The sequence below is a fragment of the Coregonus lavaretus genome (assembly GCF_964263955.1).
Source record: "Coregonus lavaretus genome assembly, chromosome: 17".
In the NCBI taxonomy this organism is placed as follows: domain Eukaryota; kingdom Metazoa; phylum Chordata; class Actinopteri; order Salmoniformes; family Salmonidae; genus Coregonus; species Coregonus lavaretus.
In genome coordinates, this window is record NC_140004.1 from 26935769 (window position 1) to 27007857 (window position 72089).

The following is a 72089-nucleotide window of genomic DNA, read 5'->3' on the forward strand; positions in this document are numbered from 1 at the left end:
TTTGTAATTTTTGCCCATCCCTGAGTGTGCATTTGTGTGTGTCTATCCCAGTTTTAACTCAGCAGCAGTATCAGATTACAATGAAAGCCCTGTCCTTCTCTATTGTAGCCTGCCTGGACAGCTATAGTGTAACTATTCAACCAGCTATCTCTTCCACTCACCATGTTATTTGTTGACATGTAATACACTGTGTATCATAGCATAGAATAGATAGCAACCTTTACCGACCCGACCGAAATGTCAGTTGTTCAGCTTCTTGGCTTTATAAAATCAGACAGAACTAATACAACTCATTAACACTTCACTGTGTGAGATCCTAGATGAGATCCGCTGTTGTTGTTTTTAAATAACAATAACATAGCTCCTTCTTCTCTCTTCAGGTTTCGAGAAAGATCTGCTGAACATTTCAAGCCAATTCTACTAGCCTGTTGCTGTAAGCTTAGACTACACTCCTCCTAAGGTCTAATGACTGACAGATATCCTCCCAAATGTTTATCTATCATTCTGAAAACAAACTGAATGCCAGCACAACACTTGCTGCTCTCAAGAGTGATCTTTAGTATCCTGATCTTTACAGTAGTCATCCAACAACTTTTCCACCATAATGTTCTGGGTCAGGTTCTTGGTTCTGGCCCTCCTGTCTCTGGCTGGTGTGACCCAGACCTCCTCTAGCCCGACCCAGGCCTCTGAGCCCCCTAACCCCACTGAGGAGCAGCCTCCCCTGAATACGGGAAGCCTCTCATTCCCTTGGAGCCGCCTCCGTCTTCCGGGGTACATTGTTCCGCTCCACTACCACCCCCTGCTCCACCCTAACCTCACCATTCTCAGGTACAGCGGTACCGTCAGGATAGAGTTCCAGGTTCAGAACAATACCAACTGGGTGGTGCTGCACAGCAAGGGGCTTCGTATCACTATGGCAACCGTGCTGGATTAGAACCTGGCTCACCTGTCAGACCAGGTAAGCTACTCCCTCAGCACTAAACTATCATGCCCAGTTTCTGCCTTCTCTGACATGTCCGTCTAATTACTACCGCGTGTGTTCCTGTTTGTGTGTGTCCTCAGGTTCTCCCTGTTCTCCACAACCCTACCCATGAGCAGGTTGCCATATTCTCACCCAGAGTGCTCAGCGGTGGGCAGAAGTACTTCCTGTTTCTGGAGTTTGGGGCGGATCTAGGAGAGGGCTTCTATGGCGTCTACAGAGGCACCTACAGAACCAGCACCGGAGAGACACGGTACGGAATGTGTGTGTTTGTGTGCATGTGTGTGTGTGTATGTGTGTGACGTATACTCTATGTATACGGGCTATGTGTAGGTTATGTAGGGGAGAAAGGCTGACACTCCTCATCCAAACGCAGAAACTACTGGTATGAGGAGAGACATCACATGAAACTCCTTGTATTTTCTCTCTCTCTCCCGCCATTCCACCATCCCCCCTATCTCTCCCCTACCTCTATCTCTCCAGGACCCTGGCCTCCACTCATTTTGAGCCCACCAGTGCTCGGATGGCGTTTCCCTGTTTTGATGAGCCTAGCTTCAAGGCTAACTACTCTATCAGTATCAAGAGGAGCCCAGCACACACCGCCCTGTCCAACATGCCTGTAGTGAGTAAACGCACACACCATGGTGGAGATGTGAGACAACATGGTGGCAGGTAGATCATATTATGTGAGTGTACAGTGCCTTCAGAAAATATTCACACCCCTTGACTTTTCCAACATTTAGTTGTGTTACAGCCTGAATTTAAATTGATTAAATGGAGATTTTCCCCTGGCCTACACACAATACCCCATAATGTCAAAGTGGAATTACGTTTTTTTTTTTTTCAAAATTATCACAAATGTATTAAAAATGAAAAGCTGAAATGTCTTCAGTCAATAAGTATTCAACCCCTTTTTTAAGGCAAGCCTAAATAAGTTCAGGTGTAAAAATGTGCTTAACAAGTCATATAATAATTTGCATGGACTCTGTGTTCAATAATACTGTTTAATATGATTTTCTAATGGCTACTTCATCTATAATTATCTGTAAGGTCCCTCAGTCGAGCAGTGAATTTCAAACACAGATTCAACCACAAAGACCAGGAAGGTTTTCCAATGCCTCGCGAAGAAGGGCACCTATTTATATATGAGTAAAAAAAAAGCAGACATTGAATATCCATTTGAGCATGGTGAAGTTAGTCATTACACTTTGGATGGTGTATCAATACACACAGTCACTACAAAGATACAGGTGTCCTTCCTAACTCAGTTCCCGGAGAGGAAGGAAACAACTCAGGGATTTCACCATGAGGCCAATGGTGACTTTAAAACAGTTAAAGAGTTTAATGGCTGTGATATAAGAAACACTGAGGATGGATCAACAACATTGTAGTTACTCCACAATACTAACCTAATTGACAGAGTGAAAAGAAGGAAGTCTGTACAGAATAGAAGTAGAAGGATGACTGTTATACTATTCCAGGTATTCCTTAAAGAGGTAGGGTTTCAAGTGTCTCCGGAAGGTGGTCAGTGACTCCGCTGTCCTGGCGTCGTGGGGGAGCTTGTTCCACCATTTGGGTGCCAGAGCAGCAAATAGCTTTGACTGGGCTGATCGGGAACTGTGCTTCCGTAGAGGTAGGGGGGCTAGCAGGCCAGAGGTGGATGAACGTAGTGCCCTCGTTTGGGTGTAGGGTCTGATCAGAGCCTGAAAGTAAGGAGGTGCCGTTCCCATCACAGCTCCGTAGGCAAGCACCATGGACTTGTAGCAGATGCGAGCTTCAACTGGAAGCCAAGCCAGTGGAGTGTGCAGAGGAGCGGGGTGACATGAGAGAACTTGGGAAGGTTGAACACCAGACGGGCTGCAGCGTTCTGGATAAGTTGTAGGGGTTTAAAGGCACAGGCAGGGAGCCCAGCCAACAGCAAGTTGCAGTAATCCAGACGGGAGATGACAAGTGCCTGGAATAGAACCTGTGCCACTTTCTGTGTAAGGTAGGGTCGTACTCTGCGAATGTTGTAGAGCATGAACCTGCAGGATCGGGTCACAGCTTTGATGTTAGTGGAGAACGACAGGGTGTTGTCCAGGGTCACACCAAGGTTCTTTGCACTCTGGGAGGAGGACACAATGGAGTTGTCAACCGTGATGTCGAGATCATGGAGTGGGCAGTCCTTCCCCGGGAGGAAGAGCTGCTCCGTCTTGCCGAGGTTCAGCTTGAGGTGGTGATCCGACACCCACACTGATATGTCTGCCAGATATACAGAGATGAGATTCGCCACCTGGTTATCAGAAGGGGGAAAGGAGAAAATTAATTGTGTGTCGTCTGCGTAGCAATGATAGGAGAGACCATGTGAGGATATGACAGAGCCAAGTGACTTGGTGTATAGAGAGAACAGGAGAGGGCCTAGAACTGAGCCCTGGGGGACACCAGTGGTGAGAGCACGTGGTGCGGAGACAGATTCTCGCCACACCACCTGGTAGGAGCGACTTGTCAGGTAGGACGCAATCCAAGAGTGAGCAGCGCCGGAGATGCCCAACTCGGAGAGGGTGGAGAGGAGGATCTGATGGTTCACAGTATCAGAGGCAGCAGATAGGTCTAGAAGGATAAGAGCAGAGGAAAGAGAGTTAGCTTTAGCAGTGCGGAGAGCCTCCGTGACACAGAGAAGAGCAGTCTCAGTTGAATGACCAGTCTTGAAAGCTGACTGGTTTGGACCAAGAAGGTCATTCTGAGAGAGATATCAGGAGAGTTGGCTGGAGACGGCTCAAGAGTTTTGGAGAGAAAAGAAAGAAGGGATACTGGTCTGTAGTTGTTGACATCGGCGGGATCGAGTGTAGGTTTTTTGAGGAGGGGTGCAACTCTTGCTCTCTTGAAGACGGAAGGGACATAGTCAGCGGTCAAGGATGAGTGAGGTGAGGTAAGGGAGAAGGTCTCCGGAAATGGTCTGGAGAAGAGAAGCGGGGATAGGGTCAAGCAGGCAGGTTGTTGGGCGACCGGCTATCACAAGTCGCAAGATATCATCTGGAGAGAGAGGGGAGAAAGAAGTCAAAGCATAGGGTAGGGCAGTGTGAGCAGGACCAGCGGTGTCATTTGACTTAATAAATGAGGATCGGATGTTGTCAACCTTCTTTCAAAATGGTTGACGAAGTCATCCACAGAGAGGGAGGAGGGAGGGGGAGGAGGAGGAGGATTCAGCAGGGAGGAGAAGGTGGCAAAGAGCTTCCTAGGGTTAGAGGCAGAGGCTTGAAATTTAGAGTGGTAGAAAGTGGTTTTAGCAGCAGAAACAGAGGAAGAAAATGTAGAGAGGAGGGAGTGAAAAGATGACAGGTCCGCAGGGAGTCTAGATTTCCTCCATTTCCGCTCGGCTGCCCGGAGCCCTGTTCTGTGAGCTCGCAATGACTTGTCAAGCCACGGAGCAGGAGGGGAGGACCGAGCCGGCCGGGAGGATATTTTACATTTCAGTCATTTAGCAGACGCTCTTATCCAGAGCGACTTACAGTTATTGAGTGCATACATTATTTTTATTTATTTATTATACTGGCCCCCGTGGGAATCGAACCCACAACCCTGGCGTTGCAAGCACCATGCTCTACCAACTGCGCTACACTGGACATAGAGAGTCAAAAGATGCAGAAAGGGAGGAGAGGAGGGTTGAGGATGCAGAATCAGGAGACCGGAGGGAGAAGGATTTAGCAGAGGGAAGAGATGATAGGATGGAAGAGGAGAGAGTAGCGGGAGAAAGAGAGCGAAGGTTGCGATGGCACATTACCATCTGAGTAGGGGCAGAGTGAGTAGTGTTGAAGGAGAGCGAGAGAGAAAAGGATACAAAGTAGTGGTCGGAGACTTGGAGGGGAGTTGCAGTGAGATTAGTAGAAGAACAGCATCTAGTAAAGATGAGGTCAAGCGTATTGCCTGCCTTGTGAGTAGGGAGGGACGGTGAGAGGGTGAGGTCAAAAGAGGAAAGGAGTGGAAAGAAGGAGGCAGAGAGAAATGAGTCAAAGGCAGACGTAGGGAGGTTAAAGTCACCCAGAACTGTGAGGGGTGAGCCATCCTCAGGAAAGGAACTTATCAAGGCGTCAAGCTCATTGATGAACTCTCAACTCTCCAAGGGAACCTGGAGGGCGATAAATGACAAGGATGTTAAGCTTGAATGGGCTAGTGACTGTGACAGCATGGAATTCAAATGAGGAGATAGACAGATGGGTCAGGGGAAAAAGAGAGAATGTCCACTTGGGAGAGATGAGGATTCCTGTGCCACCACCCCGCTGACCAGATGCTCTCGGGGTATGCGAGAACACATGGCCAGACGAGGAGAGAGCAGTAGGAGTAGCAGTGTTTTCAGTGGTAATCCATGTTTCCGTCAGCGCCAAGAAGTCGAGGGACTGGAGGGTAGCATAGGCTGAGATGAACTCTGCCTTGTTGGCCGCAGAACTGCAGTTCCAGAGGCTGCCGGAGACCTGGAAGTCCACGTGGGTCGTGCGTGCAGGGACCACCAGATTAGAGTGGCAGCAGCCACGCGTTGTGAAGCGTTTGTATGGCCTGTGCAGAGAGGAGAGAACAGGGATAGACAGACACATAGTTGACAGGCTACAGAAAAGGCTACAATAATGCAAAAGAGATTGGAATAAAATTAACTAAACATCTGGGGAAGCGAGAGAGCGGGGCCTCCCTCACTTACCTTTCACTGAAACACTCAAATATAACTCTCCCAACTTCCACTTTAGAAATCAGCTTGAAAGTCAATGGCAAGACTTGAAAATGGTTGTCTAGCAATGATCAACAACCAATTTGACAGAGCTTGAAGAAATTAGAAAAGAATAATAGGCAAATGTTGTACAATACAGGTGTGGAAAGATCTTAGAGACTTACCCAGAAAGACAGCTGTAATCACTGCCAAATGTGATTCTAACATGTATTGACTCAGCGGTGTGAATACTTTCAGTGGCTTGCGAAAGTATTAACCCCACTTGGCATTTTTCCTATTTTGTTGCCTTACAACCTGGAATTAAAATTGATTTTTGGGGGGGTTTGTATCATTTGATTGACACAACATGCCTACCACTTTGAAGATACAAAATATTTTTTACTGTGAAACAAACAAGAAATAAGACTAAAAAACTGAAACCTTGAGCGTGCATAACTATTCACCCCCCCAAAGTCAATACATTGTAGAGCCACCTTTTGCAGCAATTACAGCTGCAAGTCGCTTGGGGTATGTCTCAATAAGCTTGGCACATCTAGCCACTGGGATTTTTGCCCATTCTTCAAGGCAAAACTGCTCCAGCTCCTTCAAGTTGGATGGGTTCCACTGGTGTACAATCTTTAAGTCATACCACAGATTCTCAATTGGATTGAGGTCTGGGCTTTGACTAGGCCATTTCAAGACATTTAAATGTTTCCCCTTAAACCACTCAAGTGTTGCTTTAGCAGTATGCTTAGGGTCATTGTCCTGCTGGAAGGTGAACCTCTGTCCCAGTCTCAAATCTCTGGAAGACAGAAACAGGTTTCCCTCAAGAATTTCCCTGTATTTAGCGCCATCCATCATTCCTTAAATTCTGACCCTGCCGATGAAAAACATCCCCACAGCATGATGCTGCCACCACCATGCTTCACTGTGGGGATGGTGTTCTCTGGGTGATGAGAGGTGTTGGGTTTGCGCCAGACGTAGCGTTTTCCTTGATGGGCAAAAAGCTCAATTTTAGTCTCATCTGACCAGAGTACCTTCTTCCATATGTTTGGGGAGTTTCCCACATGGCTTTTGGCGAATACCAAACCTGTTTGCTTATTTTTTTCTGTAAGCAATGGCTTTTTTCTGGCCACTCTTCCGTAAAGTCCAGCTCTGTGGAGTGTACGGCTTAAAGTGGTCCTATGGATAGATACTACAATCTCCGCTGTGGAGCTTTGCAGCTACTTCAGGGTTATCTTTGGTCTCTTTGTTGCCTCTCTGATTAATGCCCTCCTTGCCAGGTCGGTGAGTTTTGGTGAGCGGCCCTCTCTTGGCAGGTTTGTTGTGGTCCCATACTCTTTCCATTTTTTAAATAATGGATTCAATGGTGCTCTGTGGGATGTTCAAAGTTTCAGATATTTTTTTATAACCCAACCCTGATCTGTACTCAGTGGCGGCTCCTGAAAAAATTCTCAGGAGGGGCAATTTTTCTGATGATTTAGGTGACCTACACACATTTTTAAAAAGATATGTCCAGCAACAACATGAAGACAGGGGCAGCATATAAATCAATACCAGAAGCATTTATTGACTGATCTCAAAAGTGTTGGCTTACAAAAGCAAAATAAGTTATCACAGTAAAAATAATCAAGGGTGTTCTTTCACATTCCTCAACACTGCATAAACAATATGTATGGCTTTGTAAAAATGAACAACCATATTCTGGCCAATTGTATAGATTTGTAAATATGTACAACCATATTCTGGCCAATTGTATAGATTTGTAAAAATGAACATGAACAGATTTTTTATTTTTTTGAATGGCAGTACCTTTCAAACATGTCTGCTTGCAGTAAGGTAGCACTCACAAGGTGGCCAGAGAAAGATAACCTTTCTTTGGTGTGATCCAGGATGGTGTTGCAGACCTCTTCAGACAGCCTCTGCTTCTCCTCTTCTCTCAAAGCTGTTCTGGGTCTTTTGGCTCCTGTTGCTTCTTGCAGCTGCTGTTGAGAGGAGTCCCTGAAGGCAAACAGACCAATGTGTTTGTTGGCTTTGTACAGTATTGTTGTCTATGTGATGCACAGGTATATGCAATGTATCCATGTATAGTACAAATACTTCAGTTCCACTTAAAATGGGCAGGGATGCATAAAGTCTTTAGTGTTTAAGTTAGCCTTTGTGTCTCACATAGCCTGGATGTTCAGCACAGTATACAGTGGTGCTCATAAGCTTATGATCCCATGCTAAAGTTGACTAAAAAGAGGAATAAAAAAGAAAAGAAAATTGGTGTCCTTAAAGGTTGGATTTTCAAACTTTTTTAATTAAGTCATTAAGATCAATTTCCAAAAGATGATTTTTTTATTTTTTTATTCCTCTTTTTAGTCAGCTTTAGAATGTGTTCATACACTTATGAGCACCACTGTACAGTACACATAGTATATAAAATAAGATAGATTACACCACTGGCCATATATAATGACAATAATGTAATTTCAAACACAAATGCAGTCTCCTTTCATGCATACATTTTCAAATAAAGCTCTGCTTTGAGAAAGATCGAATGATATTGTTTAATCTTTATCTTACCTTATGGCCTGCACACTGCTTGCGAAGCTGTCGAGGGCACGTTTGATAAAGACAGCATCGATGTCCTTATTCTGTAGCTTCTGGTACGGTAGGCTGGTCAAATGAACCCAATGAACCCGTCCGGATGGCTTCAAAACATTCTATGAGGTCGTCTCGATTCTCGTAGACAGTGTTCACGACTCTGCTGTTGCTAACCTCATCGTTGTGGCGGCGGACAGCTAGCCTGTATCCCTCATCCAGTTGAGTGGCAATATTCACTCTCACCAAAGCAGACAATCTCAAACAGCTATCAATGTGGGTCTTTGACAGCTCATTTTTCTTAATCTTTTCTGAAAGATGGTGCATGTCGGTTACACCAGTCGCTGTCCAAGCGTTGCTGTCTGCCGTTCATGGTTACGTTACGTTACGTATGACGAAAGCGCGTAAGTGCAAGCCCTCAGACACCCATAGAGAATGTATTGAAAGCTCAGAAATTTGAAAAAAAAATATTTTACATTAGAGGCTATGAGAGACTTCTGGGCGATTTTCAACCTGACTGAAATCGCCCCAAAACGGGCGGGGACATTTGAAGCACGACTTTAGCCTGATTGGACATTTAGTGGCTGGCAGATCAGACGTGAACACTGAACTACTGTTGCCATGATATAATTGATTAGAAAAAAAATCCCTTCCTTTTCCCGTTTGGCAGTGCGTCGCCCATATCGCCCTATTGAACACACCGCCCATGTGACTGTACTTCTCCACAACTTTGTCCCTGACCTGTTTGGAGAGCTCCTTGGTCTTAATGGTGCCGCTTGCTTGGTGGTGCCCCTTGCTTAGTGGTGTTGTAGACTCTGGGGCCTTTCAGAACAGGTGTATATATACTGAGATCATGTGACAGTTTGCACACAGGTGGACTTTATTCAACTAATTATGTGACTTCTGAAGGTAATTGGTTGCACCAGGTCTTATTTAGGGCTTCAAAGCAAAGGGGGTGAATACATGTGCACGCACCACTTTTCCGTTATTAATTTTTTTGAATTTTTTAAAACAAGTTATTTTGTTCATTTCACTTCACCAATTTCGACTATTTTGTGTATGTCCATTACATGAAATCCAAATAAAAATCAATTTAATTACAGGTTGTAATGCAACAAAATAGGAAAAACGCCAAGGGGATGAATAATTTTACAAGGCACTGTATGTAAATTAGATATTTCTGTATTTCATTTTCAATAAATTACTAAATATATCTAAAAACATGTTTCCACTTTATGGGGTATTGTGTGTAGACGGGTGAGAAAAAAATCGAATGAATCCATTTTTAATTCAGCCTGTAACACAACATTTTTTTGAATAAGTTAAGGTGTATGAATACTTTCTGAAGGCAGTGTGTGTGTGTGCATGTGTGTGTGTTTTCCCTCTAGGAGCAGACAGTGGTCCTGGATGATGGACTAATGGAGGACCGTTTTGCTGTGAGTGTGAGGATGAGCTCCTATCTGGTGGCCTTCATCGTTTGTGACTTCAGATCTGTCAGGCAACAACTGCCTCAGGGGTCAAGGTAGGTCTGACTGGGGGCAGGGATGTGTATACGGGTATGTGTACATGTATGTATGTGCAATGTGTGTGTGTGTGTGTATGTGTGTGATTTCAGAACATCACTGTAATAATGTTTCAGGTTTCTGTCTATGCTGCTCCTGAGAAATGGCAGCAGACTCATTATGCTCTGAAGGCTGCAGTCAAACTACTGGAGTTCTACGAGAAATACTTCAACATCAACTACCCACTACCTAAACAAGGTAACTAAATATATAAATATCAACTACCCACTATCCAAACAAGGTAACTAAATACAGTGCCCTCCACAATTATTGGCACCCCTGTTTAAGATGTGGTCGAGGACTTCCAAAAATTCTCCTTTTTTTTTTAACAATATAGAACCCAAATGCAAAAAAAGAGAAAAATCCAACCTTTTATTTAAGTACATTACTTTGGTGTAAAAAAAAAAAATCACACATTTAGAAAAAAAAAAAACTTAAAATCATGTGTCCCACAATTATTGGCACCCCTGATGTTAATACTTTGTACAACCCCCTTTAGCCAACAAGACAGCACTTAATCTCCTCCTATAACATTTCACAAGATTGGAGAACACAGAGAGAGGGATCTTTGACCATTCTTCTTTGCACAATCTTTCTAGATCATACAGTGTCCTGGGTCCTCTCTTATGCACTCTCCTCTTTAGCTCGCCCCACAGGTTTTCGATTGGGTTGAGGTCTGGGGACTGAGATGGCCATGGGAGGACCTTGAGTTTGTGACTGCTGAACCATTTTTGTGTAGATTTTGCCACATGTTTTGGATCATTATCCTGCTGAAAGACCCAATGACGACCCATCTTCAGCTTTCTGGCAGAGGCCATCAGGTTTTTATTTAAAATGTCCTGGTAGTTCAAATCGTTCATAATGCCATGCACCCTAACAAGGTTCCCAGGGCCTTTGGAAGAGAAACAGGCCCACAGCATCACAGATCCTCCACCATACTTCACGGTGGGCATGAGGTGCTTTTCGGCATACTCATCTTTTGTTTTACGCCAGACCCACTTAGAGTGTTTGTTGCCAAAAAGCTCAATCTTAGTCTCATCTGACCAAAGCACACGATCCCAGTTGAAGTCCCAGTGCCGCTTAGCAAACTCAAGACGTTTACGTTTGTGAGTGTTAGTGAGAAAAGGCTTTTTCCTTGCATGCCTCCCAAACAGCTTGTTGGCATGTAGAGAGCGTCTGATGGTTGTTTTGGAGACTTTGTGACCCCAAGATGCCACTCTTTGATGCAATTCTGTGACAGTGAGCTTAGGATTTTTTTTACTTCTCTTACCATCCTCCTCACTGTGCGTTGTGGCAAGATAAACTTGGGACCTCTTCCAGCCTTGTTTGTCACTGTTCCAGTTGTTTTAAACTTCTTAATGATTCCTCTGACTGTAGATACGGGCAAGTTAAGGCGAGTGGCTATTTTCTTGTAGCCATTGCCTGACTTATGAAGGTCGACACAAATCTGCCTTACTTGAATGGTGTGTTCTCTTGTCTTTGCCATGTTGACAAATGGGTAAGAGAATTAGGCCTCTGTGTCACGTCATATTTATACCCCAGGGAAACAGGAAGTCATGAATTACTAATTAAAAGTTCCTAGATACCCTGACCAACTTTAGCAACTACAGAAAAATATATTTAAAAAAAAATCAATTAAAATTTTCTGCGGAATTGTTAGGGGTGCCAATAATTGTGGGACACATGATTTTCGGACACATGAATTTTTTTTTTTGTAAATGTGTGATTTTTTTTGTTTTACCACCAAAGTAATGTACTTAAATAAAAGGTTGGATTTTTCTCTTTTTTTGCATTTGGGTTCTATGTTGTTTTAAAAAAAAAATGAGCATTTTTGGAAGTCCTCGACCACATCTTAAACAGGGGTGCCAATAATAGTGGAGGGCACTGTACATCAATATCAACAACCCACTATCTAAACAAGGTAACTAAATACTTCAATATCAACTACCCACTACCTAAACAAGGCAACTATACTGAACAAAAATATAAACGCAACATGTAAAGTGTTGGTCCCATGTTTCATGAGCTGAAATAAAAGATCCTAGAACTTTTCCATATGCACAAAAAGGCGTATTTCTCTCAAATTTTGTGCACAAATTTGTTTACATCCCTGTTACTGAGCCTTTCTCCTTTGCCAAGATAATCCACCCACCTGACAGGTGTGGCATATCAAGAAGCTGATTAAACAGCATGATCATTACACAGGTACACCTTGTGCTGGGGACAGTAAAAGGCCACTTTAAAATGTGCAGTTTTGTCACACAACACAATGCCACAGATGTCTCAAGTTTGAGGGAGCATGCAATTGGCATGCTTACTGCAGGAATGTCCACCAGAGCTGTTGCCAGAGAATTTAATGTTCATTTATCTACCATATAGTGCCTCCAACGTCGTTTTAGAGAATTTGTCAGTACGTCCAACCGGTCCAACAATTTACATGTTGCGTTTATATTTGTATTCTGTGTAAATACTTCAATATCAACTACCTAAAAAAGGTAACTTAATACTTAAATATCAACTACCCACTACCTAAACAAAGTAACTAAATACCAGTGAAAGTACTACTTAAGTTGTTTTTTGGGGTATCTGTACTTTACCCAAACTTTTACTTTTACTTCACTACATTCCTAAAGAAAATGATGTACTTTTTACACCATACATTTTCCCTGACACCCAAAAGTACTACATTTTGAATGCTTAGCAGGATAGGAAAATTGTCTAATTCACACACTTATCAAGAGAACACCCCTGGTCATCCCTACTGCCTCTGATCTGGCGGACTCACTAAACACATGCTTCGTTTGTAAATTATGTCTGAGTGATGGAGTGTGCCCCTGGCTATCCGTAAATAAAAAAAACAGGAAAATGATGCCGTCTGGTTTGGTTTATATAAGGAATTTGAAATGATTTATACTTTTACTTTTACTTTTGATACTTAAGTATATTTTAGCAATTACATTTACTTTTGATACTTAAGTATATTTAAAACCAAATACTTTTAGACTTTTACTCAAGTAGTATTTTACTGGGAGACTTTCACTTTTACTTGAGTATGACAATTGGGTAATTTTTCACCACTGCTAAATACATCAACATCAACGTTGATGATAAAGCATAATGCATAATGAACATTTTGGTAGGGGTTGATACATCTTTCGTAATCAAGTCTGACATTTTAAAGTGGAAATTACAAACTTCAGAAGCCTTTTTTAAACCTGAAATACTACAAGTTATCCTGCAACAGGGTGATCAAATTAAGATCCTACATCTGTATCTATTATTTTGAATACTAGACAGTGAATACAAGTATTTAATATATTGTATAGATCAATAAAAACAAAGAAGTATAATGTGTGTTTCTCCGTTTTATGTCATTGGTGTTATCGCATTGAAAATCACTGATTATAAAGATATCAAATTCCACATTTCAAGTTTTATTAGTCGTATGTAAGGCAAACACATGGTATACACCGTCCAACGAAGTGCTTACTTGCAGGTTCCTTCTCTACAATGCAACAATAAGAAATAATAAAGGATAAGAATATGAACATAAAGTTAAATGGCTCAGTAGAATATAATAAACATTTTAGCATCAGTATAATACAGGAAGGCAGTATTTAGCAATCATAATATGAGTATGGTAGCAGTTGTGATGTGTAGCATGAATGTATGTGTGTGTGTGTGGATGAGTGTATATCTGTATGAGTGTATGCATGAGTGAGTACGTGAATGAGTGCAGATATACAATGACCTTGAGCATTCTCTCCAGCGGCAAACTTTTATCAGGGGAGGGATCTACAGTATATTTTAAAAATGTATTAGCTAATCACACCCTTTTAGTATTTCATCAATTTGAGGATTCATCCCTCTGATAATTTGGTGTGTCTAAATGTAAAATGTCACTTTGTGTTAGTCAATTTAAATGAAGTGGAAATAACATTGTGAGCAAAATGATTAATCACTTCACTTTAGTAAATGGCTTTTAAAAGATTGATGACCTTAGATTTTAGCATTCAAGGCCTGCATTTCAGAAAATCCTAATTTATCTAAAACGTCTCATTGGTGTTACCATCATTGGGGTTACTACTCCTACTGGTGTCACAATGTTATCATAATGGTAAAAAATATTTAAAGTCATTAAGCTACCATTTTGGTTGTTTTAGAATGGGAAGATGTACCCAAATACATTTAAATAAATACAAATCTAGAAAAAAAGAAGTAAAATTGCCATGCCCAAAGGCCACCGTAATTCAAGAATAACCCAGTTGTTTAAACAAGCAAGGCAATCATTCTAAAGTTACTGCCTGCCTCCCCCTCCAGACCTGGTGGCTATCCCAGACTTTCAGTCGGGAGCAATGGAAGACTGGGGTCTGATCACCTTCAGAGAGACCAGCCTGCTCTACGACCCTGCCACCTCCTCAGCCTCCGATAGGCTCTGGGTTACCATGGTGATCGCCCATGAGCTCGCCCACCAGGTAAGAGTCAGACAGGTTGTTGTGCAGTTCACGGTGTAGAACAGGAAGTAGCCAGTCATGGCAAGGAGTTAGATTTTATGTGATATGACTACAATGACATGAAGAGGGATTAACAGTGATGCTATGAACCTCTGGATTCTTCAGGAAGTTTATCTGCACTGGAACTCCTCTCTTCTCTTGACATCTCTCATTGTCTGTCCTCTCCTGTCTGTCTGTCTGTCTGTCTGTCTGTCTGTCTGTCTGTCTGTCTGTCTGTCTGTCTGTCTGTCTGTCTGTCTGTCTGTCTGTCTGTCTGTCTGTCTGTCTGTCTGTCTGTCTGTCTGTCTGTCTGTCTGTCTGTCTGTCTGTCTGTCTGTCTGTCTGTCTGTCAGTCAGTCAGTCAGTCAGTCAGTGGTTTGGGAACCTGGTGACCATGGAGTGGTGGAATGACATCTGGCTGAACGAGGGCTTTGCCAGATACATGGAGTACATCTCAGTGGACGCCACATACCCCGAACTCAGAGTGGTATGATCCTGTTACTCACTTGTTGTACACATCACTAGCCCGAGTTCACAGTATGAATGTTTCACCTGATCTAGACATGTCCCTGAGTGAAATTCCTGTTGAAACTGTGCCTTTTTTAATCTCTTAGGAGGACTATCTTCTGGACACCTGCTTCGTTGCGATCTAAACTCCTCTCGCCCCATCTTCAGTGGCTGAAAGCCCCACACAGATTAAAGAGATGTTCGACACAGTATCCTATAATAAGGTAGGCAAACACGCATATACACAAGCACACTTTTTCCATTACATAGATTTCATCAACCCTGTCTTTACTTCAATTGAGGGAGTTAGGATGCATGTCTAAAGTATTGGATCAGGCCCCCAGTGTTGATGTACTTTGTTGTTTGTTCCACCAGGGGGCATATGTCCTGCACATGCTAAGACACTACCTGACTGACCAAGTGTTCCAGAGTGGAATCATGCGTTACCTTCGCAGGTACAGCTACAGCAACGCTTGCAACCAGGAACTGTGGGACAGCCTGGCCAACGTGCGTAGATCGATCAAATGATACATAATTTTTTGATCCCAATAGGTTGCTTTAGTGTGTAAATGTGAACTGCTGTGTTGTTTTTCTCAGATGTGTTCAGAAGAGGAGTTCACCTCTGGAGAACACTGCTACAGCAGCAGCCAGGCAGCTAAGAACGCAGTAAACACACCTCTCTTTACATAACAGTACATTACATTACAATACCAACAGTCCGACCATTACAAACATGTACTCTGTAAACGTCTCACCACTGAATTAACTGTGTGATGTTTACCTGTGGGTGTGGTTTTGATGTGTGTGTGTGTTGTGTGTCAGTACCTGTACGCTGGGGAGCACCTGGACCTGACGACCATGATGAACACCTGGACGTTGCAGACAGGTGTGCCCTTGGTAACGGTTGCTAGACAGTGGTCTCGTCTGGTGCTGAAACAGGAGAGGTTCCTGAGGACCACACATCCCTCTGATCCAGCATGGCCTAGCTTGCAGCAGGGGTAAACACACACACACACACACACACACACACACACACTCACTCTGATGTTCATGTGTTGAAGGTGAATGTGGACATGGCTGGTTATTACCTGGTCCACTATGATGGTTCAGGCTGGGACGACTTGATACAACTACTGAAGAACAACCACACAGCTCTCAGCTTCATGGACAGAACACACCTCATACACAACGCCTTCCAACTCACCACGTAAGAGACCTATCTGTGTGTGTGTGTGTCCATGTGATTATGTGAATAGACAACACAAACACTCTTTTGTTTCTGACGTCATCCCTCTATAATATTTCTATAGGGCAGGTCGGCTGTCACTCGATAAAGCCTTGGACCTTATTGGCTACCTGCGATCAGAGAGTCACACCGTGCCCCTCCTCCAAGGATTGGCCTACCTGGAAGCCTTCTACAGGATGGTGGAGAGGATGGACATACCTGACGTCACACAAAACCTCAGGGTAGGGCACATACACAAACACATAAAACATGAAATAATTCTAAAACATTCTGTTACATAAAGTTTGAGTTAGGTATGTGTGTGTGTGGTCTGATGTCCTCTCTGTGTGTGGTCTGATGTCCTCTCTGTGTGTGGTCTGATGTCCTCTCTGTGTGTGTTTTCTGCAGACATACATCCTGTGGTATTTCCGTGGTGTGATTGACCGTCAGATGTGGAGCGACAAGGGCTCTGTGTCTGAGAGGCGGCAGAGTTCGGAGCTCCTCTCCCTGGCCTGCCATCTAGGAGACCTCCCCTGTCTGGAGCAGGCCCAGCGCAGCTTCACACACTGGCTGGACTCCAACAGCACACTCAGGTCTTTCTGTCTGTCTGTCTGTCTGTCTGTCTGTCTGTCTGTCTGTCTGTCTGTCTGTCTGTCTGTCTGTCTGTCTGTCTGTCTGTCTGTCTGTCTGTCTGTCTGTCAGCTATTTGAGAGAGTAATTACATCCCATGGACAGCAACATACAGTACCTTGTTCAATCCTTGACCCAATCAAAGGTGCAAACTTTGCCTGACTGCAGAAGTAAACCATGTCCTGTCTGTGCCTCTCCCTCCAACAGCCTGCCTGCAGTGACAGAGACAGTGTATTCAGTAGGGGCCCAGGAGGACAGTGGCTGGGCGTCGCTCCTCCACATATACACTCTCTCCCTCTCAGAGACACACAAACACAAGATCCTCTCTGCCCTGGCCAGCAGCAGAGACACAAACAAACTACACAAGTATGTATAGTCTTCTATACTCTGTCAATTCAATTCAATATATGACATTACATTAAATTTGTGTGTGTGTGTGTTTCTACCCCAGGTTGTTGGAGCTGGGTCTAGAGGGGAAGGTGATCCGTACCCAGGACCTGGCCTCCCTCCTCGTCATGGTAGCCAGGAACCCCAGGGGACATCATCTGGCCTGGACCTACGTCCAGAAATACTGGAGCACCTTGGTGGACAAGTAGGTGGTAGAGAGGGAGGGGGAGAGGCAGGGGGAGTGAGAGGGGGAGGGGGAGAGGAGGGGGAGAGGGAGAAGGAGAGGGTTGGGAGAGAGGGGGAGGAAGAGAGATGCACAGGGAGAGGGAGAGAGAAACTAACACTCAGGAGGAGAAATAGGTGGCGTCTATCCCTGTGCTAGAGAACTGATAGACAGACAATGGTAAAAAAAGTATGTAGTAGTAGGCCAGCAGTCCCATAGCCTGTGGGCTTTAGCCAACCTGTGATGTTTCCTCTGATTTCCACCCTGCAGGTTCCAGTTGGGATCGTTCTCTATTAGAAACATTATCATCGGCACCACAGGCCAGTTCTCCTCCACAGAGGAACTCACTGAGGTGAGATTACTGATCTGTTAGTGGCAATATAATTTTCAACAACTACACCCTGAACCTAGAAATGTAATGTGTCAGTAGCAATGTATGAGCGAGGGTGTGTGTGTGTCCCAAAGCCCACGGCCATGCTTACCAGGTGTGTGTGTTCCCTAGGTGCGTGTATTCTTTGAGTCGATCCATGAGCAGGCGTCTCAGCTGAGAGTCACTCAGGTTGCCATTGACAACATCCAGAAGAACATCCTCTGGATAGAAAGAAACCTGGGAACTCTGAGGAGCTGGCTGAACCAACGGATAGACTCAAGAGAGAAAGGGGGAGGGAGGGAGAGAGGGGTGGGGAGATAGGGAGACAGAGAGACAGCAATAGAAAATGAGCTTGCAGTTTTTGAAAGCTTGATTAGAGCTTTGATTTTTAATGATGAATATTTGTGGGATACTTGAGTGTATATAGTTTGGTCATGTTTTTCAGTTTACATCAGGATTTGTAAATGTTTTTGTTGAATTTGATTAAGATGTTTGATAATAAAATGTTGTGAAAGTATTATTTGAAGAGCAGTAAGTAGGCCAGGATCATGTGGAATTACACAGAGCAAATTAAATAAAAACAGAAAACGCATTTTTAGGTGTGAATGTAGGAGTGGTCTGAAAATGCTAAAACATCACAGTAAGTGAGACAGAAATAAGCTTGGCCACTGTTTGGCCTCACACACTACAACCTCATAGCCACTAGGTGGAGCAGACCGCAGATTATTTAGTGTGAAACAGAGATGTGTGTAAACATGTTGCAATGTACACATACAGATCTGCGATCTTAATTTGATCACTGTTATCAGCAGAACATTTTCCTGTGCAGCAGGAAATGCAAATTGTAGTGTAGTCAAGGTTTTAAAAGGCTTCTAAAGTTTGCAATTTCCACTTTAAAATGTCAGACTCGATTTGCCCTAACAAAATATGCATCAACCCCTACAAAAATGTCAATTAATTATGATCCACATATTAATTCACATTTCCTGTTGCTGCAGGATTATTTTCCTGCTGTGAGAAGCTGGGTCAAATTAAGATCTGTATCTATGTTGAGAGTTGGTTTAGTTGGTTTCCAAAAGACAGACCTATCTTTCACCTATAGTGTTTGCAAGTTGGTTGAATCATATCAAATAAAATGTTATTCGTTACATGCTTTGTAAACAACAGGTGTAGACTAACAGTGAAATGCTTACTTATGGACCCTTCCCAACAATGCAGAGAGAAAGAAAATAGAGAAATAATAGAAAAATAACAACAAGTAATAATACAAGTAATAATAACTTACTAACTTGGCTATATACATGGGGTACCAGTGCTGAGTCTATGTGCAGGGGTACGAGGAAATTGAAGTAGATATGTACTTATAACTAGGAAACAGGATAGATAATAAACAGTAGCAGCAGCATATGTGATGAGTCAAGAAAGTTGCAATAAGGGTCAATGCAGATAGTCCGGGTAGTTATTTGGTTAATTATTTAACTAACTAGTTAACAGTCTATTGGCTTGGGGGTAGAAGCTGTTCAGGGTCCTGTTGGTTCCAGACGTACATCAGTACCGCTTGCCGTGAGGTAGCAGAGAGAACAGTCTATGACTTTGGTGTCTGGAGTCGTTGGCAGTTTTTAGGGTGTTCCACTGACGCCGCCTTGTATAGAGGTCCTGGTTGGCAGAGAGCTCGGTCCCAGTGATGCACAGGGCCGTACGCACACCCTCTGTAGCGCCTTGTGGTTGGATGTCAGGCAATTGCCATACCAAGTGGTGATGCAGCCAGTCAAAATGCTCTCAATGGTGCATCTGTATAACTTTTTGAGGATCTGAGGGCCCATGACAAATCTTTTCAGTCTCCTGAGGGGGAAGAGGCATTGTTGTGCCATCTTCACGACTATGTTGGTGTGTGTGGACCATGATAGATCCTTAGTGATGTAGACAGGAATTTGAAGCTCTCGACCTGCTCCACTACAGCCCCATTAATGTGAATGGAGGTGTGCTCGGCCCTCCGTTTCCTTTAGTCCGCGATCAGCTCCTTTGTCTTGCTGACGTTGAGGGAGAGGTTGTTGTCCTGGGACCACACTGCCAGGTCTCTGACCTCCTCCATATAGGCTGTCTCATCGTTGTCGGTGATCAGGCCTACCACCGTTGTGTCGTCAGCAAACTTAATGATAGTGTTGGAGTCTTGCGCGGCCACGCAGTCGTATGTGATCAGGGAGTACAGTAAGGGACTAAGCATGCACCCCTAAGGGGCCCCTGATTTGAGGGTCAGCGTGGCGGATCTGTTGTTGCCTACCCTCACCTCCTGGGGGCGGCCCATCAGGAAGTCCAGGATCCAGTTGCAGAGGGAGGTGTTCAGTGCCAGTGTCCTTAGCTTAGTGATGAGCTTGGAGGGCACTATGGTGTTGAATGCTGAGGTGTAGTCAATGAACAGCATTCTCACATACACTACCAGTCAAAAGTTTGGACACACCTACTCATTCAAGGGTTTTTCTTTATTTGTAAAAAAATGTTACATTGTAGAATAATAGTGAAGACATCAAAACTATGAAATAACACATATGGAATCATGTAGTAACCAAAAAAGTGTTAAACAAATCAAAATATATTTTATATTTGAGATTCTTCAAATAGCCACCCTTTGCCTTGATGACAGCTTTGCACACTCTTGGCATTCTCTCAACCAGCTTTTTTAAAATGTATTTTTAATTTCACCTTTATTTAACCAGGTAAGCCAGTTGAGAACAAGTTCTCATTTACAACTGCGACCTGGCCAAGATAAAGCAAAGCAGTGTGATAAAAACAACAACAACACAGAGTTACATATGGGATAAACAAAATGTACAGTCAAAAACACAATAGAAAATATATATACAGTGTGTGCAAATGTAGTAAGTTATGGAGGTAGGGCAATAAATAGGCCATAGTGCAAAATAATTACAATTTAGTATTAACACTGGAGTGATAGATGTGCAGAAGATGATGTGCAAATAGAGATACTGGGGTGCAAATGATAAATAACAATATGGGGATGAGGTAGTTGGGTGGGCTAATTACAGATGGGCTGTGTACAGGTGCAGTGATTGGTAAGCTGCTCTGACAACTGATGCTTAAAGTTAGTGAGGAAGATAAGAGTCTCCAGCTTCAGAGACTTTTGCAGTTCGTTCCAGTCATTGGCAGCAGAGAACTGGAAGGAATGGCGGCCAAAGGAGGTGTTGGCTTTGGGGATGACCAATGAGATATACCTGCTGGAGCGCATACTACGGGTGGGTGTTGCTATGGTGACCAATGAGCTAAGATAAGGCAGGGATTTGCCTAGCAGTGATTTATAGATGACCGGGAGCCAGTGGGTTTGGCGACTAATATGTAGTGAGGGCCAGCCAACGAGAGCGTACAGGTCTCAATGGTGGGTAGTATATGGGCCTTTGGTGACAAAACGGATGTCACTGTGATAGACTACATCCAATTTGCTGAGTAGAGTGTTGGAGGCTATTTTGTAAATGACATCGCCGATGTCAAGGATCGGTAGGATAGTCAGTTTTACGAGGGCATGTTTGGCAGCATGAGTGAAGGTGGCTTTGTTGTGAAATAGGAAGCCGATTCTAGATTTAACTTTGGATTGGAGATGCTTAATGTGAGTCTGGAAAGAGAGTTTACGGTCTAACCAGACACCTAGGTATTTGTAGTTGTCCACATATTCTAAGTCAGACCCGCCGAGAGTAGTGATTCTAGTCGGGCGGGCGGGTGCAAGCAGCGTTCGATTGAAGAGCATGCATTTAGTTTTACTAGCGTTTAAGAGCAGCTGAAGGCTACGGAAGGAGTGTTGTATGGCATTGAAGCTCGTTTGGAGGTTTGTTAACACAGTGTCCAATAAAGGACAATCCTTCATGTGGTAGTCACCTGGAATGCATTTCAATTAACAGGTGTGCCTTCTTAAAAGTTAATTTGTGGAATTTATTTCCTTCTTAATGCGTTTGAGCCAATCCGTTGTATTGTGACAAGGTAGGGGGGTATACAGAAGATAGCCCTATTTGGTAAAAGACCAAGTCCATATTATGGAGAGAACAGCTCAAATAACCATCAAGCGCTATGATGAAATTGGCTCTCATGAGGACCACCACAGGAATGGAAGACGCAGAGTTACCTCTGCTGCAGAGGATAAGTTCATTAGAGTTACCAGCCTCAGAAATTGCAGCCCAAATAAATGCTTCACAGAGTTCAAGTCACAGACACATCTCAACATCAACTGTTCAAAGGGGACTGTGTGAATCAGGCCTTCATGGTCGAATTGAAGGCAAAGAAACCGCTACTAAAGGACACCAATAAGAAGAAGAGACCTGCTTGGGCCAAGAAACACGAGCAATGGACATTAGACCGGTGGAAATGTGTCCTTTGGTCTGGCGTCCAAATTTGAGATTTTTGGTTCCAACCGCCTTGTCTTTGTGAGATGCGGTGTGGGTGAACAGATGATCTCTGCATGTGTTGTTCCCACCGTAAAGCATGGAGGAGAAGGTGTGATGGTGTGGGGGTGCATTGCTGGTGACACTGTCTGTGATTTATTTAGAATTCAAGGCACACTTAACCAGCATGGCTACCACAGCATTCTGCAGTGATACGCCATCCCATCTGGTTTGGGTTTAGTGGGACTATCATTTGTTTTTCAACAGGACAATGACCCAACACACCTCCAGGCTGTGTAAGGTCTATTTGACCAAGGAGAGTGATGGATTGCTGCATCAGATGACCTGGCCTCCACAATCCCCCGACTTCAACCCAATTGAGATGGTTTGGGATGAGTCGGACGGCAGAGTGAAGGAAAAGCAGCCAACAAGTGCTAAGCATATGTGGAAACTCCTTCAAGACTGTTGGAAAAGCATTCCAGGTGATGCTGGTTGAGAGAATGCCAAGAGTGTGCAAAGCCATCATCAAGGCAAAGGATGGCTATTTGAAAAATCTCAAATATAAAATATATTTTGATTTGTTTAACACTTTTTTGGTTACTACATGATTCCATATGTGTTATTTCATAGTTTTGATGTCTTCACTATTATTCTACAATATAATTTTTTTTACAAATAAAGAAAAACCCTTGAATGAGTAAGTGTGTCCAAACTTTTGACTGGTACTGTAGATGTTCCTCTTGTCCAGGTGGGAGAGGGCAGTGTAGAGTGCAATATAGATTGCGTCATCTGTGGATCTGTTGGGGCGGTATGAGAATTGGAGTGGGTCCAGGGTGTCTGGGATAATGGTGTTGATGTGAGCCATGACCAGCCTTTACAAGCATTTCATGGCTACAGATGTGAGTGCTACAGCGCGATAGTCATTTAGACAGGTTACCTTGGAGTTCTTGGGCACAGGGACTATGGTGGTCTGCTTGAAACATTAGGTATTACAAACTGGGTCAGGCAGAGGTTGGAAATGTCAGTGAAGACACTTGCCAGCTGGTCAGCGCATGCTCTGAGTACGAGTCCTGGTAATCCGTCTGGCCCTGCGGCCTTGTGAATGTTAACCTGTTTAAAGGTGTTACTCACATCGGCTACGGAGAGCGTGATGACACAGTCATCAGGGATCAGAGATGGAGGGACAGGCGATGAGAACCTCATAACCTCTCCTCTGTTGTCATGGCAATAGTCAGGAAACCAGTGGATGGGCCTGAAAAACTGAAAAAGCTGTTGGAGCAGTACAGCCAAAGATTGTGGATAAATGAAGATGTCCCACTCAGACCGTTTACCATTGAAAAAAATATCAGTTCCAGTCTGTTTAACGGGGTGGCTCTCCCATAGGCACCAATGCATTAGCAGCTGGGTCTGGTCTGCTTAGTGGATGTCTCGCTTCTTCTTCCATCTCTGTTACAGCTTTCTCACGCTGCTGAAACAACAACTTCCTGAAATCAGACACACACGGTTACAGGGCAGGAGCACTACCTACTGTGCTATAACTATTCAAATCTCTTGGCTCCACTGGCCCATAATGAACTTCCAAGCAACTGCACATTTGCAGATGCATACACAAGTAATGTTTCTGAAGTGCTGTGACACACAAAGCTGTGTGTGGTGACTGACTGTTAGCAATCTATTGTTATAAAACTGATTGTTAGGATCCTCGATGCTGATTGGACAAGCAACGTTCCAAGCCGTGCTGTATTGGCCTTTACAGGCACACTATGCCTGCTAACAGTTCCATCTCATAAATTATCACTGCACCTCATAAGAATATCATGTTCATGTTGCTGTCCGAATCATCTCTTGTATTTATCTCAACTCACACATTATTTTAATTGTTAAGGACAGGGAAGTAGCCAAAGCTCAGTCACATGCTGGCTTTGGGCCATGGGGACATCGTCTTACTGCATGTGACTCCTGACCTCCTGTACAGTGTCTGTGTGTCTGTGTCTGTGTGTGAGAGAGAGAGAGAGAGAGAGAGAGAGAGAGAGAGAGAGAGAGAGAGAGAGAGAGAGAGAGAGAGAGAGAGAGAGAGAGAGAGAGAGAGAGAGAGAGAGAGAGAGAGAGAGAGAGAGAGAGAGAGAGAGAGAGAGAGAGAGAGAGAGAGAGAGAGAGAGAGAGAGAGAGAGAGAGAGAGAGAGAGAGAGAGAGAGAGAGAGAGAGGCCAGTGTGAGACAGACAGCCCCCCCCCACCCCCCACCCCCCCCGGCACATGCAACTCAGAATGCTGAGTATATGAATTCCTCTCCTAATGGAGTAGTAGCCACAGAGAGGGTCCGGGTCCAACACAGAGGTCGAACTGTCTTTCAATGCTTATATGAGTATATTACTGACTCGTCTGTCTGTATCACTATTGGTTTGAGACATCACAATAAAGTTTTTTACCCCTGAGATTTGTAAAAGAATGTTCCCATTTGACACGTACACAAAAAGATGTTTGCATGTAGAATAGCGTTTTTTTTCTTTGTTTTTCATAAAATACAGCAAGGGTTCTGACTTTTCGAGACCTTCACACATATATATATATATATATATATATATATATATATATATATATATACACTGCTCAAAAAAATAAAGGGAACACTTAAACAACACAATGTAACTCCAAGTCAATCACACTTCTGTGAAATCAAACTGTCCACTTAGGAAGCAACACTGATTGTCAATAAATTTCACATGCTGTTGTGCAAATGGAATAGACAACAGGTGGAAATTATAGGCAATTAGCAAGACACCCCCAATAAAGGACTGGTTTTGCAGGTGGTGACCACAGACCACTTCTCAGTTCCTATGCTTCCTGGCTGATGTTTTGGTCACTTTTGAATGCTGGCGGTGCTTTCACTCTAGTGGTAGCATTTTGACTTGTTTTAAGGACATTACATCAAAGTTGGATCAGCCTGTAGTGTGGTTTTCCACTTTAATTTTGAGGGTGACTCCAAATCCAGACCTCCATGGGTTGATAAATTTGATTTCCATTGATCATTTTTGTGTGATTTTGTTGTCAGCACATTCAACTATGTAAAGAAAAAAGTATTTAATAAGATTATTTCATTCATTCAGATCTAGGATGTGTTATTTTAGTGTTCCCTTTATTTTTTTGAGCAGTGTATATATATATATATATATATATATATATATAGAGAGAGAGAGAGAGAGAGAGAGAGAGAGAGAGAGAGAGAGAGATAAAATTAACAACATTGACAAATGGTTTGATGAAGAATGTAAAAACCTAAGAAAGAAATGGAGAAACCTATCCAACCAAAAACATAGAGACCCAGAAAACCTGAGCCTACGCCTTCACTATGGTGAATCACTAAAACAATTCAGAAATACACTACGGAAAAAGAAGGAACAGCACGTCAGAAATCAGCTCAATGTAATTGAAGAATCCATAGACTCTAACCACTTCTGGGAAAATTGGAAAACACTAAACAAACAACAACACGAAGAGTTGTCTATCCAACATGGAGATGTATGGATAAACCCCTTCTCCAATCTTTTTGGCCCTATATCAACGAACAAACAGCAGAAACATATACATGATCAAATACAAATCTTAGAATCAACTTTTAAAGACCACCAGAACCCACTGGATTCTTCAATTACATTGAGTATGAAAAATATATGCACTCACTAACTGTAAGTCGTTCTGGATAAGAGCGTCTGCTAAATGACTAAAATGTAAATGTGAAATGTAATGAACTACAGGACAACCCAAAAAGGACTGTGGTGTTGATGGTATCCTAAATGAAATGATAAAACATACAGACCAAAAATTCCAATTGGCTATACTTAAACTCTTTAATATCATCCTTAGCTCTGGCATCTTCCCCAATATTTGGAACCAAGGACTGATCATCCCAATCCACAAAAGTGGAGACAAATTTGACCCCAATAACTACCGTGCGATATGCGTCAACAGCAACCTTGGGAAAATCCTCTGCATTATCATTAACAGCAGACTCATACATTTCCTCAGTGAAAACAATGACCTGAGCAAATGTCAAATTGGCTTTTTACCAATTTACCGTACGACAGACACTTATTTTCACCCTGCACACCCTAATTGACAAACAAACAAAACAAAACAAAGGCAAAGTCTTCTCATGCTTTGTTGATTTCAAAAAAGCTTTTGACTCAATTTGGCATGAGGGTCTGCTATACAAATTGATGGAATGTGGTGTTGGGGGAAAAACGTATGACATTATAAAATCCATGTACACAAACAACAAGTGTGCGGTTAGAATTGGCAAAAAACACACACATTTCTTTCCACAGGGCCGTGGGGTGAGACAGGGATGCAGCTTAAGCCCCACCTCTTCAACATATATATCAACGAATTGGCGAGGGCACTAGAACAGGCTGCAGCACCCGGCCTCACCCTACTAGAATCTGAAGTCAAATGTCTACAGTTTGCTGATGATCTGGTGCTTCTGTCCCCAACCAAGGAGGGCCTACAGCAGCACCTGGACCTTCTGCACAGATTCTGTCAGACCTGGGCCCTGACAGTAAATCTCAGTAAGACAAAAATAATGGTGTTCCAAAAAAAGGTCCAGTTGCCAGGACCACAAATACAAATTCCATCTAGACACCGTTGCCCTAGAGCACATAAAAAACTATACATACCTCGGACTAAACATCAGCGCCACAGGTAACTTCCACAAAGCTGTGAACGATCTGAGAGACAAGGCAAGAAGGGCCTTCTATGTCATCAAAAGGACTTCCACAAAGCTGTGAACGATCTGAGAGACAAGGCAAGAAGGGCCTTCTATGTCATCAAAAGGAACATAAAATTCGACATACCAATTAGGATCTGGCTAAAAATACTTGAATCAGTTATAGAACCCATTGCCCTTCATGGTTGTGAGGTCTGGGGTCCGCTCAACAACCAAGACTTCACAAAATGGGACAAACACCAAATTGAGACTCTGCATGCAGAATTCTTCAAAACAAATCCTCTCTAGCTCTCAAGAGAACAGGCTATGTGCATGGCCAAAACATATTGATACAACAGTAGCTAAGATGGGGAGAAGTCTATCCATAATAAAGCGCTACTCTACCTTCTTAACAGCACTATCAACAAAGCAGGTCCTACAGGCTCTAGTTTTGTCACACCTGGACTACTGTTCAGTCATGTGGTCAGGTGCCACAAAGAGGGACTTAGGAAAATTGCAATTGGCTCAGAACAGGGCATCACGGCTGGCCCTTGGATGTACACAGAGAGCAAACATTAATAATATGCATGTCAATCTCTCCTGGCTCAAAGTGGAGGAGAGATTGACTTCATCACTACTTGTATTTATGAGAGGTATTGACATGTTGAAAGCACCGAGCTGTCTGTTTAAACGACTAGCACACAGCTCATACACCCATGCATACCCCACAAGACATGCCACCAGAGGTCTCTTCACAGTCCCCAAGTCCAGAACAGACTATGGGAGGTGCACAGTACTACATAGAGCCATGACTACATGGACCTCTATTCCACATCAGGTAACTGATGCAAGCAGTAGAATCAGATTTAAAAAACAGATAAAAATACACCTTATGGAACAGCAGGGACTGTGAAGCAACACAAACATAGGCACAGACACATGCATACACACACGATAACATACGCACTGTACACACACATACACATGGATTTTGTGTTGTAGATATGTGGAAGTGGAGTAGGTGCCTGAGGGCACACATTTAGTGCATTGTGAAATCTGTTATGAATGTATTGTAATGTTTTTTAAATTGTATAACTGCCTTAATTTTGCCGGACCCCAGGAAGAGTAGCATAATAAAATACAAATACAAATACACTGCCCACAAAATGAGGTGGAAACTGAGCTGCACTTCCTAACCTCCTGCCAAATGTATGACCATATTAGAGACACATATTTCCCTCAGATTACACAGACCTACAAAGAATTTGAAAACAAATCAAATTTTGATTAACTCCCATTTCTATTGGGTGAAATACCACAGTGTGCCATCTTTAGCAGCAAGATTTGGGCAACCACTGAAGAACAAACACCACTGTAAATGTGCAAAAGCAGATGTGTCGTCGTCGTCGGGTGAGGTCGTCGTCGTCAGGTGAGGTTGTGTCTCTCTCTGGCGGGAGGTAAGCTTGGCTTATATGGCTTATATACATAGTTTGGGCTTTGTCGAGTAAAGCTTAAACGATGTATTTAGATTGTAGTTAGGTATTGTAGGTAGTTATCGTGGGTTGTTGTATGTAATTATTGTAGGTTAGTATTGTATTCGGCTGAGCCCGGTGAAGCACGAAGCTAGCTAACCCACTACCTGGACTAGCTAGCGGGTAGCTACTGGTAACTATTAGCAACTGTGGATAGTTGTTTCACGCCTGAGAGTACCTGTAATTACGCTAGCTAGCTGCCTACAATAATTACATACAATAATGCCTACCATTCAGCTGTTTTTCTAACCTCATTGTCTGAAGCGTTAACGTTAGGTAGTAAGTGGCTACTGTGCTTGAAATTTAGCTAGCTTGTTGCTACCTGGATGGCTACTAAACAATAGCTGGAACGACCTAGCGAACAGACGCAAACTGGCTGAGTCAATTCAGTGGCTAGCGTTGGCTAGTTAACAGTAGCTGCTAGGGGTAAGTTATAACCTACATTTGTGTTTTGTTTTTACATACTGGTAGCCAGAGTCATTCAAGGGAATTCGGGACATGGGTGACTAGTTAACGTTAGCTTGGCTCTCTCTGTGTGTTCGTGCCGTGGGAGGAGGGGTTTCTTCGTTGTCTGAAAGCAATGGCTAGCTAGTATGCTAACTATTCTAGCTAACTAACTGGCTGAATAAGTTGACGACGGACTCGCTCAAGCTGTCGGGACTAACCCACAACGTTAGACACGGACATGAATGATCTGCTTGGCGTGTTGACACACTGGTGGTTTGTTGTGGCCGAGTATTGGTGCTAAACCGTGTTGTTGGAGTCCGGCATGCTAGTTGGCTGTGGCGTCATATGACTAGGTGCCCTGGACAATTTTCACAGAAGAATACTGTACCAAGTTAGCTAGCTGAATAAACTAAGTTAGTCTATTCCTAGAAAACATTGAACCGCTGTAGTTTACAACAATTATAGTTTCTGAGGTGGAAGTTGGGAGAGTTATATTTGGGTGTTTCAGGGAAACGTAAGTGAGGGAGGCCCCGCTCTCTCCTTTTCCAGATGTTTAGTTCATTTCATTCCGATCTCCTTTGCATTATTGTAGCCATTTTCTGTAGCCTGTCAACTATGCCTCTGTCTATCCCTGTTCTCTCCTCTCCGCACAGGCTATACAAACGCCTCACACCGCGTGGCTGCTGCCTCTCTAACCTGGTGGTCCCTGCACGCACCACCCACGTGGAGTTCCAGGTCGCACCACCCACGTGGAGTTCCAGGTCTCAGGCAGCCTCTGGAACTGCCGTTCTGCTGCCAACAAGGCAGAGTTCATCTCAGCCTATGCTACCCTCCAGTCCCTCGACTTCTTGGCGCTGACGGAAACATGGATTACCACTGAAAACACTGCTACTCCTACTGCTCTCTCCTCGTCTGACCATGTGTTCTCGCATACCCCGAGAGCATCTGGTCAGCGGGGTGGTGGCACAGGAATCCTCATCTCTCCCAAGTGGACATTCTCTCTTTTCCCCCTGACCCATCTGTCTATCTCCTCATTTGAATTCCATGCTGTCACAGTCACTAGCCCATTCAAGCTTAACATCCTTGTCATTTATCGCCCTCCAGGTTCCCTTGGAGAGTTCATCAATGAGCTTGACGCCTTGATAAATTCCTTTCCTGAGGATGGCTCACCCCTCACAGTTCTGGGTGACTTCAACCTCCCTACGTCTACATTTGACTCATTTCTCTCTGCCTCCTTCTTTCCACTCCTCTCCTCTTTTGACCTCACCCTCTCACCGTCCCCCCCCCTACTCACAAGGCAGGCAATACGCTTGACCTCATCTTTACTAGATGCTGTTCTTCTACTAATCTCACTGCAACTCCCCTCCATGTCTCCGACCACTACTTTGTATCCTTTTCTCTCTCGCTCTCCTACAACACTACTCACTCTGCCCCTACTCAGATGGTAATGTGTCGTCGCAACCTTCGCTCTCTTTCTCCCGCTACTCTCTCCTCTTCCATCCTATCATCTCTTCCCTCTGCTAAATCCTTCTACCTCCAATCTCCTGATTCTGCCTCCTCAACCCTCCTCTCCTCCCTTTCTGCATCCTTTGACTCTCTATTTCCCCTATCCTCCCGGCCGGCTCGGTCCTCCCCTCCTGCTCCGTGGCTTGATGACTCATTGCGAGCTCACAGCCCATATTTACTCATTGCGAGCTCACAGCCCAATACAACCCATATTTATGTTTATTTATTTTCCCTTTTGTACTTTAACTATTTGCACATCGTTACAACATGGTATATAAACAGAATATGACATTTGAAATGTCTTTATTCCTTTGGAACTTTTGTGAGTGTAATGTTTACTGTAAAAAATATATATGTTTATTTCACTTTTGTTTATTATTTATTTCACTTGCTTTGGCAATGTAAACATATGTTTTCCATGCCAATAAAGCCCCTTAAATTGAAATTGAGAGAGCGAGACAGAGAGAGACAGAGAGAGACAGAGAGAGAGAGAGAGAGAGAGAGAGAGAGAGAGATTATGGATATACTGACAAGATACAAGTCTCTCCGCCCAAACAATGGGAGTCGTTGTCCACAAAGCTGTCTCGCTCCCGCCTATACTTTTTTGGGATTGGTGGATACAGCTCATTATTGTAATATTTTTTGAATATTCGATGAGGGTTGTTGACGTCAACCACATGTATTCAATGAAGAGAGATGCGATGCTACGCTCCTTGCCTCCGGCCATGACTATGCCTAGCCATATTCAGACAACTCCGATATAAAGTGTTGTTTCTCCAAATTGCCGGGATGTCACGTGTCCTACTTATATCAGTACACTCGTAAGAATTTAAGCATTACGAAACTTATATTTGATCAAATAAACCTCACGTATCAAATAATCCATTACATTTTTTGTTGACCAAATTCGACTCATTGACCTCCATACAAAAATTCCTTGCTTAGTGGGCGAAACATCGCCACCTGCTGGAGGGAGACAGATGTCCCGCCGAGTTGGGCCTCTCTTCCTCTTCCTCTCTGCATACAGTCATTGCCGGGCGGAGACGAAGGAAGGAAGCTGTAATTGAAATGCATGGCGAATCGTTTGGATGATTGATCATATTTAATTAATTTGATCGCACACGCTATTAACTTCAATATTACAAGTTAGCACACAGACTGCAGCTACACAGTGGACTGATCGGGGCTGATACTAGCTCAGCCAGCGCAAGGCTAGTAGCATCAGCTAGTCTGTGTCAGTGTGTGGTGGCAGAGTTTGTTTAACCGTCGTTACCTCCTGCGGCATGCTGTTATTATCAGTGAAGTGAGGACAGCTCGGCTCTTTCAGATACCTTGTCATGGAGGACCCCTTTGACAGTGGTAAGGAATGATGATGGCTCTAGCTAGCTGCTCCCCATACTTTCTAGCCAGCCACAATTTCTGTAGTAGTTAGCATTTTAGCTTGCGGACGGTTACCTACAGTACAGAACGTTCCAAGTCAACAAGTGTCAGGCTCTTGATAGCCAGGCAGCAGTTTTGGTACGGACTAATCAGCATTCATACACTTGTAATGATGGGAATGTTAGCTGATAGAAACATAGCTAGCTATGCCTGGCCTTTGAGTACAGCTAAATAAAAATAGCCAGTGTATCTCTGTTTGCCTGAATAGACTGGGATCTTTAGCTTTAGTTATTCTGTGTTCTCAGTGGCATTCACTGGGGACACATTCCCCAGTCGGGCTGAGGTCAGGGTTGACTTTTGACTCTTGTCAGCCGAGGGCCTATTTATTTAACCCATTAAAGGCTATCTACGTATCTTAGCCATCTAAAGAGCAGTAAGGGGCTAAAGGGGCTAAATGGAAATCTTATGACAGCCCAGTTGCAGTTACAGCTGATAGAATATTTCGATATTGTTATGAGGGAAAATGGGAGCGAAAAGCACAACCAAAGTGATACTAGTAACCCTATCAATCTGTGACACAACCAAATATACTTATAACTAACCCATCTGTGATACAACTGTTGAATTGACTGAATTGCACTGACACCACATACTCTTTTTATGTTTATTGGGACATGATTCTTTCCTTATTGTTCAGCCTTGTCCTACACTTTGCCATACCCACTAGGGTAAAATATTGGGAACCTTGTTACTGAGATTTCCCGCCCAAACCCACTCCCCTTTCCCGGGATAAATAACTGCGAGAGAACTGTAAATTATAATACATTATTTCTATGAACAGAATGACCTAAAATGGCACAGTACATGTTTTTTTTTTTAAGTAACAAAAAAAAGTAAATACAGCCGAAATATATTGATAAAAGTCACACTGTCCGAGAGAGATTTACATGTTTATTAAAACGTCACACCAGGGTAAGCCTACACAAAACACAACCCTTATTTTAAGTGTTTCTAAAATCCCCTATGGGAAAAATGAATGGTGGAAAAACAATTGGAACCATTTCCCTGTTTGACTGCTAGGTATTATGGGTATTATGACACCTCCACTGTTGGGCTCTATTGGAGTCAATATAGGCCGGCATCCCTGTGGAACACTTTTGACACCTTGTAGAGTCCATGCCCTGACGAATGTAGGCTGTTCTGAGGGCAAAAGGGGTGCAACTCAATATTAGGATGGTGTTCGTAATGTTTTGTACACTCAGTGTGTATATAGACATGTCCTAGCCTACCTCTTTCAGGTAATACATTCAATGCAATATTAGCCTTATATTTAGCTAATGGATGATGGGTTATGCATAAGCTTCTAAATTATAGCCTCTGTCTCTTGCGCAATACTCACCTGCACTCCGCTTGCCTGTCTACTTAAAAAACACTCCTTAGCTCTTGGAGTCCCAGGAAAATCTAGACTAGAGTAGCTTGCTTGACATTTTTATTTTATAATTTTTATACTAATAGACTATTCAAAGAGGGATGCAAGCTCTTGTTTGCTGAATGCGATGGCGGTAGACTATAGTAGCTATTTATTTATTATTTGTGAAGAAAAGTGATACCGCGCTGCATCTTATTCCAGTCCTATATTATTCAAGCATGTCATTACAATGATGAAGATAAGGACAACGAAACGTATTAAATGTAACTGTTGAAAGCGAGGAAGAAAGCAAGCAACAATAGAGAGAGAAAGAGGAGGTAGGCTAATACGCACGTCCTACTAATTATAAACATGTAAAATAGGCCCTATTATCTTTCAAAATTCAAATCAAATTCGCTAGCCTATAATTGTAACTTTGTAGGCTGCATATCCTGTACCAGCATCACATGTTCTCTCCCAGCTTAATGGTCTGAACGACGTGCGTAATTCCAGTTCGCATAATACAATACAGTAAAGTAATACAGTCCATAATCAAAAAGATTAGCCTCCTGGAACTTGTTTAATTTATTTACCCGAGAGCATAGCTACAGTGGGGGAAAAAAGTATTTAGTCAGCCACCAATTGTGCAAGTTCTCCCACTTAAAAAGATGAGAGAGGCCTGTAATCCAGAAAATCACATTGTAGGATTTTTAATGAATTTATTTGCAAATTATGGTGGAAAATAAGTATTTGGTCACCTACAATCAAGCAAGACCTGGTCGATGACCTGAAGAGAGCTGGGACCACAGTCTCAAAGAAAACCATTAGTAACACACTACGCCGTCATGGATTAAAATCCTGCAGCGCACGCAAAGTCCCCCTGCTCAAGCCAGCGCATGTCCAGGCCCGTCTGAAGTTTGCCAATGACCATCTGGATGAGCCAGAGGAGGAATGGGAGAAGGTCATGTGGTCTGATGAGACAAAAATAGAGCTTTTTGGTCTAAACTCCACTCGCTGTGTTTGGAGGAAGAAGAAGGATGAGTACAACCCCAAGAACACCATCCCAATCGTGAAGCATAGAGGTGGTAACATCATTCTTGGGGATGCTTTTCTGCAAAGGGGACAGGACGACTGCACCGTATTGAGGGGAGGATGGATGGGGCCATGTATCGCGAGATCTTGGCCAACAACCTCCTTCCCTCAGTAAGAGCATTGAAGATGGGTCGTGGCTGGGTCTTCCAGCATGACAACGACCCGAAACACACAGCCAGGGCAACTAAGGAGTGGCTCCGTAAGAAGCATCTCAAGGTCCTGGAGTGGCCTAGCCAGTCTCCAGACCTGAACCCAATAGAACATCTTTGGAGGGAGCTGAAAGTCCATATTGCCCAGCAACAGCCCCGAAACCTGAAGGATCTGGAGAAGGTCTGTATGGAGGAGTGGGCCAAAATCCCTGCTGCAGTGTGTGCAAACCTGGTCAAGACCTACAGGAAACGTATGATCTCTGTAATTGCAAACAAAGGTTTCTGTACCAAATATTAAGTTCTGCTTTTCTGATGTATCAAATACTTATGTCATGCAATAAAATGCAAATTAATTACTTAAAAATCATACAATGTGATTTTCTGGATTTTTGTTTTAGATTCCGCCTCTCACAGTTGAAGTGTACCTATGATAAAAATCACAGACCTCTACATGCTTTGTAAGTAGGAAAATCGGCAGTGTATCAAATACTTGTTCTCCCCACTGTATTTATATGCTTTAGAACGATTTTGGCGGGAAATACTGGTTTACCCGGGAGAAAAGGGATTTATTCTCAGGATGGATGGAACATTTGTAAATACTGGGAAAATATTTAACCCTACTACCCAGGAAAGTGAGGAAACCCAACTCAGATTGGCTTAGCCCACTGGCTTATATGCCAAGGTAAAGCCTATCTGAGTTGGGTTTATTTCTAGTGTCATGCAGGCTGGATGTGTTTTATTCTTCCAGTCATCATCAGAGGGCTGTTGTATGTGTGTATGTATTAACCAGCGTTCTAAAATATGTTTTACTCTTGTGGATTTGTATTCCTTTGCTACTACAGGGGATCGCTCACTGATAACAACCAAAATGCAAAGAATTCCAGTAGTCTGGTCTTTCTGATTCCTCCCCTGTGTGTAGGTGAAAATAGCATTTTCGGGCAAGCGATCATAATCTTCGGCCAAAAAAGACTTCTGGCTTGCCTAATGGGCAAGTGCCTTTCTCCGACCTTAATGTCTATCCCTGCCAAATGTAATAGACATTTGGTGCTAGTTGCAGGTGGAAATGTTACATGTATCTCCTGTAAATAACAACTATCATTGATAACATTAGTCAGAATTGGATATGTAGCCCACAATATTCTGCTACTCAAAGATGCTATATCCTCTTGTTTTAGTTACTCAGGCCAGGCTAGGCCAGGCTGTGTGTAGTGTTATTTACAGTCTGTGACTGGTGGCTGCTTTAGCTCAGTGCTTTGTTTATCTGTTCTAAAAGCACATCGAGCTGTTGGAGACACACCAAGCTCTTTGCAACATTCACACTAGCAACTGCAAGTGACACACTCTAGAAGGCAGGCTACATTATGTCACAGTTGAGTTTATCCTACACAACTCAATCATATGTGCCTTTATTTGCCTCTTAACTCGCTCAACTGGTTGCTTGTTCAGACCTGTATGTTTGATAGGGCTCCTTATCCCCTCTCTGTGGTGTGTGTGCTCAATCTGATAAGGACCAGCAAGTTATTTCTGTAGGCTCAGTAGCACTGACTGTACTCTCCTGCTCTAACTCTGTGCTGTCTGCTTTATGGCTCAACAGCTTTATTACAGCAAATAAAGGGACTTCTGTCTGTTCAGATTGGAACACTCACTGACACTCACACACACTACTGGTCAATAGACACAGCTGTCTTTCTCTGTGGGGGCTTTTTCATTAAAGCTTAATTGACTATTTGGAAAATATTCCAAGTATGTTATTTCATTAGCCTAGCCTGCTTCAATTCAGAATGCACAAGGCCTACGTGAAAAGCCTAACTGATGGGGAATCCTGTCCTGGACATTGTGAGGGCACTAGTAGGCCTACATATGGAGCTGAAATGTCCAGAGGTTATTCCTTGTTCAGCTGACAGACAGTCAGGTTGTTTTCACTAAAACACAGCTTCACCTACTTGGCCTTATACGCCCTGAGGCCCCAGGTAGTCCTGGTCTGGGCCCTGCCTGGGGTAGACCTGGGGTAAGCCTAGTCCTAGCACAACTGGCCTCCAACTTCAGGTCTGTGTGGCTCTAGCTAAGTTGTGTAGGCTATAGGATAAACATCTATGTCTGTGGCTCTGAGTCTGTTTCTGTGTTTATTTGGTGAAAACAGGAAAAGTGTGGTGAGCTGTTGCTGACATTTTCTGTTTCACTGCTGCTTACGCTACAGCCCTTGCTGTTTCAGTTTGAGGTGCTCTCATTTTGGTCTGAATAACAGATACCACATTTATAGCACAGCCTCATTTGACACTAACATGGCATTAGGTCTGTCTGGTTGGTGTGAGTCAGAATAATCTGATAAGGTTGCTTTGGTTCTTATTTTGATCTGGGTATTATTACATATTCAGCTCCATATCTAGGCCTATTATTAGGAGCAGGACTGGCTGCAGCGCTGCAGACCTCATGATCTCTGAATCAGGACTATATCTGCTGCAGGAAGGGATAGAGGAAACTCAGATGGCTTCAGTTAGCTTTCTCCTATTCACTGGGCCCTACCAACACGCACGCTTTCTCACAATGGAAAACACACAATGGAACGTACTAGGTGTATGAGATGGCTTTGTTTAGTGTTGTCATTAGTTATGATGATGAAACTAGCTAGCTCTTCACTTAGCCTACACGGTACACACACGATTCACAGACACACACTGGGACTTCAGAAGACTTGGTCTTATTACAGGAGAGAACGGCGCCCTTTACCAAGAGGCGCAATGGGACATTTTATACAGTTTGACTACTGTTGTTATTATTGAATTAGAGCGAGTTGAGCATTTCTCTGTTTGTTTGTAGAGACACAGGGGAGAATCAATAGAAAGGGAGCCACACACACGCACATTTTATTGAACGTGTGTGTGTGTGTGTCTGTGTGTGTATATATTAACCTTTTGTTTGTTTGTGTGTGTAACCAGAGCGAGCGTCCCTGCCCAGGAACATGATAGAGAACAGTATGTTTGAGGAGGAACCTGACGTGGTGGACCTGGCCAAAGACTCAACAGCCTTCCCGGTAATTACATACTATGCAACACTGACATTAACCCATCCACCCATCAGTAGTCCCCTCTCTTCTAACTGTTAGAGTTTTTCCAGATTTTCATATCTCGCGTTCTCTCTCTTTTATTTTCTCTCTCTCTCTCTTCCACCTCCCTCCTCCAGGCGTTGGAACCAGATGAGGTGGTGTACGAGCCCCATTGCTCCCGTCTGCTGGTGCGAGGTCTGGGAGAGAACGACCTGGACGATGAGGAGGATGACTATGAGTCGTCAGCCCGCCTACTGGGCATGTCATTCATGAACAGAAGCTCCACCCACAGTCCTAGCTCCTCCCCTTACAACAGACAGGCTCCACCCAGGTCCTTTTTACTTTTCAAATCAAACTTTATTTAAAGTGAATTTAAACATCCCAGTACACTTTACAGTAAATGAAAAACAATAACATTAACAATACTAAAGATAAATATTATATTTATAGATTAATAAATACAGTTTTTTTGTTTTTGGCCAGGTCATGTTCCCGCCCCTCAGCTCGTATGCTGGTGGTGGGCGTGTTCATCTTGGTACTGGTCGCATCCATGGCGATGGTTCTCTACTTCCTGCCTGGCTGTACTTTCACTAAGGTAGGGGTGTGTGTGTTGGAGTATCGGGTGTATGTGAAAAGTGTGTGGCTCCTGCATTGGCCTCCACAGCCACGGGAAGTGGCACCAGTGCCAAAAAGTCAAGATAGTGTGTGTATATATACAGTGCCTTCAGAAAGTATTCATACCCCTTGACCTATTCCACATTTTGATGTGTTACAGCCTGAATTCAAAATGCATTAAATTGTCTCGTAGCCCTGCACGTTGATCTGGTACTGGTACTCCCTGTATATAGCTCCATTCTTGTGTATTTTATTTTATTCCTCTTGTGTTAGTTACTATTTTATTTTGTATTATTTATTTTTTTACTCTGTATTGTTGGGAAAGGTTCGTAAGCAAGCATTTCACTGTCAAGTCTACACCAGTTGTATTTGGCGCATGTCATAAATACAATTTGATTTGATTTGAAATATGCTTTTTTTCACCCATCTACACACAATACCCCAGAAATTCTAGCAAATTTATAGAAAAATTAAATACAGATAGCACATTTACATAAGTAGTCACACCCCTGAGTTAATACATTAGAATTAGAAGAGTTAGAATCACCTTTGGCTGCGATTACAGCTGTGAGACTTTCTGGGTAAGTCTCTAAGAGCTTTGCACACCTGGATTGTACAATATTTGCAGATTATTCTTTTTAAAATTATTCAAGCTCTGTTTTAGGTTATTGTCCTGCTGAAATGTGAATTTGTCTCCCAGTGTCTGTTGGAAAGCCGACTGAACCAGGTTTTTCTCTAGGATTTTGCCTGTGCTTAGCTCTATTCCGTTTCTTTTTATCCTAAAAAACTCCCTAGTCCTTGCCGATGACAAGTATACCCAATACATAATGCAGCCACCACTATGTTTGAAAATATGAAGAGTTGTACTCAGTGATGTGTTGGATTTGCCTCAAACATAATGCTTTGTATTCAGGACATAAAGTTAATTTCTTTGCCACATTTTTGCACTTTTACTTTAGTGCCTTATTGCAAACAGGATGCACGTTTTATAATATTTTGTATTATGTATAGGCTTCCTTAATTTCACTCTGTCATTTAGGTTAGTATTGTGGAGTAACTACAATGTTGTTGATCCATCCTCAGTTTTTTCCCTATCACAGCCATTAAACTATGAAACTGTTTTAAAGTCACCATTGGACTCATGGTGAAATCCCTGAGCAGTTTCCTTCCTCTCCGGCAACTGAGTTCGGAAGGACGCCTGTATCTTTGTAGTGACTGGGTGTATTGATACACCATCCAAAGTGTAATTAATAACTTCACCATGCTCAAATGGATATTCAATGTCTGCTTTTAAACATTTTACCCATCTACCAATAGGTGCCCTTCTTTGTGAGGCATTGGAAAACCTCCCTGGTCTTTGTAGTTTAATCTGTTTTTGAAATTCACTGTTCGACTGAGGGACCTTACAGATAATTGTATGTGTGGGGTACAGAGATGAGGTAGTCATTCAAAAATCATGTTAAACACTATTATTGCACACAGAGAGAGTCCATGCAACTTATTATGTGACTTGTTAAGCACATTTTTACTCCTGAACTTATTTAGGCTTGCCATAACAAAGGGCTTGAATGCTTATTGACTCAAGACATTTCAGCTTTTCATTTGTAATTAATTTGTAAAAATGTCTAAAAACATAATTCCACTTTATAATAATAATAATAATAATATGCCATTTAGCAGACGCTTTTATCCAAAGCGACTTACAGTCATGTGTGCATACATTTTTACGTATGGGTGGTCCCGGGGATCGAACCCACTACCCTGGCGTTACAAGCGCCATGCTCTACCAATTGAGCTACAGAGGACCACGGAGGACTTTGACATTCTGGGGTATTGTGTGTGTGTGTAGGCCAGTGACACAAATTCTGAATTTAAACCATTTAAAATTCAGGCTGTAACACAACAAAATCAAAGGGTGTGAATACTTTCTGAAGGAACGGTGTATATTCACTGTGTTGATCCTCTTTCTCCCCAGGCTGGCTGTGGTAAGGCTAACTCCTCCACTCCTATGGAGCCGGCCTATCCTAACAGCGCTAATGGGGATCTGTTTCCCTGGAATGAGCTCCGCCTCCCAGCCAGCGTACGGCCTGTGAACTACGACCTCTCCTTGACCCTTAACCTGACTTCCATGACCTTCACCGGCCGCACCGTCATCAACATGACGATACAACACAACACCAAGCGCATCGTTCTGCACAGCTCTGAACTCATTATCACCAAGGCAACCTTCCAGGTAGCTAATGATCAGCCTTACCATTGCTATTTAATCGAAAATAATATGAAGAGATATACATCTTTATAGGTTTAGATTTTTAACTGTAATTATTATTATATTAATGCACAGTGTGTAACTTAATTACTAGCAGTGTAGAGAGAATAAGATTTGCTTCCCCTGAGGAGTTAAATTATGTTTTACCTAGATAATTATGTTTTCCCTTGCGAAATAATGTTTTGACCTAGTTAGATTATGTTTTACCTTATTAAATGCTGTTTTTACTGTAACCCTTCCAGGTTGGAGAGGATAAGAGTGTTGAGGTCAAGGTGTTGGAGTATAAGCCGTGGCAGCAGATAGCTGTCAGCTTCCCAGAGGATCTGAAGGCAGGCCAGGTGTGTGTGTTAACGTTGGACTACACAGCCAACCTCTCACACACCTATGACGGCTTCTACAACAGCTCCTACAACGACAAGACTGGAGCCAAGAGGTAAGCAAAACTATTTAAAAACACTAAAAACTATTTACTAAAAAATAACAACTTAACTCAGGGTGAATGCAGTGAGATTCATTCTGTAATGGTGTGTAAACTTGACAATGTTTGTTGACATGTAATAAACTACAACTCCAGTTTGAGCCTAGTCCTTGCTAGTCCTTGCTCTCTGTGAGTGACCCTGGCCACCCCCTCCTCAGGGTCCTAGCTGCCACTCAGTTTGAGCCCCAGGCTGCCAGGAAGGCCTTCCCCTGTTTTGACGAGCCAGCCTTTAAAGCCACCTTCCTGGTCAGGATCACCAGGGAGCCTGGATACATCACTCTGTCCAACATGCCCCAGGTACAATGTGTGTGTGTACTCGCTAGCGCGCTCGAGAGTTTGCGTGCGCCAGTGTTTTTAAGTGGTAAACATGCATCAATACATTACAAAAGCAAATACATGATGTGTTGATTGGAGACACTTGCCAGTGTGTTAACCATCTGTTAATATGACTGTGTTGTGTTCCCCAGGCTAAGACTACTACATTACCCAGCGGCCTATTGGAGGATGAGTTTGAGCAGACTAGTGTTAATATGAGCACCTACCTGGTGGCCTTCATCGTAGCTAACTTCACCAGCGTCACTAGAAACGTCTCCAATACACTGGTACGTACAGAATCCCTGCCTCACAATCTATTCACACTATTTCTATTGCCTGCAACACACTGGAATGCAGATAGCTGTCAAGTGTTTCCCCGGTGGCCACTACACCCCCCCCCCCCCCCTACTCTGTGCCTATCCCCCTATTTTGGGATCTATTGTATTTATTCAGTTTCTATGGTTTGTGTGTTCTAGGTGTCAGTGTACTCTGTGCCAGAGAAGAAGGAACACACACACTATGCTCTGGACACAGCCTCTAAGCTGCTGCAGTTCTACAACACCTTCTTTGAAATCGACTACCCTCTGAGGAAACTAGGTGAGAGGTGACACAAGACACAACACACAGACACTCAGCCCTCACACAATAAACTCAACTGATGAACACGTTTTACATGTACAGTGCATTCGGAAAGTATTCAGACCCCTTGACCTTTTCCACATTTTGTTACGTTACAGCCTTATTCTAAAAATAACAATTTAATCCATTTGAAAATGTGAGGGAAAAGTGTAATGTTTTCGATAATGAGACACTAAATATGTATTGGTATTTACCCCTCCACCATTCCGTCCCTCTCTCTCTACTCTTCCTTCCCTCTCTCTCCCTCCTCCAGACCTGGTTGCTATCCCAGACTTCCTGGCGGGAGCGATGGAGAACTGGGGTCTGATCACCTTTAGAGAGACCAGCCTGCTGGTGGGAAACCAGTCCTCTCCTCTTGACAAACAACTCATTGCTAACGTCGTAGCCCACGAGCTCGCTCACCAGGTATGTGTTTGTCTGATGTGTGTGTGTGTGTGTGTGTGTGGGTGGGTGTGTAGACCATTACAAGGTGATGGAACATATGTGTATGTATCTCAGCAGTCTTAATGCTGTTTTGATGTTTGGTTAAGAAGTGCTGCTGTTTTATGCCGTTGCTATAACAGTGCTGTAATGCTCTTATGATAGTGTTATAAAGCTGTCATAAAACTGTTCTAATTCTGTTGTGATGTTGTGTGTCAGTGGTTTGGGAACCTGGTGACGATGCGTTGGTGGAATGACCTGTGGCTGAACGAAGGCTTTGCCACCTATTGGCAGTACACGTCCCTAATGACAGAGTTCCCACAGCTGGAGCTAGTAAGTAGCACCACGTCACACATGCAAGTGCTGTAGAAGGGGTCAATGTAGATTTAGATGGCCATGGAATAATAACCTGTCTTCTCTGTCTCCAGGGCAATTCGTTCCTGGGGGTGCGGTTTAAGGCGATGGCCAAAGATTCTGTAAACTCCTCCCACCCAGTGTCAGAGTCGTCCCAGGTGACCACACCTGAACAGGTGTCTGAGATGTTTGACTCTGTCACCTATGAGAAGGTACAATCTTTGGGCTTACCTTACAAATGTGCTTAAAAGTTAATTGATTAGTAGTGTGAATGATATTGCTGCTATAGTCACATCAGTAATGTGTCTCTCTGTGTCTGTCTGTGTGTCTGTGTGTGTCTCTAGGGTGCATCCCTCCTGCTGATGTTGAACTCCACTCTGCCAGACGGTCAGTTCAGGAAAGGACTCATCGATTACCTGAATAAAGGATCTAACACTGTTACTGAAGACCTCTGGAACAGCCTCACACAGGTAGGTGTGGTCTGTCTGAGACACTCTGTCTCTTACAGTTAATCTCTGTTTCCTTATTAGTTATTTTCACAGGTTCCTTATTTTGCTCCTGTAAAATCTGCCGCCATATCCTTCCTCTTGTCTGTTGTATTAGTACTACTGATGGTGATACTCCATATCTCTCCCATGGTGATGAGTAGTCATATTAGTAGATTATTTATATTTGTCATTGATTATTTATGATTATTGATGATTGTTGGTTCTGGATGTTCCAGGCCCAGGTGCTTCCCCAGCAGGAGAGTGTGTCAGACATGATGAGAACATGGACGCTGCAAAAAGGCTTCCCATTGGTCACCGTCAGCCGCAAGGCTGGTCAGGTGACCCTCACACAGGAACACTTCCTGCTCTCCGCAGACAATGCCACTTACACCTCTAGGTGAGACATGCACGAACACACGCACGCACGCGCACACACACACACACACACACACACACTCACACCAACATTTCTTTGTGTTCTTCTCAGCCTGTGGCATATCCCCGTGACATATGTGAATGACAGCTGTAGCTCTGCGCCTTCCTGCAGACAGATCTTCCATCTGAGAAATAAGACAGGTAAATAATAGGACAGGTAACTAATAAGACAGATAAAGAAGACAGGTAATTAAAAGACAGGTAAATAATAAGACAGGTAAAACTCTGTGCATTCAGCTGTGTAGTTGTCAGTGAGCTTGACTAACTTTTTGAATTGTCCAATTCAGCACAAGTAAGCCTTTATGACTTTATGATTTTAATTGCTTGTGATACATGTATATATATATATATATATATATATATATATATATGTATATGTACAGTGGAAAAGTGGTGCGTGCATATGTATTTACGCCCTTTGCTATGAAGCCCCTAAATAAGATCTGTTGCAACCAATTACCTTCAGAAGTCACATAATTAGTTAAATAAAGTCCACCTGTGTGCAATCTAAGTGTCACATGATCTGTCACATGATCTCAGTATATATACACCTGTTCTGAAAGGCCCCAGAGTCTGCAACACCACTAAGCAAGGGGCACCACCAAGCAAGCGGCACCATGAAGACCAAGGAGCTCTCCAAACAGGTCAGGGACAAAGTTGTGGAGAAGTACAGATCAGGGTTGGGTTATAAAAAAATATCTGAAACTTTGAACATCCCACGGAGCACCATTAAATCCATGATTAAAAAAATTGAAAGAATATGGCACCACAACAAACCTGCCAAGAGAGGGCCGCCCACCAAAACACACAGACCAGGCAAGGAGGGCATTAATCAGATAGGCAACAAAGAGACCAAAGAGAACCCTGAAGGAGCTGCAAAGCTCCACAGCGGAGATTTGAGTATCTGTCCATAGGACCACTTTAAGCCGTACACTCCACAGAGCTGGGCTTTACGGAAGAGTGGCCAGAAAAAAGCCATTGCATTGCTTAAAGAAAAAAATAAGCAAACACTTTTGGTGTTCGCCAAAACGGCATGTGGGAGACTCCCCAAACATATGGAAGAAGGTACTCTGGTCAGATGAGACTAAAATTGAGCTTTTTGGCCATCAAGGAAAGCGCTATGTCTGGCGCAAACCCAACACCTCTCATCACCCCGAGAACACCATCCCCACAGTGAAGCATGGTGGTGGCAGCATCATGCTGTGGGGATGTTTTTCATCGGCATGGACTGGGAAACTGGTCAGAATTGAAGGAATGATGGATGGCGCTAAATAAAGGGAAATTCTTGAGGGAAATCTGTTTCTGTCTTCCAGAGATTTGAGACTGGGATGGAGGTTCACCTTCCAGCAGGACAATGACCGTAAGCATACTGCTAAAGCAACACTGGAGTGGTTTAAGGGGAAACATTTAAATATCTTGGAATGGCCTAGTCAAAGTCCAGACCTCAATCCAATTGAGAATCTGTGGTATGACTTAAAGATTGCTGTACACCAGCGGAACCCATCCAACTTGAAGGAACTGGAGCAGTTTTGCCTTGAATAATGGGCAAAAATCCCAGTGGCTAGATGTGCCAAGCTTATAGAGGCATACCCCCAAGAGACTTGCAGCTGTAATTGCTGCAAAAGGTGGCTCTACAAAGTGATAGGCATGTTGTGTAAATCAAATGATACAAACCCCCAAAAAATCCATTTTAATTCCAGGTTGTAAGACAAGAAAATAGGAAAAATGCCAAGGGGGGGGGGGGGGGGGTGAATACTTTCACAAGCCACTGTATATGCAGTACCAGTCAAAAGTTTGGACACACCTACTCATTCAATAGTTTTTCTTTATTTTCTACTATTTTCTACATTGTAGAATAATAGTGAAGACATCAAAACTATGAAATAACACATATGGAATCATGTAGTAACCAAAAAAGTGTTAAACAAAACAAAATATATTTGAGATTTGAGATTCTTCAAATAGCCACCCTTTGCCTTGATGACAGCTTTGCACACTCTTGGCATTCTCTCAACCAGCTTCATGAGGTAGTCACCTGGAATGCATTTCAATTAACAGGTGTGCCTTGTTAAAAGTTATTTTGTGGAATTTCTTTCCTTCTTAATGCTTTTGAGCCAATCAGTGGTGTTGTGACAAGGTAGGGGTGGTATACAGAAGATAGCCCATTTGGTAAAAGACCAAGTCGATATTATGGCAAGAACAGCTCAAATAAGCAAAGAGAAACGACAGTCCATCATTACTTTAAGACATGAAGGTCAGTCAATCCGGAAAATCTCAAGAACTTTGAAAGTTTCTTCAAGTGCAGTCGCAAAAACCATCAAGCGCTATGATGAAATTGGCTCTCATGAGGACCGCCACAGGAAAGGAAGACCCAGAGTTACCTCTGCTGCAGAGGATAAGTTCATTAGAGTTACCAGCCTCAGAAATTGCAGCCAAAATAAATGCTTCACAGAGTTCAAGTAACAGCCACATCTCAACATCAACTGTTCAGAGGAGATTGCGTGAATCAGGCCTTCATGGTCGAATTGCTGCAAAGAAACCACTACTAAAGGACACCAATAAGAAGAAGAGACTTGCTTGGGCCAAGAAACACGAGCAATGGACATTAGACCGGTGGAAATCTGTCCTTTGGTCTGATGAGTCCAAATTTGAGATTTTTGGTTCCAACTGCCGTGTCTTTGTGAGACGCAGAGTAGGTGAAAGGATTATCGCCGCATGTGTATTTCCCACCGTTATGGTGTGAGGTGGCTTTTCTGGTGACACTGTCTGTGAATTATTTAGAATTCAAGGCACACTCAACCAGCATGGCTACCACAGCATTCTGCAGCGATACGCCATCCCTTCTGGTTTGCGCTTAGTAGGGACAATAATTTGTTTTTCAACAGGACAATGACCCAACACTCCTCCAGGCTATGTAAGGGCTATTTGACCAAGAAGGAGAGTGATGGAGTGCTGCATCAGATGACCTGGTCTCCACAATCACCCAACGTCAACCCAATTGAGATGGTTTGGGATGAGTTGGACCGCAGAGTGAAGGAAAAGAAGCCAACAAGTGCTCAGCATATGTGGGAACTCCTTCAAGACTGTTGGAAAAGCATTCCTCATGAAGCTGGTTGAGAGAATGCCAAGAGTGTGCAAAGCTGTCATCAAGGCAAAGGGTGGCTACTTTGAAGAATCTCAAATTTAAAATATATTTTTAACACTTTTTTGGTGACTACATGATTTCCATATGTGTTATTTCATAGTTTTGATATCTTCACTATTATTCTACAATGTAAAAAAAATAGTAAAAATAAAGAAAAACCCTTGAATGAGTAGGTGTGTCCAAACTTTTGACTGGTACTGTAGTAGTTAGTGATATTTGGCCTGCTGATTGTATGCTCTGAGGTTCTCGGTAAGAGCATGATCATGTGTCTGAGTGCATTGTTCTGTGTTTCCCACTTAGCTACTCTGAAGGTGTCAGACAGTGTGAAGTGGCTGAAGTTGAACTACATGAACACGGGCTTCTATATAGTTCACTATGGAGACGAGGGCTGGGCCACTCTCATAGATGCTCTAAAGACTGATGTCAACACACTCACACCCCATGACCGCGCTTCGCTCATACACAACATCTTTGCCCTGTCCAGGTCAGTGTGTGTGTTTGTACTGTGGCATGGTACGCTCAATGGTAATACTAGCAAATATTTTTTATTGGAGGCCTGTCTTAATACTCTGTCTGGACTTGTACGATTACGTGAATGTCTGTATTTTAGATCTTATGGATGCTCCACTGCACAGAGAATAGGCAACAGATACAAATAGATAGAATTGATTCAGATCTATTGTCAATTTTTTTCTTCTCTCCCTCTCATCAGGCTGGGTCGTGTGTCCTTCCGTCAGGTTCTCAGTCTGTTGGATTATGCCACCAATGAGACTGAGACTGCTCCTCTGACAGAGGCCCTGTCACAGCTCAGCTCTGTCTACAGACTACTGAACAAGAGACAGGAGCTAAGACTGGTGGCCCGCATGAAGGTAAATGCACTCACGCACACACACACACTAGATTGTCAGGTACCTTGTTTTGGAGCCTAGTCCCACCATTTGGGACAAACTGACTGTGCTAACTTTCTCTTTGTAATGTGTGTTTCAGGCATACGTCTGCAGTCATTTTGGCCAGCTGATGGACAGTCAGGACTGGGGAGAGGAGGAGAGTGTGTCCAGACTGGAGCTGAGGTCAGCCCTGCTAGAGATGGCCTGTAGTCTGGGACGGCAGAACTGTACTGACCAGGCCATGGCCCTCTATGACCAGTGGACCAACTCCAACCACACCAAACAGTAGGTACACACACCAACTGACTTAAGAGTTTATATATAAGAAAGACGGAGGCACAACTTTTGCTGGTTTAAAACAAATATATACTTTTAGATTTTTTGGCCACCATGGTCATCATCAGTAATAAAGCCAGAGATCTATTCTATAGTGATCTTGTGGTGATCTGTTGTGTCTCCTCCAGGATCCCGGGTGATCTGCAGCGAGTAGTGTTCTCTGTAGCGGCCAAGTCTGACCTCGGTTGGCGTTCTCTCATGGAGGCCTACAGTTCCTCCACCTACGACTCTGAGAAACGCAAGATACTGCAGGCCCTGGCCTCCACACAGGACCCACAAAGCATCGTATGGTAAGGGAGAGAGTGTGTGTGGGTCCATGGTACTTAATCAATCAATTGACAGACAGATTAACTGGCCAACTAAACCTCTACCCAGAGTTTGTGCAGAGCGACATACAGCTGGACTCAAGCTGAGCTTCCCCCTGAAGCTAGGACAGAAGAGTCCCTTCCCATCTTCCCGAAAACATCTGAAACCCTACCTCTTCAAAGAGTATCTTAAATAATCCCACAGCGCACCCCTCCCCCTCGCACCCGCTCCTCATGCCCGATGCTTTCGTGAACTAACATTCGCACTTGACTTACTAGCTCTGACTAGCTGATAACTACTTTATTGGGGGAAAATGTACTTACTGTGAGATGTGGTTGTCCCACCTAGCTATCTTAAGATGAATGGACTAACTGTATGTCGCTCTGGATAAGAGCGTCTGCTAAATGACTAATATATCAAATGTACTCAAGCTGTGCACAGATATGTTTGTTGCGGCCTGTGGTGTGTGTCTCATCACTCTAAATACCACCTCCTTCAGGATTCTCAGCGCGGGGCTCGAGGGAGGGATTATCCAGACCCAGGAGCTGCCATTGGTCATCAGCACCATGAGCGACGGCTTCGCTGGCCACTTGTTCGTCTGGGACTTTGTCAAAGAGAACTGGGACAGGATCATAGAGAAGTGAGTGCCACCTTATGAATAAGATAAATTATACACTGAGTATATTAAGAACACCTGCTCTTTCCATGACAGACTGACCAGGTGAAAGCTATGATCCCTTATTGTTGTCACCTGTTAAATCCACTTCAATCAGTGTAGATGAAGGGGAAGAAACAGGTTAAAGAATGATTTTTAAGCCTTGAGACAATTGAGACATGGATTGTGTATGTGTGCCATTCAGAGGGTGAATGGGCAAGACAAAATATTTAAGTTATTTTGAACGGGGTATGGTAGTAGGTGCCAGGAGCACTGGTTGTGTCAGGAACTGCAACGCTGCTGGGTTTTTCACGCTCAACCGTTTCCCGTGTGTATCAAGAAGTCAACATGGGCCAGCATCCCTGTGGAATGCTTTTGACACCTTGTAGAGTCCATGCCCCAACGAATGGAGGCTGTTCTGAGGGCAAAAGGGGGTGCAACTCAATATTAGGAAGGTGTTCCTAATGTTTGGTATACTCAGTGCACATTTATATACTTACAGCATCAACCTACAGAACAGTGGACCCAAAAACAATACAGTTTCCCAATCGATATCAGTGGGCCTGTTTCGATTGGCTATTATGGAGCCTAGCCTGTTTCGATTGGCTCTTATGGAGAAGTGGCCTATTTTTATTGGCTGTTGTGAATAAATGGTCTGTTTTTGGCTGTGTGTGTGTAGGTTCCCAGTGGGGTCCTATCCCATCCAAAGCATCATCAAGTCCACCACCTCCCAGTTCTCCACTCAGACACACCTGGAGGAGGTGAGCTTATACCTCAGAACCATGCCGACTGTATATCATGTGTCTGTGTATCAGGTGCGTAGTGCATGTGTATCTTCTCTCATGTCAACTGTGTGTGTGTGTGTGTGTAGGTCCAGGGTTTCTTCTCCAGTCTGAAGGAGCGGGGGTCTCAGATGCGTAGCGTCCAGGAGGCTTTAGAGACCATCGAACTGAACCAGCTCTGGATGGACAGGAACCTCCCAACACTCAGACACTGGCTCTAACATGGCCGCTTGGCAACTGTCGCTCCTGGCAACCAGCTCCGTGGGGCCATGTTGGCATGGCAACAGCAGTGTTTGCACTATACTAGGGCTTGTCTCAAATGACATCATATTCCCCATATAGTGGCTACTTTTTTTCACTATGGTCAGAAGTAGTGCACTATATACGGAACAGGGTGTCCTAGGAGTTGTAGTAGCCAGCTCAGGGTTGCTCTCCAGATTGTGTATCAGACCCCGTATCAGCTCTCTCTCTATGCTGTCGACCAAATCTTCACACAGCTTTCATCATAACACCATGCCTGGACACACAGCAGTGCGTCTTTCTTTCAAACGCAACGTGCTTCACATTGTATGGAGGTAACGCACCCCTTCCACCACCCCCTAGTGCATGTATGTGTAGCATCCACCTGAGAACAAAGGAATACAGGAAGAGAACATGCTGTGTAATCAGCTCTGGCAACATGTCATCAGTATGTGTCACCTGTGAAACTCTCATGGCTCAGTGACTAATTGTGATCTCAGGCCCTGGCCCCGACTCCAGCCTCCACATGACTGTCCTACTGTCTGGGAGAAAAGGGGGAGATGGGAGAATGTCTGTTGAAGGCCAGAGTAAGGCTACAGAGGGGTAGCTGACAGTGTACAGTAGGCACGCTCAGCAGGCTACGCAGGCTACAGCCAGAACATATACAGCTACAAGTGTATATGTTGAAGGAAAATACCTTCTTACTGTTTAGATCAGTGGTGGCCTCAAAAAAATGTGACATAAAATGACTAAAACCAAATTGAAACTGTGTAGAAATGTTAATGGACCTACATGTATACAGTTTATTGACTGTGTCTAGCTCGCTAATAATCACCGAAATGAAAACTAGACCGTCAGGGAGCATAGAAAATTCAAAAAACGATGGATAGAGGACTATGTTTTGCAGATTTTGGCGGTGAGGAAATATTGTTAAAAAAAATTCAGTGCAGCCCTCCAGACCTTGTAAAAGACAGAATGTGGCCCCCGGGTCAAAATGAGTTTGACACCCTTGGTTTAGATGCTCCGAAAGTTCAACTCTACCACATTTCCACCACTGTCAGTCTGTTAGTTAGACCTCAAGAAGTATTTTGGTCTGATGGTGTAAACCAGGGGACAACGTTTGGTTTGGCCCGCAAGGGCCGCTAGAGGGCCCCCGACTGACTTCTTTTTTTTTTTTTTGGAAGTCAGTCGGGTTCACAACATTCTGTTGCGAGATGGCATAGTAGAATAGACAACGTGTCATTTCAAAATTTGGTAGTGCCTCAGCAGTTTTCCTCTTGTTATGTCAGTCACTGACAGTCAATCAATTAGCCCATGTCAGCTAACATTTTATTGATTGCTAGGTAAGTTAGTCTAGCCAGCTGTCTAAAACTTGTAGTAATCATGGTCAAATTACTGACGGGCACCCAAGGCACGTGTCCAGGGGCCCTGACCTCCAGGGGGCCCACATTTGATTTTGTTAATCACTCTCACACGGATATCATATGAACATGGCATAAGTCATAGCAAAATGTGTACAACTGCAGGGAATTAGCATTAAAACGTGCAAAAATGTCTCTCCATCCCATGGACATTTTTGTTTTATCACATGAAATTAGTAACAAAACTGCTACATTTTATCTCTGCACCATGTAAAATGTGTAGAATTGCTGAAAAACTAAAATGTTATACATCTTTAATACTTGTAATTAGAATGTGTTGTTAAGTGTCAAGTTATATGGCTACGATTTGATTCATGTTTGAAGTGTAATTTTATGATTATTTTCAAAGAAAGCTATTTTTCAAGACCCTAAAAAGCAATTGTTTAACTTTTTAATATTTCTAAATAAATTATGTCTTTGTTTGGCCACTCAGATTATGTTTTGGCCCACCAAGCCCAAAAGCACCCCTGGTGTAAACGTTGCTGAAACGTTGTTGGGTGAAATAAACCACCCAGCACTTCTGTTGATGTCACTTTCAGTTACATTTTGACAGTTAATGTCATACAGAAAAGTGAAACCATTGTTAGGTAAACATGAATGTAACTGTCCTGCTGTCTAGCTTTATTCAGATTGAAGGAGTATAGTTCAGACCGCTTTTCCACTTTTCCTTTGCGTACGGGGCAATCTTTTCAGAATATTTCACTCACGATGCTTGTGAAGATTAAATTATTGTGTAAATACTACTATCTTTCTGTTGCTTTTTGCTCGTCATATTTTCTGTGCGTGCAGATTTTTATCTTGTTTTTTATGTTTGGTTTCTGTTGTATATACAGTGAGGGGAAAAAAGTATTTGATCCCCTGCTGATTTTGTACGTTTTCCCACTGACAAAGAAATGATCAGTCTATAATTTTAATGGTAGGTTTATTTGAACAGTGAGAGACAGAATAACAACAGAAAAATCCAGAAAAACGCATGTCAAAAATGTTATAAATTGATTTGCATTTTAATGAGGGAAATACGTATTTGACCCCCTCTCAATCAGAATGATTTCTGGCTCCCAGGTGTCTTTTATACAGATAACGAGCTGAGATTAGGAGCACACTCTTAAAGGGAGTGTTCCTAATCTCAGTTTGTTACCTGTATAAAAGACACCTGTCCACAGAAGCAATCAATCTATCAGATTCCAAACTCTCCACCATGGCCAAGACCAAAGAGCTCTTCAAGGATGTCAGGGACAAGATTGTAGACCTACACAAGGCTGGAATGGGCTACAAGACCATCGCCAAGCAGCTTGGTGAGAAGGTGACAACAGTTGGTGCGATTATTCGCAAATGGAAGAAACACAAAATAACTGTCAATCTCCCTCGGCCTGGGGCTCCATGCAAGATCTTACCTCGTGGAGTTGCAATGATCATGAGAACGGTGAGGTATCAACCCAGAACTACACGGGTGGATCTTGTCAATGATCTCAAGGCAGCTGGGACCATAGTCATCAAGAAAACAATTGGTATCACACTACGCCGTGAAGGACTGAAATCCTGCAGCGCCCGCAAGGTCCCCCTGCTCAAGAAAGCACATATACAGGCCCGTCTGAAGTTTGCCAATGAACATCTGAATGATTCAGAGGAGAACTGGGTGAAAGTGTTGTGGTCAGATGAGACCAAAATCGAGCTCTTTGGCATCAACTCAACTCGCCGTGTTTGGAGGAGGAGGAATGCTGCCTATGACCCCAAGAACACCATCCCCACTGTCAAACATGGAGGTGGAAACATTATGCTTTGGGGGTGTTTTTCTGCTAAGGGGACAGGACAACTTCACCGCATCAAAGGGACGATGGACGGCGCCATGTACCGTAAAATCTTGGGTGAGAACCTCCTTCCCTCAGCCAGGGCATTGAAAATGGGTTGTGGATGGGTATTCCAGCCAAGGCAACAAAGGAGTGGCTCAAGAAGAAGCACATTTTAGGTCCTGGAGTGGCCTAGCCAGTCCCCAGACCTTAATCCCATAGGAAATCTGTGGAGGGAGCTGAAGGTTCGAGTTGCCAAACGTCAGGCTCGAAACCTTAATGACTTGGAGAAGATCTGCAAAGAGGAGTGGGACAAAATCCCTCCTGAGATGTGTGCAAACCTGGTGGCCAACTACAAGAAACGTCTGACCTCTGTGATTGCCAAAAAGGGTTTTGCCACCAAGTACTAAGTCATGTTTTGCAGAGGGGTCAAATACTTATTTCCCTCATTAAAATGCAAATCAATTTATAACATTTTTGACATGCGTTTTTCTGAATTTTTCTATTGTTATTCTGTCTCTCACTGTTCAAATAAACCTACCATTAAAATGACAGACTGATCATGTCTTTGTCAGTGGGCAAACGTACAAAATCAGCAGGGGATCAAATACTTTTTCCCCTCACTGTACAGTGTGTACAGTGTGATGCCACATATACCTAAGAGTCCTGGTCAAATGCTTTTATTCGTTTTGTTTTTACTAAAAGACAAAGTGTACTGATGAGTGTGGGGTCACTTCAAGGGCTCATGGTCTTGTATGAGACACAACTAACTGTAGATTCATATTAGGGTTGGGTGGCTGCATCATGATTCTTTTCAGTCTAAGGTGGTAATAATTAAATCAAATTCTTAAAAAATACCAATGTATGTTTTTAAAGTACAGGGTTGCCTGTTTGTCTTTTCCATTTAAGGAGTTGAGTGTGTAGAGTTGGGTAGTGTAGTTTTCTTAACTGTGTCTAGTCCAACAGTCCTCTGTCATTGGTTAGCCTGGCTAAGTGGGCTAGGTTACGTTGTCTCACTATGTGTGAGCTCTATGGTACTCCGTTGTCTATGGTAGCCCTGTTGTTTTTGACTGTGTGGAAGATGATTGTATCAGCCTCCAGTCTGACTTTGGGTAGAAATTCCCTGTAGGAACAGATCTAGGATCAGTTACACGCCAATGCAGACCTTAACCAAACACAAAACTGACCTTGGATCAGTGTCTAGGGCACAGTTAATTGGGGAGGACGGGCTTGTGGTAATGGCTGGAGCAGAATAAGCGGAATGGTATCAAATGCATCAAAAACACAGCTTCCATGTGTTTGATGCCATTCCAATTGCTCTGTTCCAACCATTATTATGAGCCGTCCTCCCCTCAGCAGCCTCCACTGGTCTAGGGGTAATTTCATGCTACCTCCTCTCTGTTGCAGCAGCACTGGCTCAAATGTTGGCAACCACTGAATGTCCTGAAGGGACTCTTCTATTACAGAACAACATGACAAATGAATATCTGAGCTTCTAGCGCCTCTTCTAATTTAAAGCCTCAGATGTCTGTAGCTATGTCTCCTGTTTGGTACTGTCTCAATCTGAAGGAGGTTTTACTCCTCACTCTGAATGTTCTGATGTCATGTTGAAAACATTGGAACAGCCAGGTCATATTGGTCGTTATGATATGTCTATTATCAAATCTATCTTTAGTGCAGAATTGTGAATCATTGTTGATTTAGATGTCTGTCAGTCTCAACAGATTACAGCCTGTACCTCAGGGTGGTTATGTTAGTAACTGTTGTTAACTCTTCACTGAACCTACTGCCATATAGTCTATATAACACTGCCATAAAGATGACATAACATGTTATAACCGGTCATCATGACAGCTGATGCAATCTTATAGAAACTGCCTTCACACTACCATAACACAATTAGCTTGGCATAATAGGTTTGTTGGTTAGATTTAAACCAAGCTAATTAGCTAAAGCCAACATCATACATAATGACTACTTATGATGTTGGTTCAGCTGAAGTGTTTGTGTATGAAGACGCAGATGGAGTTGGCATGTCGCCAGGCTGTAGATGATTATTGTATGTTAGTGTATTCCTATGCCAAGCCCACCTCGAGATTGTTGCTCATCATTTTAAACTGTTTTGCACTGGGGTTGAATGATGCTGAAAAATGTCAGGCTCTTCATGTCATGGAAAAAATACGAATAAAATGTTTTCTGGACTTTCACTGTTCTGTATTTGTGTGCTAAACGTGGTTTGTGTTCAGCAGTAAAAGTGTTAGCTTGGGGCTTATCCAAATGTGCTGCATATAAAAATGTAATGTAATGTAGACTATACACAGTATACAGAGCTAGTACCGATAGAACAATGATCCAGATATTTCACTAGACGTATGACTGTGAAGCATCCACTTGGCATTTCTACTCACTACCAAATATGGTAGTGAGGGAAGCCCATTGGCCGGAGATGGAATTTGGCGGACATTCTGCAAATTTTCTCATCAATGAAACATTTGATCTCAATATGGTTTTCTGCTCCCAAAACTTGAATCTGTGCCGAACAGAGTGGACAAAGATTTGTAGACTTTACCCTTTGCCAAAGTGTTTTAAAAAATGTGTTTAGAAGGAGTGCAAATGCGAATTTAGTTATTGCACACGCGCACTTCACAGAGTAGGCGTTCCCTAATGGAAATATGCAAATATATGCTAGAACGCGCCAATAGGATCTCGCTAGCTCGTGCTTGGGTCTGCCTACCTCTTACTTGTTCTGCCCACTATGACTCATTTGTCCCATTGGAAACGACAGGCTGTGGTCTATCTTAGTTATACTGTACACATTTTTGGAGCTAGTGTTCTGTTATAGGATTGTGTATGGTTAAATGCATCAACTAGACCACCAGAGGCTGCTCTTTCCCTCCTCTCCCTGTGAGGCCTTGCTGTCCTTAGCCTTGTTCCTCATATATCTATGGATGAGGGCACATTTTAATACAACATAGATATATTGTATGTTGTCATTTATATACACCACATGAAAACACAACCTTCAAAACTCTTTCTGTCATGTTTGTGCACCAATCAACTCCTGTCGTACACTGGCTATGGAACTGTAGGGTTCTCTCGCACGGAAATACACTGAACAAAAATATGAAAAAATATATAAACGCAACATGTAAAATGTTGGTCACATGTTTCATGAGCTGAAATAAAAGATCCCAGAAATTATCAGTATGCACAAAAAGCTTATTTCTCTCAAATGTGCACAAATTTGTTTACATCCCTTACAGTGAGCATTTCTCTGCCAAGATAATTCATCCATCTGACAGGTATGGCATATCAAAAAGCTGATTAAAAAGCATGATCATTACACAGGTGCACCTTGTGCTGGGGACAATAAAAGGCCACTCTAAAATGTGCAGTTTTGTCACAGAACACAATGCCACAGATGTCTCAAGTTTTGAGGGAGCGTGCAACTGGCATGCTGACGGCAGGAATGTCCACCAGAGCTGTTGCCAGAGAATTCTATGTACATTTTGGCAGTACATCCAACTGATCTCACAACCGCAGACCACGTGTATAGCGTCATGTGGTGAGCGGTTTGCTGATGTCAACGTTGTGAACAGAGTGCCCTGTGGTGGGGGTGGGGTTATGATATGGGCAGGCATATGCTACGGACAACGAACATAATTGCATTTTATCTATGGCAATTTGAATGCCGTGACGAGATCCTGAGGCCCATTGTAGTGCCATTCATCTGCCGCCATCACCTCATGTTTCAGCATGATAATGCACTGCCTGATCAACTCTATGCGAAAGAGATGTGTCGCGCTGCATGATGCAAATGGTGGTCACACCAGATACTGACTGGTTTTCTGATCCACACCCCTACCTTTTTTTTAAGGTATCTGTGACCAACAGATGCATATCTGTATTCCCAGGTTTGTGAAATCCATAGATTAGGGCCTAATGAATTTATTTCAATTGACTGATTTCCTTATTTGAACTGTAACAGTAAAATCTTTGAAATTGTTGCATGTTGCGTTTGTATTTTTGTTCAGTATATATCCACAGAAAGTAAAAAGACTGAGCAACACTTTACTTAAAGTTGGCCCTAAAGTACCATATATTATACTGTAGTTATTCTACATCTATTCTGCTAACCAGAATGTTATTACTCAGCTATACATGGTAATTGCAGCTGCAGAATTGTATTTGTAATTACAGAAATGGGTGGCATTTAGTTTTGATTGAATTAAAGTTACTAAAGTTACATGTAATTTCACCAAGACATGACATTTTCATACAGCTACTTGTTATATGTAAGCTATAAAGAATGTCCAGTATGACTTAAGAGTGTATTTGAACTGCAACGGTCCTGCTGTACACTAGCTCTTATCTGAATTGATAATCTGCAATAATCAAGACTGAGTTGCATAATGTAATGGCATGTTAAAAATAGAAAAGAGTAACAATAACAATAACGAGGCTTTATACAAGGAATATTGTTACCAAGTAGGCAATCAGGATAGATAATAAACACAGTAACAGCAGCGAGTGTGTGTATGTGTGTGTTGGAGTGTCAGTGTAAGTATGTGAGTGTGGGTAGAGTCAGTGTAAGAGAGTCAGTGCAAAAAAGTAGCCATTTGATTAATTGTTCAGCTGTCTTATGACTTGGGGGTAGAAGCAGTTCAGGTGCCTTTTGGTCCCAGACTTCGCGCTCCGGTACCGCTTGCCGTGCCATAGCAAAGTGAACAGCTTATGGCTTGGATGACTGGGGTCTTTGACAATTTTCCCAGTCTTCCTCTGACACCGCCTGGTATAAAGTTCCTAGATGCCAGTGATGTACTAGGCTGTCCACAACACCCTCTGTAGCGCCTTGCAATCGAGGGCGATGCAGTTGCCATACCAAGAGGTGATGCATCCAGTCAAGATGCTCTCAATGGTGCAACTATATAATTTTTTGAGGATCTGAGTGGCCATGCCAAATCTTTTCAATCTCCTGAGCGGAAAGAGGTGCTGTCACGCCTTCTTCACAACTGTGCTGGTGTAAGAAGACCATGTTAAGTCCTTGGTGATGTGGGCACTGAGGAACCTGAAGCTCTTGACCCGCTCCACTACAGCCCTGTCGATGTGGATGGGGACGTGCTTGCCCCTTCATTTCCTGTAGTCCACGATCAGCTCCTTTGTTTTACTGGTCTCTGACCTCCTCCCTGTAGGCTGTCTCATCGTCGTCAGTGATCAGGCCTACCAGCATTGTGTCGTCAGCAAACTTGATGATGGTGTTGGAGTCGTGCGTGGCCACCCAGTTGTTGGTGAAAAGGGAGTATAGGAGGGGACTAAGCACGCACCCCTGAGGGCCCCCCGTGTTGAAGGTCAGTGTGGCAGATGTGTTGTTATCTACCCTCACCACCTGGAGGCGGCACGTCAGGAAGTCCAGGATCCAGTTACAGAGGGAGATGTTCAGTTCCAGGGTCCCGAGCTTGGTAATGAGTTTGGAGGGGACTATGGTGTTGAACACTGAGCTGTAGTCAATGAACAGTATTCTCACATACTGTGGGTATTCCCCTTGTCCAGGTGGGAGAGAGCAGTGTGGAGTGCAATAGAGATTGCGGCATCTGTGGATCTGTTGGGGCAGTAGGGCAAGTATGTTTGGGTCCAGGGTGTCTAGGTTGATGGTGTTTATGTGTGCCATGACCATGTCATTTGGCAGGTTACCTTTGAGTTCTTAGGAACAGGGACAATGGTGTATGAGGACTAGTGTGTTGGAGATATGATGGTGGCATTTTCAAAGAGCAACAACTCAGACCTTTTTTTTGAAAAATATAATTGTATTAGAATTTAAACCAAGCGAATATAAAAGTACACAACTGTGGTAATATCCACTGTACAGCAGCCCAACTGAAAAAATTGTATATTTTAATATATTATTTTGTATACTAAAGTATACTTTATCAGACCATGGTCTGAGAGTCCTTTAGGTAACTTATGGCAAACTCCAAGCGGGCTGTCATGTGCCTTTTACTGAGGTGTGGCTTCCGTCTGGCCACTCTACCATAAGGCCTGATTAGTGGAATGCTGCAGAGATGGTTGTCCTTCTGGAAGGTTCTCCCATCTCCACAGAGGAACTCTGGAGCTCTGTCAGAGTGACCTCCCTGACCAAGGCCCTTCTCCCCCAATTGCTCCGTTTGGCCAGACTGCCAGCTCTAGGAAGAGTCTTGGTGGTTCCAAACTTCTTCCATTTAAGAATGATGGAGGCCACTGTGCTCTTGGAGACCTTCAATTCTGCAGAATTGTTTTCGTACTCTTACCCAGATCTGTGCCTCAACACAATCCTGTCTCGGTGCTCTACGGACAATTCCTTCGACCTCATGGCTTGGTTTTTGCTCTGACATGCACTGTCAACTGTGGGACCTTATATAGACAGGTGTGTGCCTTTCCAAATCATGTCCAATCAATTTAATTGACTATAGGTGGACTCCAATCAAGTTGTAGAAGCGTCTCAAGGATGATCAATGGAAAGAGGATGGACCTGAGCTCAATTTCGAGTTTCATAGCAAAGGGTCTGAATATTTATGTAAATAAGGTATTTCAGTTTTTAATTTTGCATACATTTGTAAAAAATTCTAAAAACCTCTTTTCACTTTGTCATTATGGGGTACCGTGTGTAGATTGATGAGGATATTTTTTTTAAAATTCATTTTTGAATAAGTCTGTAACGTAACAAAATGTGGAAAAAATCAAGGGGTCTGAATACTTTCCGAAGTGCCTTGCAAAATTATTCATACCCCTTGGATTTCTTCACATTTTATTGTGTTACAAAGTGGGGTTAAAATGTATTAATATAATTTTTTTGGTCAACAATTTACTCAAAATACTATAATGTCTAAGTGGAAGAAAAAAACGTGTTTGTTTTTGGTCAATAAAAATTTGATAACTAAAATATAGTCATTGCATAAGTATTCAGCCCCTTCGGTTAGGCAAGCCTAAATTAGTTCAGGAGTAAAATTTGGCTTAACAAATCACATAATATGTTACATGCTCACTCTGTGTGACATAATAGGGGTTGGCATGATTTTAAAATGACTAACGCTTCGTCTGTTCCCCATACATGCTAGTTAGCTATGGCGTCATAGGATACGGTGCCCTGGGCGGTTTTCACTGAAGAATACTGTACCAAGTTAGCTAGCTGAATAAACTAAGTTAGAGTCTATTCCTAGAAAACATTGAACCGCTGTAGTTTACAACAATTATAATTTCTAAAGTGGAAGTTGGGAGAGTTATATTTGAGTGTTTCAGTGAAACGTAAGTGAGGAAGGCCCCGCTCTCTTGCTTTCCCAGATGTTTAGTTAATTTCATTCCGATCTCCTTTGCATTATTGTAGCCTTTTCTGTAGCCTGTCAACTATGTGTCTGTCTATCCCTGTTCTCTCCTCTCTGCACAGGCCATACAAACGCTTCACATCGCGTGGCTGCTACCACTCTAATCTGGTGGTGCCTGCGCGCACGACCCACGTGGAGTTCCAGGTCTCCGGCAGCCTCTGGAACTGCCGTTCTGCGGCCAACAAGGCAGAGTTAATCTCAGCCTATGCTACCCTCCAGTCTCTCGACTTCTTGGCGCTGACGGAAACATGGATTACCACTGAAAACACTGCTACTCCTACTGCTCTTTCCTTGTCTGATCATGTGTTCTCACATACCCGAGAGCATCTGGTCAGCGCAGCGGTGGCACAGGAATCCTCAGCTCTCCCAAGTGGACATTCTCTCTTTTTCCCCTGACCCATCTGTCTATCTCCTCATTTGAATTCCATGCTGTCACAGTCACTAGCCTATTCAAGCTTAACATCCTTGTCATTTATCATCCTCCAGGTTCCCTTGGAGAGTTCATCAATGAGCTTGACGCCTTGATAAGTTCCTTTCCTGAGGATGGCTCACCCCTCACAGTTCTGGGTGACTTTAACCTGCTGACGTCTGCCTTTGACTCGTTTCTCTCTGCCTCCTTCTTTCCACTCCTTTCCTCTTTTGACCTCACCCTCTCACCATCCCGTCCCCTACTCACAAGGCAGGCAATACGCTTGACCTCATCTTTACTAGATGCTATTCTTCTACTAATCTCACTGCAACTCCCCTCCAAGTCTCCGACCACTACTTTGTATCCTTTTCTTTCTCGCTCTCCTCCAACACTACTCACTCTGCCCCTACTTAGATGGTAATGCGCCGTCGCAACCTTCGCTCTCTCTCCACCGCTACTCTCTCCTCTTCCATTCCATCATCTCTTCCCTCTGCTAAATCCTTCTCCCTCCGGCAGGGACGGCCTGTTCAATAGGGCGATATGGGCGACGCACTGCCAAACGGGAAAAGGAAGGGATTTTTTTCTAATCAATTATATCACGGCAACAGTAGTTATCAGTGTTCTAATCTGATCTGACTGCCACTAAATGTCAAATCAGGCTAAAGTCGTGCTTCAAATGGCCCCGCCCGTTTTTGGGGCGATTTCAGTCAGGTTGAAAATCGCCCAGAAGTCTCTCATAGCCTGTCATGTAAAATCTATTTTTTTCAAATTTCAAAGCTTTCAATACATTCTCTATGGGTGTCTGTGGGCTTGCACTTACGCGCTTTCGTCATACGTGACGTAACCATGAACGTAACTAAGAAAATAGCGGCTAGCAGCGTCTCTGTTGCGACCTGCAGTGTGGCGTTATTTTATGTTTTTAATTTGTAGACTTAGTTTACAAACATTCTGCCAACCATGGATTTCCAGTGGTGGGTTTTGGACTGATCTTGTTGATCGTGTACATACCCGCTACGAACGGACTAAATAATGAAAACGCTGCTGGCAGCGGAATCCAATACAGCTGGGAGACTTGGCTGGATGACAGAGTCCCGGACAGAGAAGTGGAGCCGGCCGGCTTCACCCTGGTCAGAGCGGACCGCGATCCTGGTAAGAGAGCGACTCTGTACCCCCGACATTGAACTGCTTTCTGTGTCACTGCGACCTTACTATCTGCCCCGTGAGTTCCCCCAATTGTTTGTTACCGTTGTGTACTGTTGATAATCACAAGTTTACTGGAGAACTGAGACCAAGTAGAGACTTTGGACAGGGTGGATATGGTATAATAAAGGCAGTTTATTCAGAGGTAAAGATATCTGGAATCGCGTGCACGGACCCGTTCGTCAAACTCTTAGGGAGCTATCTGAAGAGAGCCCCGAAAACATTGTGTGCAGACATTTTATACAATAAATGATGTAGGTTGAATCTAGTAGTTCTGATCTTCTGATTGGTCCTGATGAGTTGGGCGAGGTCCCCTCCACTGTTGCATTGGCTCTGAGTCGGGTTCTCTGTCTTCAAATGTTCAGCCTAAAGAGAGGGGATTTTTGTGTGTGTGTGTGTGTGTGTTTAACAGTGATGATGTGTGTGTGTGTGTGTGTTATCAGTGATGATGTGTGTGTGTGTGTGTGTGTGTGTGTCCTCAGAGCAAGAACTCGTGAGTTGGAAGAACTGAGAGACCTATGGCGTGGGTGTTGTCCTTGGCCACCTGCTGACAAGGCTGACAAGATAGGACTCTTTTGTCCATTGTTATAGGATAGGAACAGCATTGATTGAAAACAAACGCCCAACACAAAATGGGTCATGCACAAGATTTTAGTCAGACCAAGCTATAACATTATATATTTACTACGACAGTACATTCAACCAAAAGCTAATATAACAAAGGCATCAGAGATTATTTATAATCTGTCACAGAAACTGGAATCCATCTCCCCAGATCAGTCAATAAATGCTTCTGGTATTGACTTATATGCTGCCCCTGTCTTCATGTTGTTGCTGGACATATCTTTTTTAAAATGTGTGTAGGTCACCTAAATCATCAGAAAAATTGCCCCTCCTGAGAATTTTTTCAGGAGCCGCCACTGCCCTCCGGTCTCCTGATTCTGCCTCCTCGACCCTCCTCTCCTCCCTTTCTGCATATTTTGACTCTCTATGTCCCCTATCCTCCCGGCCGGCTCGGTCCTCCCCTTCTGCTCCGTGGCTTGACGACTCATTGCGAGCTCACAGAACAGGGCTCCGGGCAATCGAGCGGAAATGGAGGAAAACTAGACTCCCTGTGGACCTGTCATCTTTTCACTCCCTCCTCTCTACTTTTTCTTCCTCTGTTTCTGCTGCTAAAGCCACTTTCTACCACTCTACATTTCAAGCCTCTGCCTCTAACCCTAGGAAGCTCTTTTCCACCTTCTCCTCCCTGCTGAATCATCCTCCTCCTCCCCCTCCCTCCTCCCTCTCTGTGGATGACTTCGTCAACCATTTTGAAAAGAAGGTTGACGACATCCGATCCTCATTTATTAAGTCAAATGACACCGCTGGTCCTGCTCACACTGCCCTACCCTATGCTTTGACTTCTTTCTCCCCTCTCTCTCCAGATGAAATCTTGCGACTTGTGACGGCCGGCCGCCTAACAACCTGCCCGCTTGACCCTATCCCTTCCTCTCTTCTCCAGACCATTTCCGGAGACCTTCTCCCTTACCTCACCTCGCTCATCAACTCATCCTTGACCGCTGGCTATGTCCCTTCCGTCTTCAAGAGGGCGAGAGTTGCACCCCTCCTCAAAAAACCTACACTCGATCCCTCCGATGTCAACAACTACAGACCAGTATCCCTTCTTTCTTTTCTCTCCAAAACTCTTGAGCGTGCCGTCTCTAGCCAACTCTCCTGATATCTCTCTCAGAATTACCTTCTTGATCCTAACCAGTCAGGTTTCAAGACTGGTCATTCAACTGAGACTGCTCTTCTCTGTGTCACGGAGGCTCTCCGCACTGCCAAAGCTAACTTTCTCTCCTCTGCTCTTATCCTTCTAGACCTATCTGCTGCCTTTGATGCTGTGAACCATCAGATCCTCCTCTCCACCCTCTCCAAGTTGGGCATCTCCGGCGCTGCTCACTCTTGGATTGCGTCCTACCTGACAAGTCGCTCCTACCAGGTGGTGTGGTGAGAATCTGTCTCCGCACTACTTGCTCTCACCACTGGTGTCCCCCAGGGCTCAGTTCTAGGCCCTCTCCTATTCTCTCTATACACCAAGTCAATTGGCTCTGTCATATCCTCACATGGTCTCTCCTATCATTGCTACGCAGACAACACACAATTAATTTCTGATAACCAGGTGGCGAATCACATCTCTGCATGTCTGGCAGACATATCAGGGTGAATGTCGGATCACCACCTCAAGCTGAACCTCGGCAAGACGGAGCTGCTCTTCCTCCCGGGGAAGGACTGCCCACTCCATGATCTCGCCATCACGGTTGACAACTCCATTGTGTCCTCCTCCCAGAGTGCAAAGAATCTTGGCGTGACCCTGGACAACACCCTGTCATTCTCCGCTAACATCAAAGCGGTGACCCGATCCTGCAGGTTCATGCTCTACAACAATCGCAGAGTACGACCCTACCTTACACAGAAAGCGGCACAGGTCCTAATCCAGGCACTTGTCATCTCCCATCTGGATTACTGCAACTCGCTGTTGGCTGGGCTCCCTGCCTGTGCCATTAAACCCCTGCAACTTATCCAGAAGGCTGCAGCCCGTCTGGTGTTCAACTTTCCCAAGTTATCTCACGTCACCCTGCTCCTCCGCACACTCCACTGGCCTCCAGTTGAAGCTCGTATCTACTACAAAACCATAGTGCTTGCCTACGGAGCTGTGAAGGGAACGGCACCTCCTTACCTTCAGGCTCTGATCCTACACCCAAACGAGGGCACTACGTTCATCCACCTCTGGCCTGCTAGCCCCCCTACCTCTACGGAAGCACAGTTCCTGCTCAGCCCAGTCAAAGCTATTCGCTGCTCTGGCACCCCAATGGTGGAACAAGCTCCCCCACGACGCCAGGACAGCGGAGTCACTGACCACCTTCCGGAAACACTTGAAACCCTACCTCTTCAAGGAATACCTGGAATAGTATAAAAGTAATCCTTCTACCCCCCCCCCCCCCATAAAAAAGAAAAAAGAAAAAAAAAAGTGGTTGTCCCACTGGCTATCATAAGTTGAATGCATCAATTTGTAAGTCGCTCTGGATAAGAGCATCTGCTAAATGATGTAAATGTAAATGTAAGGTCCCTCAGTCAAGTATTGAATTTCAACCACAGATTCAACTACAAAGACCAGGGAGCCTTTCGAAAGCCTCATAAAGAAGGGCATTGATCAGTAGATAGGTAACAATGTCAAATCATACATTGAATATCTCTTTAAGCATGGTCAAGTTAATAATTATGCTGTGGATTATGTATTAACCTTTTACTGTGGTGGGCTAAATCAGGGTCACACTGTGTTTTTTGGTAGTCTTAAACAAATCTATTTTGAAACAAAAGTATACACCTCACACACACGGTTATGGGCTTGAAAAAAGTATTTGATGAAAAAAGATTTTTGCCCTTACTGCTGTTTAGCCCATACAAACGCATTAAATAACAGATTCACTACATGGAACAACAGATATTCCCCCAAAAAAATCTAAAGGCAGTTTGTTCTGAAGTGTCTGTCCTATAAATGAGCTATACACTACATGACCAAAGGTATGTTGACACCTGCTTGTCGAGCATCTCATTTGAAAATCATGGGCTTAATATGGAGTTGGTCCTCCCTTTGCTGCTATAACAACCTCCACTCTTCTGGGAAGGCTTTCCACTAGATGTCGGGGACTTGCTTCCATTCAGCCACAAGCATTAGTGAGGTCGGGCACTGATGTTGGGCGATTAGGCCTGGCTCGTAGTCGCCGTTCCAATTCATCCGAAAGGTGTTTGATGGGGTTGAGGTCAGGGCTCTGTGCAGGCCAGTCAAGTTCCTCCACACCGATCTCGACAAACTATTTCTGTATGGACCTCGCTTTGTGCATGGGGACATTGTAATGCTGAAACAGGAAAGGGCCGTACCCAAACTGTTGCCACAAAGTTGGAAGCACAGACTCGTCTAGAATGTCATTGTATGCTATAGCGTTAAGATTTCCCTTCACTGGAACTAAGGGGCCTAGCCCGAACCATGAAAAACAGCCCCAGACCATTATTCCTCCTCCACCAAACGTTACACTATGCATTGGGTCAGGTAGCGTGATCCTGGCATCTGCCAAACCCAGATTCGTCCTTCGGACTGCCGGATGGTGAAGCGTAATTCATCACTCCAGAGACCGCGTTTCCACTGCTCCAGAGTCCAATGCCGGTGAGCTTTACACCGCTCCAGCTGATGCTTGGCATTGTGCATGGTGATCTTAGGCTTGTGTGCAGCTGCTCGGCCATGGAAACCTATTTCATGAAGCTCCTGACGAACAGTTCTTTTCCTGACGTTGCATCCAGAGGCAGTTTGGAACTCGGTAGTGAGTGTTGCAACCGAGGACAGATGATTTTTACATGCTTCAGCACTCGGCGGTCCCGTTCTGTGAGCTTGTGTGGCCTACCATTTCACGGCTGAGCCGTTGATGCTCCTAGACATTTCCACTTCACAATAACAGCAATTACAATTGACCGTGGCAGCTATAGCAGGGCAGAAATTTGATGAACTGACTTGTTGGAAAGGTGGCATCCTATGATGGTGCCACGTTGAAAGTCACTGAGCTCTTCAGTAAGGCCTTTCTACTGCCAATGTTTGTCTATGGAGATTGCATGGCGGTGTGCTCGATTTTATGCACCTGTCAGCAACGGGTTTGGCTGAAATAGCCGAATCCACTCATTTGAACGGGTGTTCACATACTTTTGTATATACAGTGAGGGAAAAAAGTATTTGATCCCCTGCTGATTTTGTACGTTTGCCCATTGACAAAGACATGATCAGTCTATAATTGTAATGGTAGGGTTATTTGAACAGTGAGAGACAGAATAACAACAAAAAAATCCAGAAAGACGCATGTCAAAAATGTTATAAATTGATTTGCATTTTAATGAGGGAAATAAGTATTTGACCCCTCTGCAAAACATTACTTAGTACTTGGTGGAAAAACCCTTGTTGGCAATCACAGAGGTCAGACGTTTCTTGTAGTTGGCCACCAGGTTTGCACACATCTCAGGAGGGATTTTGTTCCACTCCTCTTTGCAGATCTTCTCCAAGTCATTAAGGTTTCGAGGCTGACGTTTGGCAACTCGAACCTTCAGCTCCCTCCACAGATTTTCTATGGGATTAAGGTCTGGAGACTGGCTAGGCCACTCCAGGACCTTAATGTGCTTCTTCTTGAGCCACTCCTTTGTTGCCTTGGCCGTGTGTTTTGGGTCATTGTCATGCTGGAATACCCATCCACGACCCATTTTCAATGCCCTGGCTGAGGGAAGGAGGTTCTCACCTAAGATTTGACGGTACATGGCCCCGTCCATCGTCCCTTTGATGCGGTGAAGTTGTCCTGTCCCCTTAGCAGAAAAACACCCCCAAAGCATAATGTTTCTACTTCCATGTTTGACGGTGGAGATGGTGTTCTTGGGGTCATAGGCAGCGTTCCTCCTCCTCCAAACACGGCGAGTTGAGTTGATGCCAAAGAGCTCGATTTTTGTCATGAGCCTCTCACTCCACCGGGTTACCACCTTAATTTTCTTCCACTCTGCTCACCACTCTCTCTACTCAGCCTAACTAGCTCCACCTGTCCCTGCTCTGCTCTGCTCTAATTACTCTGCCAGCTGCGCTGCATTACCCACTACCTCTCCCAGTATTTAAGGCCCTGTCTTTCAGCTCTCCGGTGTCAGATCGTCTGCAAAGCTCACACCCGGAACCTGTTTGCTCGCGCTTCTGGCTCACCCTGGTTTTGTGACCCCGGACCTGCCTGATTTTTGGATACTCTTCTGCCCCAGGAGATCCAGACCTGCTTCTGCCATTACGACTCCTGACTACTCTTCAATCCCGGTAACTCTGACCAGCCTTCTGCCTTGCTACTACGTATTTTGGATTTCCCTTGAACTGTACTGCTGCCTTGTTTCATTCCGCCCTGTTGTGTCTGTGTCTCCCCCCCCCAGGACTTCTGGATCACCCACCACCGGCTTCATAGGACGCATCGCTGCCACTGGGGGGGGCACAGACCCAGCACATTGGACGGGATCCCTGTTACCCCTGGAGCCTTCATTCACTCCCTACTTCCCTTTTCCCTTAAGTTTTAATAAACTTTCTGGTGTGACGCAATTGTGGTCCTCTGGTCGTCTGTCTGAACCGTGACAGTACGATCTGACCATTATGGACTCAGCGCACACTTTCCCCGACATGGAAACCGATGAGCATGAGCAGCAGTTCCAGCAGCAGCAACAACAACTCGCCATGATCATTCAACTCCTCACCAACCTTACCCCAGCCAGTCTGCCCACCAGCCCTGCCCCCGAGTTACCTGCCCCGGTCATTGCAGCCGCTGCTCCGGAACCCAAGACTGGAAACCCCGAGCGGTTCAACGGCGATTCAACCCAGGTCCGGCCATTCCTGACTAGCTGCCGACTTCAGTTCTCCTTGCAGCCAAGGACCTTCGCCACGGAGGGGGCTAAAGTTGGGTATGCCATCACTCACCTGACGGGCCGAGCTCGACTCTGGGGAACAGCAGAGTTCGAACGTCAAACCCCCGCATGTGCAACCTTCGACCTGTTTGCTGAGGAGATGCTGAAGGTGTTTGACCTGGATTCACCAACCGCAGAGGCGTCTCGTGAACTGTTCAGTATTCGACAAGGCAGACGTACAGTCGCAGACCATTCCATCGACTTCCGAACCCTGGCTAGACGAAGTTCTTGGAACACACCATCGTTGGTGGACGCGTTCTTCCATAGTTTGGCTGACTATATCAAGGACGAGTTGGTCTCCCATGAACTGCCTTCCACTCTTGATGAAGCCATCGCACTGACTGTCAGGATCGACAGAAGGATACAGACCCGTCGTCGTGAGAGGGGGCGCCAAGGTCCACCTACTACCGGCATTCGGAGAGATCCGACTGGGCTCCTGTCATCTACTGCCACTCACCCAGGTCAGCTTGATCAGTCTGAGCCTATGGAGATTGGGCGAGCCTCTCTCACTCCTGCAGAGCGCCAGCGCCGCTTCACCTCAAACCTCTGCCTCTATTGTGGAGGTGATGGACATCGTGTGGTAACCTGCCCTTTAAAGGGCCGAAGCTCACCGGGCATAGGGGGAGTCCGGTTGAGTTCAATGACCATCCAGTCCTCCGACCGCAAACCCCTGCTGCAAGTTCACCTCCGCCTCTCTGACTCAACTCACACCCTGGCTGCTCTGGTGGATTCTGGCGCCGAAGCCAACATAATGGACATCAAGCTGGCACGCCAACTGGGACTGGAGAACCTCCGTTTGACACCTCCTATTCCTGCCCGGGCACTGGACGGACACTTACTCGGATCGGTCACTCATGTCACGGCCCCGGTCTCGATGGGTCTGTCCGGAAACCATCAAGAAACTATCCAGTTTCACCTGCTCCCCTCTCCAGGCCAACCCCTCATCCTGGGTTACCCATGGCTCCGCCGGCACAACCCTCAGCTCGACTGGGTGACCGGGGTGATCAGGGAGTGGGGAGAGGACTGCCACCGAACCTGCCTGCTTGCTGCCGCACTACCCCCTCGGCCAGTACCTACTAACTCCGCTCCTGACCTCTCCAATGTCCCAGAATGCTACCATGGTCTCAGAGAGGTGTTTAACAAAGCAAGAGCCACATCTCTGCCCCCTCACCGACCGTACGACTGTGCCATCGACCTCCTCCCTGGAACAGCCCCTCCAAAGGGTCGTCTTTATTCGTTGTCTGCTCCTGAAAGAAAGTCCATGGAGGACTACATCAATGGCTCTCTGTCCGCAGGATTAATCCGTTCATCTTCATCTCCTGCTGGTGCTGGCTTCTTCTTTGTGGGGAAGAAGGACGGATCTCTTCGCCCCTGCATCGACTACAGGGGACTCAACGACATCACAGTGAAAAACCGTTACCCTCTGCCTCTGCTCACCTCTGCTTTTGAGTTGCTCCAGGGAGCCACTGTTTTTACCAAGTTGGATCTCAGAAACGCTTACCACCTAGTGCGGATCCGGGAGGGAGATGAATGGAAAACCGCATTCAATACACCAACAGGCCACTACGAGTATCTGGTTATGCCTTTTGGCCTCACCAATGCTCCTGCTGTGTTCCAGGCTCTAGTGAATGATGTACTGCGGGACATGTTAAACAAGTTTGTCTTCGTTTACCTGGATGACATCTTAATCTACTCCAGAAACCTGTCTGAACACACCCGCCATGTCCAGCAAGTCCTTCATCGTCTTCTGGAGAATTCCCTCTACGCCAAGGCAGAGAAATGTGAGTTTCACGTCAAGACAGTGGCCTTCCTGGGGTACATAGTGGCAGAGGGAAGTATCCAAATGGATCCTGCCAAAGTATCAGCAGTCACTTCATGGCCAGTTCCGGAGAACAGAAAGAAGCTGCAACAGTTTCTGGGGTTTGCTAACTTCTATAGAAAGTTTATCCGGAACTACAGTACCGTTGCTGCCCCTCTCACTGCTCTAACCAGCACCAAGCAACCCTTCACCTGGACCCCAGCAGCCGACAAAGCCTTCAGTACCCTCAAGGTGAGGTTCACCTCCGCTCCCATCCTCCAGATGCCTGATGTGGACCGGCAATTCATTGTGGAGGTGGACGCCTCGGATGTGGGAGTTGGTGCTGTGATTTCTCAGTGGGCTGCGGAGGATAGGAAGCTCCATCCCTGTGCCTTTTTCTCACGTCGGTTGTCCCCCTCTGAGTGCAATTACGACATAGGGAACCGTGAGCTGCTGGCTGTGAAGCTTGCCTTGGAGGAGTGGCGTCACTGGCTGGAGGGGTCCACCATTCCATTTCTCGTTTGGACCGATCATAAGAACTTGGAGTACATCCGCACGGCCAAACGGTTGAACTCCAGGCAGTCCCGCTGGGCCCTGTTCTTCACCAGGTTTAATTTCACTCTGTCATACCGGCCTGGATCACGCAACACCAAGCCAGACGCCCTCTCCCGTCAATTCCAGAAGGATGACACCCCCTCCAAGGACCCTGTGTCGATTCTGCCAAGTCCCTGCATCGTTGCAGCTCTGACCTGGGCTGTTGAGGAACAGGTGCTGGAGGCTCTCCGTAACCAGCCAGGTCCCAGCACTTGCCCAGCTGACCGCCTTTTTGTCCCCGAAGACCTGAGGTCCCAGGTCGTTCAGTGGGGACATGACTCCCGCCTAGCTTGTCACCCTGGCTCCACCCGCACTTACAACCTGCTCGCCCAGAGGTTCTGGTGGCCCTCTCTGAGGAAGGATGTACGGGAATTCGTCCAAGCCTGCCCCATCTGCAACCAACACAAGTCGTCCTGCCAGCCCCCAGCCGGATTGCTGCAGCCCCTGCCTGTGCCCAGACGTCCCTGGTCTCACATCGCCCTTGACTTTGTCACGGGGCTGCCCCCTTCAAGTGGCATGACCGTCATTCTCACCATAGTCGACCGTTTCAGCAAGATGGCACACTTCATTCCCCTCCCCAAGCTCCCAACCGCCAAGGAGACCGCCCAGGTGGTCCTGGAACACGTCTTCCGGATCCACGGACTGCCAAAGGATGTAGTTTCTGACCGTGGTCCACAATTCTCCTCCGCTTTTTGGAAGGAGTTCTGTCACCTGCTGGGAGCCACAGTCAGTCTGACTTCCGGATTCCATCCCCAATCCAATGGGCAGTCAGAGCGGGCTAATCAGGAGCTCGAGAAGGCACTGCGATGCATGACTTCACGCAACCCCCACTCCTGGTCGCAGCAATTGACATGGGTGGAGTACGCACACAATTCTCTGACCTGCTCTGCCATCGGTATGTCCCCTTTCCAATGTGTTTATGGATACCAGCCTCCTCTATTTGCCAGCCAGGAAGAGGAGGTTACTTGCCCATCTGCACTTGCTTTTGCCCGTCGATGTCGCCGCACCTGGTCACAAGCCCGAGCCACACTCCTCAGATCCGTTGCCAGCTACACTACCGGGGCCAACCGTCGGAGAATTCCTGCTCCCACCTACCATGTTGGTCAAAGGGTGTGGTTGTCATCGAAGAACCTGCCACTCAGGGTGGAGTCGCAGAAGCTGGCACCTCGGTTCATTGGCCCATTCCCTATCATAAGAGTGATTAGCCCAACTGCTGTCCGGCTCCAACTGCCTAATTCCCTGAGGGTGCACCCCACTTTCCATGTGTCTAAGATTAAGCCCATCCATGAGAGTCCGCTGGTCCCTGCTGCGCCTTGTCCTCCTCCTCCACGGCTCGTCGATGGTGGTCTGGTTTACACCGTCCGCCGCCTGCTTCGGTCCA

The 72089-nt window shown here is 44.5% G+C and overlaps 1 protein-coding gene and 1 pseudogene across 2 annotated transcripts; both read left to right on the forward strand.

Moving 5' to 3' along the window:
- Positions 1–604: 604 nt before the first annotated feature.
- LOC311144355 (endoplasmic reticulum aminopeptidase 2-like) lies at positions 605–17958 on the forward strand (annotated as a pseudogene). Its single transcript has 17 exons — positions 605–958; positions 1063–1232; positions 1463–1601; positions 9629–9762; positions 9880–10000; positions 14123–14277; positions 14669–14782; positions 14910–15026; positions 15178–15309; positions 15400–15468; positions 15625–16009; positions 16113–16269; positions 16436–16620; positions 16865–17023; positions 17109–17249; positions 17538–17619; positions 17770–17958. The product of its transcript is annotated as an endoplasmic reticulum aminopeptidase 2-like (transcript).
- Positions 17959–31464: 13506 nt separating this feature from the next.
- Positions 31465–50514, forward strand: LOC311144461 (leucyl-cystinyl aminopeptidase-like). The gene is made up of 22 exons (XM_084180484.1): positions 31465–31566; positions 37173–37267; positions 37417–37610; positions 37763–37874; positions 39870–40127; positions 40406–40596; positions 40800–40938; positions 41109–41243; positions 41433–41553; positions 41849–42000; positions 42235–42348; positions 42444–42581; positions 42714–42839; positions 43094–43254; positions 43345–43433; positions 46738–46921; positions 47150–47306; positions 47425–47609; positions 47789–47950; positions 48466–48606; positions 49301–49382; positions 49493–50514. The coding sequence occupies exons 1-22, from the start codon at positions 31545–31547 to the stop codon at positions 49622–49624; spliced, it is 3090 nt and encodes a 1029-aa protein (XP_084036610.1). The 5' UTR covers positions 31465–31544; the 3' UTR covers positions 49625–50514.
- The last annotated feature ends 21575 nt before the right edge of the window (positions 50515–72089 follow it).

Excerpts from the sequence above, each read along its gene's own strand:
- LOC311144461 (XM_084180484.1), top strand. The coding sequence starts at position 31,545 with ATGGAGGACCCCTTTGACAGTG. Across the intron at positions 37,875-39,869 it reads CTGGCTGTACTTTCACTAAG|GCTGGCTGTGGTAAGGCTAA; the intron begins GTAGGGGTGTGT and ends CTTTCTCCCCAG. Across the intron at positions 42,001-42,234 it reads CCCACGAGCTCGCTCACCAG|TGGTTTGGGAACCTGGTGAC; the intron begins GTATGTGTTTGT and ends GTTGTGTGTCAG.